The sequence below is a fragment of the Rhinolophus sinicus genome, linkage group LG09 (genome assembly GCF_036562045.2).
Source record: "Rhinolophus sinicus isolate RSC01 linkage group LG09, ASM3656204v1, whole genome shotgun sequence".
Classification (NCBI taxonomy): Eukaryota; Metazoa; Chordata; class Mammalia; order Chiroptera; family Rhinolophidae; genus Rhinolophus; species Rhinolophus sinicus.
The window spans coordinates 97,047,887-97,119,975 of record NC_133758.1 but is presented as its reverse complement, the minus strand read 5'-3'; the positions used below and the strand labels follow the sequence as shown (position 1 = coordinate 97,119,975).

The window sequence follows — 72,089 nt, the reverse complement described above, 5'->3', positions numbered from 1 at the left end:
AGGTACCTAAATTTAAAATGTGAAGTGCAAATAAAATGGGAGGATCAACACATGTTAGGAACAGTATAAAGTGCAGCTTAAACTAATAAGGGTTTAGTTCTGCCACATTGAAATATACGTACAAAGTGAACTCTGGTTTCCTAAGACTATGGTTTAGAAGCATTGAATGTTTAAGCAGACCTCACACTCTCATCATTTTAAATCATGCTCTTGTGGCTTCAAGGTACTGATGCTCTTGTACACGTGCACAAAACGTTGAAGTTAAGAATAATAGGTACATATTTAAATTTTTAAATCAAATTTTAAATTGTGAAAAGTAATTCTTCTGTAAATTTTTCTGGAATTTCTACCTTCTGTTGTTGTTGTTGTTGATCTCTGTACATCATAAAAACGTCAATGCATTTTGTTTCTACAATGTGTTGCAAACCAAAAGCATAGAAGCACCTGATTATCAGACCAACAGTATAGCCTGAGGTCACCAAAGTCTTGTTTAAAAAGCACGTGTTATCCTACAAGTGATCGATTTTGCTTTTATGCACATCACAACCTGTAACACGCTCACCTTCTGGTGGCATGTGTGTGTTTGGGGTGAAAAGTCCTTTGTAACAGGTCATTTCCTGTAACAATCACTTATATTTTGTTTTAGTCAGAGCACTAACATTTGTTTCACAGACATTTTCTTTTACCAGCTCAACTTCAAGCTAAATGTGGTTCCTTCAGAAAATGCTCAATTCCCTCAGAGGGACCGGTGGTTATATACAGGATTGTTCCTGCAGACAGAATGATGTGTGGTGTGATTCTCCTGTGCCACGTCCCGGCACTGCACGAGCAGCCAGCACTCATTGTTGCCCCTAGAAAACCACAATGAGTGGAAGCATTGCCTTTGTGGCTGTGCCAGAATGAGTTCCTGTTATCAGTTGCTGCCTCAGACATTCATTCATGAGCCATGAATCTAAGCTTCGCTGTAATGTGAAGACTACAAAGAAGAAAGGAAGTGTCTCCAAATGAATGTCACCCTGAGCTTACACACAAACATTTCTCTGGCTATCAGAGCTTGGTAGCCACACTGGGATAATGTCTCATACCTCTAATATTTCACAAGCATTCACTGAAAGGTTGATAAATTGAAAAGATGGCATCTCAATCTCTTAGTCCTTTGCCAGCGTCCCCAAAATTGCCATGCTTTATTATATAATACTTCCTTAGCCAGATTCCAGGAATTCTATAGGCTGTAATTTAATCCTAGGAAAACCAAAGGATATTAAATGATCTAAACTGTCTTAGCCAGAAATCTCTGATTTGGCTGCCCTTTGAAGTTTGTATCTGAAACTTTCTGATGTCTTAATATTGTTTTAGAAATTAGGGGGAGAGTTGACTTTGTAAATCATTTTAGGATTGCAAAAATGACATTATGATGATGAATGGCACAAGGCTTTAAAAAAAGTTTCTCTGAATATTAAATTAATCACAAACCAGGGCTGTCTAACATTAGCTCCTGATAACTTCGAGATCCTGTGGCATTCCAGATGCTCTATGAAACAGAAATATTCTGTCTTTCTTACGAGCACCTTTCCACATCTGCAATTCTGTTATACAATAAAGTCTTGTTCTTTTGTTGCAAGATTGCCCTGGTTCATTTTTTTATTATTAATTTAAACCATGTGGGTAAAGGGTAATCCAGTAAGCCAAAGGATTTCAGATCAGAGCTTTCATACAATCACATGTAACATCAAACATCTGGATATTTAGATGGATAGGGATAGGGGGAAATTAACAAGACCTAAAGCATTGTCTGAATGGATTTTAAGTGTATATAACTTTATTCACTTTGAATATAATATCTTCTTAACATACCTTCTTTACAAAATGGCCAGGTTATAATAGAAATAAAAATTAATAACCCAACTACATGAGTCACATACACATGCACACTAACCAAACAGCTTCAGTAAAAAAGACCTTAGAGTTACTATTATAAATTGCTTGAGTAGCCTAGTATCACTTGTATTATATCTAAATGCAAGTTTAACAATCCACTTAAAGAGAACATGTTCTATAAGTCTTCTTGAAGCACTACGTCACGTAGTTGTCTATTTAACATAAAATCTCATTTTGCCTCTAAGGCATATTACCCAATCATACACAATAATAAATAGTTGGCTTCCTCTGTTTTTTGCCAATCCTTGCACTTTTCCTAACCCCACTTCAATATACGTTTTGGGGAAAAAAGAAATCATGATGGTATATAATTGAAAAAAAATATGATGGCTTGTTTCAAATTTTTACATTTTTCTAAGGTACCTGAAACTTGCAGACAATAAATAGCATAAGGGAAATGTTTAAGTATCTTGCTAATAAATACTTCTCTTTTGAGTTTTAGAAATCTGTTTAAAGCAGAAAGGTACATAGAAACATAAGAAGCAAAACTCATCATTCTTAGTAAACATGCTAGATTAATGTTTACTAGAATTAAAATGATATTGAGCATAGTAAAAATCCTATTCAGTACCAAAAAGGGAGGCAACAATAGGTCCATTGGAAAAAAAAAAAAGGTAGAGTCGAAATCATATAAAGTTTCTACTGCAGTCCAAATCAATTTATTCCTAATGCATGATGCAGATACCAACGCTGCTATTCTTGAAGGTTTTCCTGAATGGATGTTATTTGCATTCTGTAATCCAGATGCTGTGTATTTTACTGCAGATGCCAGGTGTGGACATTCAAAAGTAAAAACCTAAAGATCAAAGAAACAAAGGTTGATCCTGTTGAAATATTCAGCCACAAGTCATTCATATGACTAGAGACTTTTTGTTTCATGAGGTGTTTACATCCTTTGTTGTTAAAGCTATTTATTACCTTTGAAAACAGTTCACCTTCCTTTTTGGAATACTATAGAGTGTGATACAGTCTTCATGTGTGTTAAGGGAACATCCACATTCACAATGGAAATCATCACCACTATTACTACAAAAATAAATTCAGTCTTTTGGGTTAAAAAATAAAAACAGGTCAGCGTTTTATTTAACAAAGAGGTAGCCCAGGCCGATAAATAATATGTGATATAAACTAGATAGATATGGAAACTCAAAAGCTAAAGTAAATGGGAAAACAAAAATAAAATGTTGTAAAATTCAACTATCTCCAAAAGCTAGTTGGACAAGGAAAAGTTGAAACCACAGGTCATAATTCCCATGGCAGTGTGCTCTTTTTCTACTGAACAGGCCTCAAAGGAGTTGACCCTCAGACTTCAGCATCTCTTTATTCATGAATTCAATATTTATTTAGTACCTTCTGTATGCCAAGCAAGGTACGCACCAATGAAAACAAAGCAGTCTCTTCTTTCGAGGAGTTTACAATCTATACTGGAAGAGACAGACAAATACAACTAAACTTTTCAGAATAGTGGAATGGAATAGGTGTCAGATGAAGTAAAAGTTAGCCACACAAACATTAAGGAAGGAGATACCTAAATGCTTTGGTACATGTGAGTGGACTCCTCAGAGTGATTTCTACTCTGAGACTTAAAAACAAACAAACACACGTTAGGCATCAGTCAGAGAAGCGGGAAGGAGTGAGTGATCCTGGCAGAAAGAAAAGATGTACGACTTCCCAGAGATGAGAAAGTACAGTGAGTTTATGTAACCACACACAGAAAATGAGCATGCCAAGGCAAGCAATGGTGAGAATTAATGTACAAGAGGTAGATTAAAAAAAAAAAAGAAGAATCTCCAGATCATGAAGAATTCTATATTTCTTCTCATCTCCATGACCCCAGGAAGGGCATGTCATCCCCCCTCAACCTGCACTGTTCATTACTCAGTTCAGACTTAGGCAAGAAATTCTTTAAGTATCATCTGATGCTCCTGGGAATCTGTGGAGCTCTGCACTCCCTGGCCCTGGCTGCAAGGCATTCGTTATCTCAAAATGTAGACTTAATCTATTTAAAACGAAAGACACTGGGAACATTTCACACTGGTGTCCAAATATTTACTACTTACTCAAGAAAATGCTTTTTAAAAATGTTTAGGACAATTGCAAATAGTGACGGGGAAGGACTGGAATTTCACTAGGACTCTACTTGAAAATGGAGAAACTGGATTTCATCTCTTTCTAAACAATCTCTTGCTGCAACCTTTTATTTCTATTGTTATTATTCATATGGCGATTATAATAATATTAATAATAATAAACTTCATTGAGCATCTAATATCTGCCAGGCACCTCCTGCGTTTTCCATGAATTCTTCCATCTATTCTTCCCGATAAAGATTTATAAACTGGTTACAGTCATCCTAATTTTAAACAGTAAGATACCGAGGGTCAGGGACCTAGTTAGAGCACACATCTGATAAGTACAGATGCAGAACTCAAAGATAGGGCATTTGAAAGTATACAAATAGGCGATGGAAATTTTTCATATATTCTGATAACATACAGACAGTCCCAAACAGAGAAATAAAGATTCATCTCACAAAATAAAAACTTCCCAAATCTATATAGTCCCACAGAAAAATGTTGAATATTCCCTGGGGTAAGGGGTCGAGGAAATAATTCCTGAGAAATCTATTTTTTAATATGACAAGAACTGAGTAATTTTCAGGCTCATTACATTTATCTGCAACTGCAAACACATTTGTGTCCATTTTTAACTGGTGTTCGTTGATCAATAGATCACTACAATAAGTGTCAAATTCAGTCCAACTTATAAACATTCAGAAACTACTCATTGTCTCCTGCCTCTTGTCTTAATTACCGTAGATAGAATTAAAGTATTTTAATAAAAAGAGAGTATACATGACCCCATGACACATTTGATTTTAGCACAGTTACCATAATATCCCACAAGCCTGAGCATCAATTTGGAGATCTTCCTGCTGTAATGCTGCATATTTATCACCTCCAAAACGTAATGGCTTAAAACAATTTTTTATTTTACATCGTTCTGTGAATTCAGACTGAGCTCAGCTGACGCGGTTCATGTTTGGGGTCTCTCACTCAGTGATGGTCAGAGAGTGGTTCGGCCTGGGGTCATCTAAAAGCTTCTTCACCTACATGTCTGATGCTTGTGCTGATGTGGTTGGAACAGCTAAATATATATCCGTCTGGCTCTCCATGGGGCCAGCCCAGGTTTTTTCATAGCATGGTTCTCCTGGCATAATCATTCTTCTTCCATGCAAGTTGGCTGCTTTCAGAAGGAGCATTCCAAGAGGTTATATTGGGAAAGTGCCTTTTTCTTAAAAGCTGGACTTGGAAACAGATACAAGGTCACACTGTCATATTCTATTGATCCAAGAAGTCACAGAGCTCACTTAGATTCTAGAGGTGGGGAAGAGACCCTACCTCTCATGGGAGAAAGGTCAAATAATCTGTGACCACGTTTAATGTAGCTTACTGAGCTCTTGCTCAGTAGGAAAAAGCCTTAATCTCAAGTTTTATTTAAAAAATTTTTTTCACTTACCAAAATTTCCAAAAGAAGAGAAGTAAAACAATAGAGAAATTTAATATGCTTAATCATTATTCACAGGATAAAAGTAATTTATATTCTATTAGAATCTTAAGTCTTAATTAGCCTATAACTAGTATATAAAATTGACTAGCGGTTCAAGTGTACTTATTTATGTTAGCCGCTAGTCTGAAAATTTGATGGATGGTGTTATTTATGGATTATAACTTCAACTCAGCCCAGATGAATTGGCAAAGATGCCAACATTCATGATTATAGGGAAGGAAATGGCAATTCTTTCACGGTACTTAAAATATTTTTTAAAGTAAGAAGTTATGATAGACTGCATAGCAAATAATATGCTCTTTCAAATGACTTTATAATGATAGCAACAATTTTCATATGCTTCCACGGGAGAATTTTTCTTTCCAGAAGTATTTTTTAATGACAATTTAAATAATACTCAATATTTACACAGAATTTAGACCATACCATAATGGCTTGATTCACTTCATTAGTAAATCTGTGGGAAAATCAGTGGCCCCTTAATTTGGGATTAAAAGGTTTCTTCCTATGGCTTTAATTTAAATTCCCAGGGAGAAACATAGGATATGAGTCTTAAATTACATATATGAATGTAGGCTATCTCAAATGCAGCATTAACAGCACTGTTTTATGCTGAATAAAATTTATGATGCAGTCCACAAGGGAAGTTGTACAAGGATTGTTTGTGATGATAAGAAATAGGAGATCCCTGAGTGCACCATTGGGAAAGAAGACAATGTATGTATATGCATACTATAAACTACTGTGTGGTAACAGGGAAAATATTAAATAGATATAAAAAGAGTAACACAGACCTTAAAAACAATGCTAAATAGAAAAACAAGAAACAAAATTAGTTCTATGTAACAACATAATTTATGTAAACTAAAAATCCATACAACAATATATATAGTTTTCACAAGATTAAATCAACATGCCATAAGATTGCTCAGAGAGTGAGACTACAGAAAGGAAATTGCTGATAAAAATGAAACAATTTTTTTAAATAAACAAACAACTAAATAGATAAGCTTTGCACAGGACAATGATAATGATTTGTCATAAACCAGATAGTTACGCTTGACTCAGCCCCCTTCACCAAATAAAACAAAGTATGATCCAATTACTGTCATCAGTGATAAATTTATACATGACTCAATATTATAGATTCCATTCTAGAATCAGATATATACAACTAGTTATTGATTAAATGTCATATTGGAAAATAAAACTATTAGAACATCATTGTACATAAAAATTAGTCATATTAAAATAATATTTAATAGGAATTAAAGTGGCCTGCTAGTCTTCACACCTTTAGCTCACATTAATTTAACTAAGGCTCTTTTAAGCATGTTTTAAATGTTGGCCTATGTCCAAACAACCACTTCAAGAGATTGATCAAAAAGACATATTGACTCAGAGAGGATTCTGAGAAGACGTTAGAATAGGAACCATCAGGAATCTGTCTTTCCACCTAGACAGTTGCAGTGGCAGAATATGTCTGATGTAACTATTTTGGAACTCTGGAGTCTATTGAAGGTTTGCAACTTCTAGGAGAAGGCTTGGGGGATAAATTGTAACTAATTTTGGTCAATTTCTGCTCTTACTACAGTAGCAGCTACCCATCCTTATTCCCCAGCCCCATAGCAGGCAGCCATGAAAGCTTTCCAGGAGCTGCTTACACAGTTTGCAGGAGCTACTATGGGTACAAAGGACCTTGTCCTCTTAAATATCAGGTATCTGTGCTCTGATCACTGATTGCTGCTTCTAATCACAGAGATGCAGACAAACAGGTGGGTGGCCATTCTTTATGTACCTCCCCTCGTGCCCCCCACCACCACATTATTGCAAGTCGCTGTCCTACAAAACTTTTAGAAGAAGACATAGAGGGAAAAATTCATGGCATTGGATTTAGCAATGATTTCTTGGATATGACATCAAAGGCACAGACAACAAAAGAAAAAGAAAAATTAAATGTCATGAAAAATTTAAAAACTGTATACAGCAAAAGACACTGTCAGCAGACTAGAAAGTAAATTCTCAGAATGGGATAAAATATTTGCAAATCATATAGCTGATAATTGATTAACACTCAGAATTTACAGAGAACTCCTAAAACACAACAACAACAAATCTGATTCAAAAATAGGCAAAGGACTCAAACAGACACTTCTCCAAAGAAGATATACAAATGGCCAATAACTATAATAAAAGATGCTCAACATGACTAATCATTAGGGAAATATAAATCAAGGCAACAATGAGTAAGTACCTCATATACCTTAGGATGACTACTGTATAAAACAAAAAACAAACAAAACAAAACAAAACAAAAAACCCAGAAAACAACAAGGGTTAGCAAGGATGTAGAAAAATTGGAACACTTGTGCACGGTTGGTGGAAATGTGAAATAGTATAGCTGCTATGGAAAACACTATGGTTGTTCCTCAAAAAACATATGATCCAGTAATTCCACTTCTGGATATATAGCCAAAAGAATTGAAAGCAAGGTCTTGAGAAGATATTTATAGACCCATATTCATAGAAGCACTATTAACAATAGCTTAAACATGGAAACAACCCAACTATACATCGATTAATGAATGAATAAATAAAATGTGCTATATACATACAATGGAATATATTATTCAGCCCTAAACAAGAAGGAAATTCTGACACATGCTACAACATGTGTGAACCTTGAGAACATTAAATTAAGTGAAATAAACCAGTCACAAAGGACAAATACTGTATGATTCCACTTATATGAAGTACTTAAGAGTACTCAAAATCATAGAGACGCAAAGTAGAATGGTAGTTGCCATGGGGTAGTGCCTGGAACGTTACTGTTTAATGGGTATAGATGAAAAAAGTTCTGGAGATGGATGGTGGTGATGGTTGCACAATAGTATGAATGCATTTAATACCATTGAACTATACACTTAAAAATGGTTACGATGGTAAATTGTATGCTATGTATATTTTACCACCACAATAAACAAAATTGGGAATAAAAGGGAGGAAGGAGAAAGGGAGGTTCATAACAATCACAGATCTATTACAATTTTGAAATACAGCTAAACACACATCTCCAATTCTTTGATTAAAGCCAGACCAGTTGCCTGAGAGTGATTTACCATGACTATTGGCCTGTGTTTAGAACTGAATAACTTTCTCAGTCTGCTTCATGTCTGTAGAAGCTTGATGACCCAGAGACCCCTTTTCATTATAAAATAACTCTGTTTCTTAAGTTCAAGTTAGTATATGTTTTTTAAAAGCCTGATGAATTTCTTGCTTATCAAATTATAATCTATCTTACACTGCATATGAATGAGTTAAAGATGATCACCAAGGAAAGAGAAAGCTTATGTATAACATAGCTAAATAGGTATGAGAATGTATGTTAAAACTGAAACTTCATAATACAATCAATAATGTTTTGATACATTTTTCTAACATGTACACGCAAAGATTTTAGTTGTTTTTGACAGCATTACATAAACTGGCTGCAAATCTGTAAGAAATTTTGAAGAACATTTTGTTGATAAATTCACAGTTAATTTTCAAGTTTGCCCTTTTGAGTTCAATATTAATAATACTGTGTTATCACAAGAGTTAGTGAATTTAATTAACTTAGATATAAATTGGAAACTTATACATTTTTGTTTTAAGTTCATATCAATTCCTGTAAAAGAGATGTATCAGTTTAATCGACGTGAATGTGAATGTTAAAGAAAATGATTTGGGGTTCTCAGTTAAACTTTTTGAAAACTTTTATTTGGAACAATTTAAGTATAAGAGTCTTCTTTCATAACAGTAAATTTTACGAAATTTAAATGCAGATCAAGTGCAATCCAATAAAAATTTAGTGACCAAATTTTGATACACTGTAAGGACAAAGTATATACTGGATTTTGAATACTTAGTACTAAAAGAATGTAAAATATCTCATTAATAAATTGTATATTGATTAAGTGTTGAAATGATATTTTGATATATCGCATTCAATACAATATATTAATATTAATTTTACCTGTTTATTTTCATATGTGGCTGTGTGTCAGTTATCAGCGTATTGCCTCTGAGCTCCAAATTCACTTTTCAATACCTGCTCCGTGAGAACAAACTAGATTCTTAAAGCATTGCATCTTTATAGTCTAATGCTTTCACGCTGTGTCAGTTAAGGGCATTAGAAAGGGTTATTGGGGACTCCTTTTCTTAATCCTGATTGCTGAGCTTTGGGTTTTTATCCTACTTGTTCTGCACCATCATCAGGTGTGCTCAGCCCTCACCAGACCTGAGTGTACAGTCCCTCAGCTACCTCACAGCTCCATTCCAGCCCAGCGATGACCTTCCCGTAGCCCTGGCGATAGAGACAAGTGTATGTTTCAGGTCTCACACCCACAGGAGTGCCGCAGCTCGTTCTGATTACCTACCTACCAGCCATGGCTGGATCATACTCCCAAGGATTGTTTCTTGGTGCTCAGTGACTACAGGCCATCTCTAGCCCAGAAAACTTCTCAGCCATCCAGTGGGGTGAAACTGTTACCAGGTAGGAAGAATAAGGCTGCGAAGGAGGAGGGAGAAAAGGAAAGAGGACGCAAGTCCAGCCATACAGGAGAAGGCAAGGTCAGCAGTTAAGGAGAATGTGCACCACAATCCTGCCAGAACTGGACTTCAGTGGCCGAGAGAGGACCCAGGACGCCATCCATCTTACCACCTCATGGGAACATTAGCTGGTTATCATAGATGATAATGCGATCAGCATGGCAGCCAAGAAAAATCTCCACCCCCAGTCGCCATGACAGTTGGGAAGGCGCCAAATAAGGACAAAAACGACCCCTCCCGACAGGAAGGAATGGTCAGCAAGGACCGGCTTAGGAATGCCTAGGACACCACCCTTAAGTCCTGAATATTCCACCCTTTCATTTTTAGTGTAATAAATTCCCAAGCGCCACTTGTCTTTGGGGCAGTTCTCCTCTCCAAGCCTGCCCACTCTCACCATCTTGAGAACATACTATCTTTTTCTAATAAATCTTCTGCTTCTTTGGCTTGCTCAGTGCATCCTCGAATTCTTTTCTGCAACAAACACTAAGAACCAATTTTTCAGCAACAAAACCAAACTTTCTCCAAGGTCATCTGGATCTCAGCCTTGGAGCAGTGCCTCCCTCCCAAGATCCTTCTTTTGTTTTTTTGGTTTTATTTGTTCTGTTTTGGTTTGGTTTGGTTTTTTCAGGTTTTTAAAATAGTATTTATTTTTTAAAAGTTAACATGTGCATATAATAGGAAACTGAAAAACACAAGAACAAAGTCATAATCACAAACGTATCCTTCTAGGTCCTCTGTGTGTCATAGCCTTCTTTGAGTACTCTCTCGCAGCTCCAGGGTACCTTTTAGAGCTCCCTTTATGTCTTCGTAGTTACTCTCCTTTCTTAGCATCATAATTCTTTATATTAAAGTTCCCCTGTGTAAATTACTATGTGATTTCTGTTTCCTGATTAGATTCAAACTGCTATAGGGTACCAGTACAGACATTTTTTAATTACATATGTCTTACATTGTCTTGATTTTAGGTAGTATTGTTCTAGAGCACAGGTCTAAAGAAGGCAGGAAAAGAGCAAGTAGTAGAAAATCTTAAAAACGCTAATTAAAATATTTTAATTATATTTAAATAAAATTAAGAATTGAAAATCATTTCACGTTTCAAGAGACAGATGAAGTGCTGAAATTGGAACTTCAAAATGGTATCGCAATACAAATCTACCTACTAAGATTTAAGGATTTGTTGGATGAACTTTGACCTGAGAGGTTAGAGTATTTATCTCACTGAAAGGTAGTTTAAGTCCCAACCTCAACTGAAAAGAAGAATGAAGAGGAAGAGGAAGATGTGACCAAAACAAAAAAAAGGGGGGGAGGGAGTGAAATTGGCAAGCCAGTTTTTATACAAAATAGATATGTTTGGAAAAGGCCAATGTGATATTAAAAATGATACCAATTTGTATAATTAAACCATGGTCAAAATATGAATATCTAAAGAAAAACACCTTATTAGTTTACTTCTTACAAACTGCTAGTCCAGGTCTCAAGTAGCATAAATGAGCACAAGTTAAACCATAAAATAAAACCATATTTAACTTTATAATGTGAATTTAGGTAAGCAACAAATATTCAGATATAAACAATCTACCATTCAGAAATTTATTATAATCCCTAGAAAAAGGACTAATCATTACAGCCTACTAAGGACTGTCCACCAAATTGTTAAAAGTCAGACAGAATCTCATTATTGATTGTTAAGAAGACAATATCTAATACTGTCTATTTGAGCAATGTCATAATAACAAGATTTCATGTTTGATGGGAAACATCTAATACCACTTCTTGATCAAAAAATCCTAATTAATTTTGTTGTGTGGAGTCTAAAAATGCAATTATTTGGATATTCTTCAACATAATAACTGAATAATCTTTCTTATATGAGGTACATTAAAGACCATCATATTAATCAAAAGCAATACTCACTGCACAGCAAAGGAAGGGAATTTTATAGTAATGTAAATTTCAAAGCACTCCAACTACAATTTCAGTCATGGAAGGACCAGAATATTAAGCCATCAAAAAAACAATCCTTGAGAAAACTGCTGATTCCATGTTTCTTAAACTGAATATAGCTCTAAAAATATATTTCAGAAAGTTTGTTTAGTATTATATAACTACTTGGGTTATGTGGTTTTCATATTTTTTATCTATTTACTAAAACCATTGGTCCTATATTTCATTGCTCACCACATAGAAAGGTTTTCCAAGCTTCCAAAATAATAGAATCACATTAAATTTCATCAAAGTTTAGGACAATTGCATTAGGTTATAAACTGATGAGAAAAGTAATCAAAAGAAAGTTTCAAAAGTATGCTCAGTATACGTGAGCCACTAAAAAACTAATTTAAAATTATGATATGAAGGCCTTTTCCAGAATTACCAAAATCAATGAAGGCAATTATAAATCGGATTCCACAGCACTCGACTGTATTAAGCATTATATACATAATCTAAATAACAGGATACAAAGCCATCTCAGTCAATTGCCAGTGGCATAAACCTGAGAGACTGAATTCAAGAAATACATAATTGGACCATGGACCAGAATTCTAAACTGATAACAACTTTTGAGGATTGGGGAATTCTCAGGTCTATACCTCAGTTCCCAGATCTATTCTCAAATTACTAGAAGCCACATTCTTCAAATCCCTTGGTTTGTGATTCTTGTTCCTGGCTGTGAACCACATTCTACTGAGTAATTGCACCTCTCATCAACTCAGGGAAAGCTAGAGAAATAGCTAAGTAGCTCAAGGGAAGCTTTGTCTATTAGACATATTCCTTTTCCTTCTCCTTCCTCAGTAAAGCAGCTTTATTTAATGGTGTAATTGACATATAATTAGCTGCACCTATTTCAGTGCAACTTCAGAAGTTTTGACATAGGTATACATCTGTAAAACTATCACTACAATCAAAAGAATTAGCATATATATCACCACCAAGTTTCCTCATGTACTTTTGTAATTCCTCCCTTCCAACCACATACCCTCATTCACTGCAACCATTGGTTGGCTTCTAATTATTATAGATTAGTTTGCATTTTCTAGAACTTTATATAAATGGAATCATAAAATATGAACACTCTTTTGCTGTCTTCTTTAACTCAGCATAATTATTTTAAGATTCATCCATGATGTAGCATGTATCAATAGTCCATTCCTTTTTAATGCTGAGTAGATTACAATGTTTAGCTACACCTCTGTTTATTTATCTATTCATCTGTTGATGGACATTTGAATTGTTTCTAGTTTGGGGCTATTAAAGTAAAGTTGCTATGCATATTCATGTATAACATGTATGCGTTCATTTCTCTTGGGTAAATGGCTAAGAATGAATGGCCGGATCATATGGTAAGTGTATGTTTAACTTTCTAAGAAATTGCTGAATTATTTTCCAATGCAGTCATACCATTTTACATTCCAACTAACAGACTATAAGAGTTCCAGTTTCTTCACATACTTACCAAAACTCAGTATGCTCGGTCTTTTTAATTTATCCATTCTGATATGTATGTAGTAATATCTTATTGTGGTTTTAATTTGTATTTCCCTATTGACCAATGATATTGAGCCACTTTTCATGTGCTTATTGTCATGAATGTATTTTCTTTGATAGAGAGTTTGTTCAAAAATTTGCTCAGCTTTTTATTGGGTGGTTTGTTTTCTCATAATTGAGTTTTGAAAGTATTCTTTTGGAATCACAAAAGACCCTGAATAGCCAACACCATCCTAAGAAAAAAGAACAAGGCTTGAGGTATTATACTCCTTGACTTCAATTTGTACTGCAAAGTGACAGTAATCAAAACAGCATGGTATTGGCAGAAAAACAGACACACAGTGGAAGAGAACTGAAAACCCAGAAATAAACCCATCTATAGAATGGCAGATAATTTTTGACAAAGAAGCCAAAAGCATACAAGGGAGAAAAGAAAGCCTCTTCAATAATTGGTGCTGAGAAAATTGTATAGTCGCATGCAAAAGAATGAAACTAGACTGCTATTTGTCAAGTTTAACTCAAAATAGATCAAAGACCTAAACATAAGACCTGAAACAATAAATTGCATAGAAGAAAGCATAGGACTAAACTTATGGACCTTGGGTTCGGAGGGGATTTTATGAATTGACCTCCAAGGCAAAGGAAGCAAAAATAAATGAATGGGACTATAACAAACTAAAAAACTTCTTCACAGCAAAAGAAACCATCAATAAAACAAAGAGGCAACCAACCAAATGGGAGACAATATTTACAAACAATGCCTCCCATAAGGGGCTAATACCCAAAATATATAAAGAACTCATACAGCTCAACAACAAAAAACAAACAATCCAACTAAAAAATGGGCAGAGGACCTGAACAGACACTTCTCCCAAGAAGACATATAAACGGCCAACAGATATATGAAAAAAAGCAGCTCAACTTCACTAGCTATTAAGGAAATGCAAAACAAAACCACAATGAGATACCACCTCACACCTGTCGGAATGGCTATTATCAACAAGACAAGTCATAACAAGTGCTGGAGAGGCTGTGGAGAAAATGGAACCTTCATAGATTGCTGGTGGGAAAGTAAATTCATGCAGCCACTATGGAAAACAGTATGGAGGTTCCTCAAAAAAATAAGAATAGAATTACTATATGACCCAGGAAATTCTTCTTCTGGGTATCTACCCAGAAAAATCTGAAAATATTTATCTGTAAAGATATATGAGTAAAACAAACAACTGTAATGTACAGCATAGGGAATATAGTCAACAATATTGTGACAGTGTGGTACAGTGTTAGATGGTTGCTGGACTTATGGTGATTACTTCTTTAGGTATATAAATGTTGGATAACTATGGTGTACATCTGAAACTAATACAATATTGTATATTAGATATATTTTAGTAAATATCTTTAAAAAGATATGAAGATGAGTTTCTAGGACATTTAGAGATAATTGCAGATATTGAATCAAAGCAATACAGAATTGTGGTGGATTTGTGAAAATGGGAATTGAAATCAGAACAGAAATCTCTATCTAGTTTTAAAGGCTGACAATTTATTCAGTCACTCAAAAAAACCTGATTTCTCAATTCTGCCTTATTGGTAGATAATTGTCTCTTATAAACCTAAAATATTGTTTAGTCCTCAAAACGTTTTATATATTTTTAATATCCTTATTATAGCATTTTAAAATATTTCCTGCATTATGCAAATAATTTCTGACTATATTTAGCATTATTTCAACCCATATAATTTTGTTTAAACTTAGCATCTTAACTACAAAAATCCTATTCATCTATTAATTTATATCCTAATCTGCTTAAGCATTTAGTAGATTAATGGCAATAAAATTATTAATAGTCAAATAAAAACAATTAACGTCTTCATGATTATCATTATTTATCAATAGAGTCAAAATAATAACACAGTAATGCGTGTACACTTCTCCTTCCCTTTATGGAAGATATTCTTAGGAAACTGAGCTCTGTGATGAAGGAAATATATTCTGTGTCCTACAGTGTGAGATTGGTTTTGACATTTGATTCAAAAATTGCGTTTTAGAAACTACTACTGATTTTTCTCCCTCAGTCTAAATTGTCATTACTGTTTTCAAAATAAAAAAGCTACATCACATCAATGAAATGAATGCTTAGCTTTAATGAAATTATCATTACCATAGACTTAAAATTCATAAATGACAATTCCATAACTGTGTGTGTGTGGTGGGGGGGGATGTTAAGATGATGATGGTGAGGCTAGAACCCATTAAGAAATGGTGCACCGTATCTATGTAAGAATCCCTGGAAGTCATTTAGGAGATCACCTGATACAAAAACATACAACATTAATCTGTGCACTAATTATGTTTTGGCAATATAAAGGAGATACGAAAACACTCAGTATCAATTGTGGAAACCAGGCTTTTATGCATCAGACTTCTATCACTTGCGAGATGGATAAAATGGATGGAAAGGATTTTCTTTTCAATTTATGTGATGCTTTAATTATTATCTTTGAAAGCTCAGAGGGGAATTAAAAGTACACACCCCAGGTTTCAGAAGAAAAAGAGCTCAGAGAGTCAAAAAAAAAAGTGACATCCGGGGGCAGGTTGACATGGGAGGGTTCCTGCACTCTCATAAATTACATACAGTGCACGGAAGAGAAGAGAATTCCCAGGTGAGCAGAAGTTCCACCTGAGCAAGCTCTACCCACTAGGACTGTGAGCCAATAAAATGTCCTAGAATCTGCACCAGAACTTACTTCTCCTCCTTGGGAATGAAATAAGAAGAGGACTTGAGAGAGGCCTTGTGTTCTTCCTAAAGGCCAATGTTTTCTTTGTAATTACTGTTATTACAAAAACAAACACACAAACAAACAAAACAAAAACCGCAGTTGATTTTTTCAGAACCGTAGTAGCACACTACGAACTTTACAGTTTGTCATAACTTTAAGTAAATTAAGATCCTAAAGATGGCATATTTTCGGATGTAAATGCGAAACTTCGCCCCACAGTGACGCCAACATTCATCAAAATTAACCTGCTCTCCTTAGAGAACCCTGAACTGGAACATTCCAAGGCAATATTTTACTGAGGTAATATAACTAATCCACTGCTTGACTCAAGTATTAACCATAGCCATATCCTATCAGAAAAGAATTGCTCCCTCTGGGTAGTCATGATGAAAAGTAAAACTGAGCATTTAAATGCAAGAAAATATCTTGGTCTGGACTCAGGCATAAGAGAAATACTTGGTATGGAATGGATGCTTATCATGGATGAGGAGAAGGGACAGATAAGAGGTAAACATGGACAATGCCTAATACACACTAAGTGCTTAATAGCATTGTATCCTGCAGTGAGCACGCCCTAGGTGCCGCTGAGGTGGGCTCCCCACACTCCACCGAGGTGTTAGTCCCTGTAACCTCTCCTCCAAAACGTGCTGCCACCACTGACCATCACCCCCAAAATGGGCCTGGGCCTCCCCCTGAGCTCTTCCCTGAAGTTGCTCTCTGCCACTGGGTGTGGTGCTTGGCGAGGGCGAGCAACATAGACCTGTGTCTAGTGTTGCCTTGTGAGTTTGAACACCGCAAGGCCCTGCCCATGGCACCAGTACCTGTGTCCGCAGCGGCCCAAAGACAGCAGTGCTCGGTCCCAGGAACAGGCAGGAGATGCAGGCCACGTAGGTCAGTGAGTCCCTGCCCCTCTGTCTGCCTCAGACACCCTGGTGCTGCCGCCCACTGTCCTGTGAACTCAGCCAAAGATGCAGAAGACTTAGGGTCCCTCACGGAGACCCCCTTGCTGCCCACCCAACCCAGCATCTGCATGGTGGACCCCAGATGCTGCCCCCTCACCTCCAGAGCTGGCCTGGTTAATAAGGCCTCAGCCATACCAGGAAGTCCCTGGCCTGCCTCAACCCTGGCAGCACAACCCCCAAAGGCACTCTGGTGACCGCTGCCAAAACCAAGGGCAGGCCTGTGGGGACTGGGCCATTCAGCCACTCAGCACCCCAGAGCAAGCCCAGTGACAAGGGAAGTAGGGCTCCTCCATCCTCAGTCCTCAAGATGGCCACTGGGGGCCTATCCAAGTCAGCTGGCTGTCAGCCCGGTGGGTCTGCGGCCTGCAAGACGTGCCCGACTCCCTAGACCTGGCCTACCTGTCCGGCCGTAGCAGCGCTCTCCTGGTGGATGAGGAGCTCTTCCTGTGGGTACAGGGTGCACTAAGTTATCAGCGGTCAAAAGGGCATGCACGGGTCTGCTGAGCTGCTGGAGGGTGAACAGCCATGGGGCAGCTACCTCCAGGTGACCCTTCTTAATTTTAATATTATAGCACCAGTCATGAAGAGCCCACAGCCCAGTGGTAAGGGAGATTACTATGAGATCTGAGAGTCAATGAATAAAAGTATAGCAAGAAGAGGAGAGCGAAATAAGGAAGGAGAAAGGTACAATATGGACCCCTGGAAAAGTCTAAGGCCCCAGAGGACTACTCCATTATAACATTGTATAGGTTAGGGGTGTTTCTCCTCAGATGAGAGTAAGCAAATAGATAATGCTAATATTACATTATTATATAATAATATTGCTTTCAATGTTGTTTACTTTATTAATTCCAAAGGCAGCACTGGACCAGCTCACACTTTCCCTATGCATTTTTTGATTGCCATAGGATGCTGAGTTCAAACCTGATCTCTACACAAGCTCAAAGTTACCAGCCTGTGAGCTGGAATTAGAACAAAAGAAATCTTGCAAGTTTTCTTTTACCTATAAAATACAGATAAATTGTCAGGAACTTTAAAAACCATTTCACTTTTTTATTTTCTCTAGAATCTTAAAAATTGAAGTATACTATCTACTCTTCTCTGCTATCTTCATTGTGTTTACCGTTTTATCACTCTACCTTGTAATGAACTGAAAGAAACTTATCATACACTTCCTAGTGGATTCTGCCTCAAGATAACCAGTCTGGAGATAATGGTCCCAAGAGCCACTTCAAAGTCAACTGACCATGGAGAAGAACAACAGATCCAATCCATGGTATATAATCATAAATCCAGGTAGGAGTAACACAGACTAAGCTTTGAAGCCTGGAGAAATAGTGAGATAAACTAAGACTGCATACATTCATAGGATAAAATGTAAGGAGACTTGAGAACCATTCTATTAATCTGGCCACTGGTGAGTGTGGGAAGTTACTCTTAAAGGTGCTTTCAGTTAATGTTGTGTGGATGAGCCACTGTGGCTCTAAAAGACAGAGCAGGATGGGCTCAAGTTTGGATTTGAGAACTATGTGAAATACCAAGGGAATGTATTAAAAGAGGTCTAGGAAGAAGATTTTAAAAGTGTATAACAAAACTATCTCGCCAAATAAGATGATGGATATGCCATTAATGCCATTTGGATGGGATGAGAGGAAACTTGTTTTAAAAATTAGAATTTTCTGTTGGAGTACAGCAACACTGGAGGCAGTCCTTTGGAGGGTCATCATCTTTTAGGACCCACAGAGATAATGACAGTAATGGCTTCCACCATGATGATGGTTTTCACCATCCATGATACTAACCAATATGAAGATTCTGTAATCCTCAAATGATAGCTGTAAGAAGCCACAAAGAGGTTAAAGACCATGGCTGGATAACCAGGAAACCCTGCCCAAGGAAGGCTGGTGAGTCAAGAAACAGGAAAATGGTTAGGGAGCCTTTCACTTCAAAGTCGTTAGTTCTGATACAGCCAGCATTTTTAAGCTTAAGCAAATCACTTAAATTTAGAAGAGATAATATAGGACAGAAATAAATCTAAATGATACCCTTGGTTGCCTTACTTAAAGAAACGTATTTAATGAAAATACCTAGTGAACCCACTACAATATTCTTCATTGAAGAAAAAAGTAATAAAAAGCTTCCAAACAAAATGCAAATAACAGTGAAGGTGTAAATTTCATAGAGAGACTTTGAAAACTATTGAGAAAATGTTGTGTTAGACTCTCTGCTAAGGGCTGATATCAAAAAGATTAAGACCTGAGTTAGCAGGAAGCCTTATAACTTGGTAATCAAACCCCTGGGCTCTAACCTATGTTTGAATCCTGATGCGAGCACTAATACTTTGTGAAGTCGACCATTTTGAGACTCATTTGGAAAAGAGGAAAATGAGAGAATCTTCTGCATAATGTTGTGATATTAAATGAAATAATGCATGCATAGCACTTAACACATATAAGTGTTCAATAACATTTTTGTTATTGTTATTACTATTATTATTCCAGTCCTGAAGGAGTTCACAGTTTAATATGAAGGGAGATAATTATCATGCATAATTCAATTTACAGCTGTAAAAATCTACTTATTTCATGACTACAATTTGGAAGATACTGTTCAAGGCACTGAGGATTCAGGTGAGAATCAAAAAGACAAAATCCTGCCCTCATGGAGTAGGTCCATTTGGTTCCTCCAGGAAGCAGATGCTGAGTCCCAGTTAGGGATGAAAGAAGTTAATGTCTGTGTGTGGGGTGGAGGAGTGTGGTGTGATGCCTCTGAAAGATACAGAGGGTGGAAGCAGAACTGGGCTAGAAAGCGTTCCAACTGCAATACAGATATGAGACCTGTGAAGGGAAAGAGATGAGGAAGCAAAACAGGGCAAAGAGAGAGAGCATTAGACTGTGATGTGGAGGCAACAGTGTTTCAGCCAACACAATGGGGAGTTGCAGTGCAAAGGGAGACAGCTAACTGCACTCCTCAAGGGGAGTAAGTTCTTTCTAGAAGGGAGATCTGAGTGCTGCAACCCCGTGATGCCTCAGTTCACTCTTTATACCACTTGGATTCACCTCTCCATACACGTGTTGAGTGGAGGGTCCTCTAGGGTGCCACTTGGTCTCTTCTTGAGCAGAAATTTGGGAGAGAGAGATTAGCGGAACCAACTATATAGCCTTATCACTGTAGTTCTTCTGTGGTTGCAACTGGTGCTCCTTGTCTTCCTTTTCCACTCCCCATTCTAACTCCCTCCCTCCCTCAGTCATCAGCTCTGCTGGTCTTGGAGGTTTATCTGATGATGTAACTCAAACCCCCGTTCCAGGAGTTGTAGTCTGGTAGCCACATCCTCCTCACTCATGATTAGACGAGGAAGTGCCAAGAGGCGCCAAAGTGGATCACTTGAGCCCACACATTTTCCTCCTATCTGCCCATCCCTGAGGACTCCAAAGTGACCGCGTGGCACCAAACCTTGTAATACAACAAGATCTTTGCTGTCTTTGAAGCTCAACAACTCCAACTATTGAGTCCTAAATGTGGTTTCCACTGTTTTCTGCTCTCCCACTGATGGAGTTAAGAACTTCTTCCCGTCACACTTCATTTTAAATCATTTGTAAACTGCTTGATATTTTTTGAATAATCTTTCTTCACTACAACATCATGGCAACTTATTAACAGCCAGTCAATTTCATTGTCTTTACATGCACTGCATCATCCATACTTTTCAAAAGCCTACATCACTACACCATTGAGCATAATACCAACTGGAGCATCCTCCCTAATCACCAGCAGTGAAAATTTCTAGCAAATGGACCACCAGTTTGTGAAAAGAACTATCTGTGTCCCACATATCACCCAGGATGGCAAGTGACCCACTCCCCAAATTCCAATTGAACTTACTACTTGTTCAGAACACTCTTAATACCAACTAAATCAGTTCAGATCCTCCATAAAGGAGATGCTGATATCAGGTTAGAAGTGGGAGAGGGTAGTTTGTTTTTTTCTTTCATGTTGTTGTTTTTGCTTTTGGGGGAGGGGGAATGGTAACTCCCGTGAAAGATAAAGGGGAAAAACATCATACTAATCTGACATCTTGAGAGAAGAGAGAGAGACAGAGAAAGAGAGAGAGAATAAGGACTGCACAGGAAGATCCTTGAACTGTGATACAGAGCTGAAAAACAGCTCAGCAAAAACAATAGGGAGTTATGAAGCAAATATTATCTATTGATAAGTCCCATATTGGGTAGAAGTGGTCAAGCCCTACTATTTCATTTGTGCTGAGGCTGACTGACCAAAAGGAGTATGGTTCTGGGCTTGAATGCTGCAGTGGGTCCCTAAGGCACTGCAGTGGGAGCTTTGTAATCCTTGCAGCTGTCCATGGTTACCACTCAGAGTTCATATTCTAATGAGGGAAACTGAAAGTAAACAAGTGAAGAAGTAAATATGTACTATGTAAGATGCTTTGTACTGTGGGGTGATAAAGCAAGGTCAGAGGGTTAGGGAGTGCAAGACAGGGCAGATGGAGTACTAGTTTACACAGGGCACTCAGGGAGTGCTTCTCTGATAAGCTGGCTTATGGGGACCTAAGAGAAAAGACGGAGTGAGCTATGTGGATATCTAATAGAAGCGTATTGCAGTCAGAAGCAACAGAAATGCAAAGGCCCCGAAGCAGGTAATGTAGCTGCATGTTTGAGGAGCAGCAAAGAGACCAGCATAGCTAAAGTAAAGGAGGAGGAAAATAGTAAGAGATGAGCTCTCATAGGTACTGGGGTAGGAAAATAATGTATCATGGAAAACAGTGCCGTGTAAGACACGGAGATGACTTCAAACCTGAGATAGAAACTTAGTCATTGTCTCCATGTGACTGTCTAATAAATATATTAAACTTAAGATATGCAAAGCTTATCTCCTGCTATTCACACTCCCCCAGATCTGCTCTTCTTAGGGTCCTTCTCATTTCAGTTGATCACAAAACTTTCTTTCCAGTTGGTTAAGAACAAATGGGATCACACTTGACTCATTTCTTCCCCCACCCTATACAATCAGCAAATCTTGCTGAATTCTCTTCAGAATATATCCCCAATATAACCACTGTATATCACAGCAACTGCTGCTAACCTAGGTGGCTGTAAGAGTCTCTGGTCAGTTCTCCTCATCTCCTTTTCATTCCCTGTAGAATTTACTCTCAACACATTAGCCACAGGGAATCTTATTTTAATCAGTAAGTAAATCTTTAAAAGGCTCCAGTGGCTCTCCGTCTTACTCAACATAAAAGCCAATGACCCTAAATGGTTGCAAAGGCCCTACCTGATACAACCATGTCCCCCACTGCCACACTGACCTCATCTCCTAGTATTCTCCCTCGCTTCAATGCTGTCTGTCTAGCGGCCTCTGTAATGTCCCCCCAATATCCCAAGCTTCCTTTCACCTTATCTTCTCTGAAGTGTCAGTTCTCTCTGTCTGGAACACTCTCACTTGATATGCATTTCATTGCCTCCCTACTACCTTCACGTATTTATTCAAATATCACCTTGCAAGCAGACTTTTACATGTAACCCTATTAAAAACAGCAACCTTCATCCAATTTCAGTGCTCATGATCCCACTTATACTAAGCAATTTTTTTCCATAGCATTTACCACCCTCAACACAATAAAGAATTTCTTTGTTTCCCATCTTGTTCGCTGATGTATATACCAAACTCCTAAATCAATGCCACAAGGATCAGGCATGTCATAAGCATTCAATAAAAACTTGCTGAAAAAAATGTTTGTTTGTTTTTTAATTTAGTGTAAAATAAATTTAGTGTACAACAGAATAACATTATAATTTGTACAGCTGCAAGTAGTACATGCATGTATAATATTAATTTTAATATACTTAATTCCATTTTCTTATTAAGTAGTAGTGTCTTTGCATATATTCAGTTGAAAAATTAAATGCTCACTTTTTTTAGGTTAAAAATATTTTGATTTTTGGCAGTTACTAGGCTTCAACTTAATATTAATATTTTCCCCGTATCACAAATGAAGAGTGTAATGGCAAAAACTTTTGAAAAAATTATTAAATTGTAAAATCACACATATAGTGTTTAACCTCCAAATATACAAAGAACTTACGGACTTAGGGATGACTGTTAAAGCTATAACATTTATTTCAAAGGAAAGTCACTATTAAAAATAATGTGCAAAAATATAGTAGAGGAAATGAGGAAAAAAAGGAAATTATTTGGGGGTAGTAGTTTATAACATCCTGAGGGATATTTTCTGCTTCACACCTCTCTAATTTTCCGTATGTTTGTTTCTCTTTTTTCAAAAAGAAGTGAAGAATTTGGAGAGGGTTCAAAGAACAACTAATGTAAGGATATATATAATCAAAAATTTGGAAAATAGATTTATCTCAAGGCTAACTCTCATATTAAGAGGAAAAACATTTCATGTGAAAAGGAAAAACCTGAGGCAAAAAATTTAATAACTAATTTTAAGCAGTATTTACAAGTGATACTTTAAAATAGATATAAAGTAGCATATCTATCCATTTAATCTTTCAAATCATCATCTAGTTTTTTTGGTGCCAGCAGAAAACACACCGCTGTAATAAAGAGATCCAACATAACCTTTCTCCCATATTAACCTGTATTTGAGGCACAGCTCTACTCCATTAGATCACTTCAAGTCGTTTCCTGTTGTTCTGTCATCCACTAGGTCAGGAGTCAGCAAACTACAGCCTGAGAGCCACATTCAGCCTGCCACCTACTTTTGTAAATAAAATTCTATTGGAACTCAGCTACATGCATTATTTATGTATTATTCATGGCTGTATTCACATCACAGTGGTAGAGTTGAGTAGTTGTGACAGAGATCATATAGCCTGCAAATCCTAAAGTACCTACTATCTGGTCCTTTTTACAAAAAAAGTTTTCCCACCCATGCCATAAGGTGATGTTCTTGTTTACATGGTCATTGCTAGCAGACCACCAAGTACCCACATTCCAGGCTGTGGGAAGAGGGGTGAAGACCAAGTGAAAGACAAATGATTTCATTTTCAAATGACTGATTTGAACTTGCACATTTCACATCTCATTTATCCCATTGGCGTGAATGTAGTGGGGCAGAAATGTGTCCAGCTAAAGTATGTGTGGGTGGGTCTATTACTAAACGGAAAAAGAATCAGTACATACTGGAGAGCAATGAGCAGTTTCTGCCATAACTCTCTGCTGCAGAAGGAAGGTGGTGTAGGTGGAAAAGAATAAGCCTTTTGAAGCAGATGCCTTCTTTACTGAATGAATGGATTTTGACAATGAGAAGCACCGTACAAAGCAGAAGCCCGCTCTGTCCAGGAATCTTGCTTCTTCCTTACTTATTCCTCACTACATGTAATTCACCTAGAGCCTGCTAACACTAATATTTTAAAGAGCAGATCATTTGTCATCAGGGAAATGCAAATCAAAACCACAATGCATATCTTCAGAGTGGTTTGAAAATGCCAACTCTTGACAAGTATATGAAGAAACTAGAATTCTAATACAACTCTGGCGACAGTATAAATTGTTACAACCATTTTGGAAAATCATTTATCAGTAACTACTAAACCTGAACACATACATAGCCTCTTCCATTTCTAGGTGTATACTGAATAAGAATGCAGAAATGTTCCCACCAAAGATATGCACAATATCCACAGAACTGCAATTTGTAGAAGCTAAAAATCGAAAACTACTCAAATGCCCATCAACAGTAGAAGGTATATTCACACAGGGAAATGCTATTCAGCAATGAGAATAATATGCATGCACAGCATAAAATGTGTTGAGTGAAAGACACAAAAAAGTACACAGAATATAGTTTATTTTTTATATATGCTCAAAAAATGGCTAAGTTAATCTTACAAGTCAGGACTAATACCTCAGAGAGTGGTACTTTGGAGAGTGGCTAGTGACTGGATATGGATACGAGGTTGTAGGGGAGGGTGAAATACACTCAAGCTATACACTTAAGATTTACCTATTTTTAAATTATCTTCAACTTCAATAAAGCACTCTATTTCTTGATTTGGGCAATATGTTTGGAGTATGTTTATTTTATGAAAATTCATTAAGTTGCACAGATACAATTTATTAATTTTTAAATATATGTATTCAACTTCAAAAAAAGTTTACCTATAACAGAAAAATAAAGTAGATGCATATAGATTCTTGTAATTCTAAAATCAGCCACGTCCATAAACCATATATAATTTAAAATTGAGTACGAGCAAGCCCTTGTCTTTATGTTAGCTAAGGGAGTATTTCTTAGACCTTTCTCCCTACAAACATGACAAACATCTACTTCTGTCCTATTTATCATTTCCCTAAAATTGCTTAATGATTCTGGAAGAATAAAGATAGGGGCATGAAAAACTGAGGGGAAGAAGGGTTTAACAAATCTGGGTGAATTGGATATTTGCTTTACTCCCTGGATACTTTTTAAATCTACTTATCTCTCCTTACCACTCTTAACCCCACCTGGTAGCCCCCTTAAGAATTATTGCTCAAGTTATTCATGGTCAGTTGAATTTTCTGTTTTGAATCTGAATAAAAGAAAATAGTACACACAAAATGTTTAATGTTTAATTAGAATGAACAATAGAGTTAAAGAAGGTAAAAAACTAAGCAAAGCTGTCATTTCATGACCATTCCTAAAACATCTTGAGCAAAATTTGTGGAGTTTATCAAACTCTCTACAAAAGCCTCCAAAAGTGAATAATTAAAAATTATAGGCCTAGAACTGAAAGGAGACAAGTAGGAATCTACCTCCTTTAATCTTCAGTTGCTTTTTTTTAAAAATGTTTCTCTTTCAACTTTCAAATCTAGAAATGAAAATAATAGCTCCTTCCAATGGGATGCACTGTGTTAAATCACTTAATACTTTAGACATTTACTACATTTACTTATCTTTACTGTGGAACCAAGTATCCACAAAAACATTTTCCAAATAAAGTGAATGTTTTAAAATAAGCAGAGGAAAACAACTTCACTTATTTATGTTCTATAATTAATTATAAACAAAAAATAGAGTCAAACATTATAACCTAGATTTTAACATTTTTGCTCTAATTATGTCACCATGATTAAAACCTTGTAAGATAAACTGAAATTATTGTGGTATAAACAGAAGTGTTTATCTTGGGATTTTATGATAAATTGAAGAGAAAGTATTTTAAAATTATTGCTACAAGCATACCTATTTAGACACTTTTTATAAACCTCCCAATATTTTAATATTAATATTTGAACCCAATCATGTGTGTTGGTTTCATTAATTTTGCTACAGTTTCGTTTGTGGTATGTTTGTTGAAATATTCATTACCTTGGGTAAAATCATAAAGAATTTTAGTCCAAGAAGTGTTTCTTTAGAGTCTCATGATACCTTCTGACACCTATTTATTAAAATCTTAAATTTAGTTTTTATCATGTTTTCCTTGTGTCCTAATATAATTTGTGTGAAACAGATGAGGTATTTAATCCATTTATGTATGCATTTAAAGGCAAAAAGTAAGACATGAGAAATATCTAACAACTAAAAATCAACAATAAAATTTGTCCAAATATGCAAAGACACATTAAGTTATATGAGAGTTAGAAAGCACATTACTGCTTGTCAAAACAAAAATTCTCTCATTTACTTATTCCTTAGTCACTGTTGGAATCCCAGTTCATTAGTATTTTTCAGTCTCTCGTTGAAAGAAGATTAGTAAAAACCAAATAGATCAACATAATCAAAGACCTCATTCTCATTAACATGTTTCAGGAAGTAAATTTGAATTCTTCTCTACCTTAGTGATCACAACGCAAGTTAGAGAGTGAAGAGTAAACACAAGCAAGAAAAAAGAAAATCAGTTGAAGGACAAAAGAGCAAGGGAGCTCAGCCACAACTGGGTTAAAAAAAAAAGAAAGGAAGAAAAAGAAGAATTCTAGGTGGTACTGCTTTAATGGCACCTGGATGTACACACTGGGAATCTAGGAAGAAGAAAGGGCGCTGTGCTTACCTGTTAGAAGCAGGCGGTTTCTGGGAGCTGTCCAATGTACCAGATGAACCGTCCTAGTCACAATTTACCTCTTTAAGAGGGATTGACGTATAATGTAATTCTCCCTAGAATCAAGATGTCTCTGCTCATTTTTCTTTTTTGGCTATTTCTTGTAATACATCTTTAAAGTTATTTTCTAACAAATTGTTCTTCCTGACCGTGTCTTCTTAAAATTCCCTACACTGAATAACTAAATAAAGATTGCTTCTGGCAATCCAAGAAGGAAAAATGAAGACTTCTTTGTTAAAATCTCAGAGATAATGTGAAATCGGTAAAATATCATTTTAATTTTACCAAATTTAAATTTTCTTTTTCATCTTAAAAAAATGATCAAAGGATAACCAAAAATCTCCCTTCGATAGAATACAGTAAAGTATAGTTTCTGCTCTTAGGTCCTGTAGGGCGGTACAGATCAATGAGGAAAATCAGCCAGGTGGAAGTGTGAAGGATTTTTCGTTGTTCACAAATACTGATCAGCAATTTAAAATTCGAAAGATTTCTCAACGGAGGGTGGGCTGACCCATTGATTTACCAAAAGGTAAATCTCATTTTTGAAAGGAGAGTGAAGTTGTTTTGTTTGTGGGTGGAGAGGGTTTGCTTTGCCCTCCACTCCCAATTCTGGGATTATACACTAAAGCAAGCTCGGAGAAAATATGCTGAACCTTCCCGTTTCATTTTATTGCCATCATATCTTTTGCCCTCGAAGTAAAATCCTCTACTTTACATGAGTTGGAGATGAGAGTAGGGAAAAGAAAGTCAAGTGTCTGAATTGTTAGGCTGGTTATAACAAAACACACTTTAGAAGTCAGGGTTTGTAATTTGGCAGGAGAGATGTTTACGATGCCCTGGAAGGAGAAAGCCGGTTCCAAGAGCGACTCTGGGGAATGCGCTCTCGGCCCCCCCTACCGTGCTTACTTAAGCTAATGGAAGATCTTGCCTTTCAGTAGCCGCTGCACTGGGATACCAGACAAACAGCTCCCCTCGACCCCTGGCAGACTGGGCCCCTCTTCAGGACATCATTAAAAGCACATGCACTTGTTCCGTACTCATTGGCAGTGTCGGGTGGCAAGACTCAGGACTCCTACCCCGAAGCCAAGGAGAAGCCAGAGTGGTGGAAAACATCCTCGCTTTGCAAAGCCAAAGAAAGCTAAATCAAAGAACTACATGCGATAAGAAGCCTGAAGAATATTAGTTGGCCGCGGGGATAAGGAGAGACAAAAAGCACAGCAGGTAAGAGCTGGGGGTTGTTGCCAAGAAGGAACTGTCCCAGGTGGCGCAGCGAAATGGATCTCAAAATTGGAGGCCTGTCCCTGTGAGTCTTCCATGCGTGCTCGAGCTTGTCTCCTTCCATCAGTTTCAAGAGGAAGGACGTCGTCATTCATAGCCTTCCCTAACGGTGCGACTAATCCTGTTATCAGTTTGGTTGTAAATATTAATGTCCCCTGGCCCTTCGGTGATGGTGTCGCATCAGATTCAGAGCTGTTAGGAAGCTTTCTTCAGTCTCACCCCTCCCTGCGAGAAACCGATGAGACGCAGGGCCAAGAGGACGCGATGGCAGCCTATCCGGAGAGCTGCGTGGACGCCACCGTGCTGGACTTTGTCGCAGACCTGTCCTTCGCCTCCCCGGGGCACCCTCTCCTCTGCGACTTCGCGCCCCGGGTCCCCTTTGGAGACGGAGGCCTTGTGCTCCAAGAGGGAAGACCCAGGAGGCTGGCGCGCTTTGAGGAGGAGGATCCAGAACAGGAGGGCGAAGTAGACGAAGGGGGGGACGAGGAAGAGGGGCATGAGAGAGGCGCCTCCCTGCTGGGCCGCCCCAAGAGGAAAAGGGTGATCACCTATGCCCAGCGCCAGGCCGCCAACATCCGCGAGAGGAAGCGGATGTTCAACCTCAACGAGGCCTTCGACCAGCTGCGGAGGAAGGTGCCCACTTTTGCGTACGAGAAGAGGCTGTCCAGGATTGAGACCCTACGCCTGGCCATCGTCTACATTTCCTTCATGACCGAGCTCTTAGAGAGTTGCAAGAAAAAGGAAACCGTCTGAACCCGGCTAGGACGGACGTGTCAGCCCCCGCATGCCTGGGCTCCGTGCGGGCTCGGGGTGGTTCCGGATCCACAGTGGGTGTGGCTGAAAGGCCAGGAGGGATGCTCCAAGACCTAACGTCTGGCTTTGTGCAGCTTGTTGCGGGGTTGTAAAAATCCCCATAGCCCTCGGAGAGTTAATTTATATGCGATCGCCCTAAATAGAGCGTGGGGACAGGGCAGACGCGCGGGGCAAGTTGGAACCTGTTAGAATGAGTTGACTTCATCCAGGTGTGCTCAGACGCAATTTCTTCCCACCGGGAGAGTGGAAAGTCAATCCTCTCTGCAAACGGCAGACTTCGGGGGCTAATATAGAGTCTACTCTCTGCTTCACTTTTTTTTTCTTTAATATAAATTGTTTTTGAGCCTCTGGAGTCTGTGCTGAGCCTTCCCTGGCAGGCACGCTGCTCAGGTTGGAGGGGTGCTGGGAGCGGGTCCCTGGAGAGGCCACGATGCTTCTTCTCTCGTCCTGTTATTTTAGGCTTGTCGAGAGATGGAAGGAAAAAAAAATGCGAAAGGAAGGGGAATCGAGGGGACTCGGACCTCTGCGAACACACATCATTCTCTCTTCCCCGCCCCTCCCCTCCGCTCTTAAGCGCAGAACTAGCAACCCTGTTCGGGTCCCTCCAGGAGCCCTACGAACGTGGAGGTGGATGGGGGGCAGCTCCGGCCAAAGCACCAGGGGCGCTCCCAGGGTCTTGGGCGCACGCGAGCCTTTCCTGCCACTGGGTGCTTTCCCCTGTCTCCTTCCCGGGGAAAGGGCGGGGTTTTCCTAGGCTCAGTGCCTCCTGAGCGCGCACTTTTAAATTTTTAGCTGAAGGTAGGAAAGATACCTTTCATTCTAGTCGCATCTAGGGAAAGTCACGGCAAAACTTCGAAGGAGGAGATGCATTCCTCCGCTTTGCAAAAATGTGTGCAGGGGAGACGAGGTTAAAGCGGGAGCGTATGGAGGGGATGCCTCTAGTTTGGACCCTCTGCCATCCCACCGTTCTTCCTTCTGAGGGACCTGCTAACCCCTGACCTGGGGTACTCAGATAGGAGTAGGAAGTGAGGGGAGGAAGAGGAGTGAAGAATGCCCACCTAACTGTAAATTATCTTAAAGGATAAATCTCATTTTTCCAAGACCTTATTTTCGAGCACGCGTGCGCGCACACACACACACACACACACACACACACACACACACTCATTCTCCCTATCATGCTTTCAGAAATATAATTCATTATAGTAATGTTATACTCATCCTAGAAAACTTGGAAAACAAAACTTAAAAATACAAAATTTAAATCACTCCCCGTTACCCCACAGCATTTTTATCTATTTCCTTTCTACTCTTTTTTATATATACAGATATAAATTCAATATGTTAACAAATTTGGGACACTTTTGGATACTGGTCATTTTCCACTCAGCCTTATAGAATGAGCACTTTGACTTTGAAGATTATTCAAACGTAGTTTTTATTGCTGTATTTTATTGTCATATTGATGTTTCACGAGTTAATTCCAATCCTTTAAAAGTGCATAGCTAAGATAGTTCCTTTTTTAAAAAAAATAAATGATGATGCAAAGACCATTCTTATAAATGTCTTCTCTGCCTATGATAATTTCCTAATATTAGGTTAATAGAAATGAAATTTCTGCATTAAATAAACATTTAAGTTTGTGGCAACAGAGAGCCAGGTTGCCTCCCAGGTAGGTTCTGCCAGTTCACGCTCCCTCTCATCAGCATTGCAAGGAGGTGTCTATCTCTCAAGTGCCTTCATTTAACATTTTTCCTAATTCTCCTGTCTATAGGAACTGAATTAGTTCTGAAATGACCATCTTCCCAAAGATGATTTCTTATTTTGACTGTACCTTTTCACTAGGATTTTTTCTACCTCACCATGAGAACATTGGGATAAACAGGTAAAAACAAACAAACAAAAATGCAACCAGCTAAAATCAAACAAGAAAATCAGGGAATGTTTTTTTTTTTTTTAATTCTCTAGCACTTCTATTAAATAAACTGAAATTTGGACAATGACCTGTATACCAGTTTTATCAAGTAAAATTACTCATTTTATTTTCTAGACAACTTTTTAGATACTAAGATTAGCATATTTGTATTTTTAAAGACAAATTTAACATTACTCATGTCAATATGTTAAAGGAAAATAACTGTTTCTCATCTCATCATCAAAGAGTATTCTGCTCCCCAACTTATGGAATGCTACTGGTTCCATCAATCCCTCACGTTTATCCAGTTATTCATTTACTCAATTAAAAAATATGTTGACATTTTACATATAGTGTAAGTGGGTTCAAAACTGAAAGATCTTACAGAAATGTCCTTACTCCTCCCACTTAAAAGTCCTCCTGAGAACAAAACATCATTTTTTTAAAATTCTGCAAGTGTTAAATAAGTTTTAAAAAATGGTTCAGCTCTAGAAATCATTAATATATTGTTCAAAGAACCAATTTTGAAAACCAAAAATTAAAAAAAAAAAAGCTATGTAGACAGAGGACCTCAAAATCATTGGGTTCTGAAGAGTAAATACAACCATCCATCATCCTTAACCCTCTCCCTTATATTCTGAACCATTCTATTAGATTCTTAGGAAGCACATAGTATCCTACAGTGAATACCTCTTCCGCATAGTAAATACCTAAAAAATCCTCCAAATAAAAAGCTATTTTCCTATTAGTAGAATTATGTTCTAACAATTCTTAAAACTATTACAGCTTATAAATGGTTTGTTCTCTGTATATTTATTATGTTTAGAAGCTGCTCTAAAATGTAAAGTCTCTTAAGGCATTTTTAAAATCATTATGTTAATAGAATAATTTGAAGCCAAATAAGGATCAGAAACAGGGAAAAACTGATTGACTTTTTCCTTACACCAAACTATTCCTAGAGACAAAATGATCTGCATTTTGAACATAAATCCACTGTATCTCCGTATCTTGGCATTCAACTTTTCTAAGCAACATGATAGTTTTAATTTTTCCCATGTTCAATCCATAAATTCAGTATAGTTTTTAATACAAATGTTTTTAGTATATAATACACCTGATGTTGAAATTGTTTTCTTTATTGGTTTCTAAACCAACACTGATAGAAATATAAGTACACATTGATTTTTCAATATCTTCCACTAGTTTAAAAAAATCTTAATGGTGTCAATTACTTCTGGAAAATTTTAATAATTAGTTTTTGAAATCTTAAAGTTAGTTGGACATTTGGAATCTACCATTTTAGTCGTTGCTCAGAGTCAATTTATTTATACACTCTTTACTGACTGAAAACTGCCTTTTGGTCTCAAACTAAGTTCTCCATAACTATCAGGTTACTATTAGTATTCAGACATGTAAACCAAAAAAAAAAAAATCTAAATGAAATCATGTTTGAAAGACACAATCAGGCTTTCCAAGGAAAGTAAAAATAATCAAAAGCCTTTGACATCAACAGGCAGCCATTCAGGCTGACCATCTTTTACAGTTGCCTAATGTGAAAGCAGATTTTGGAAAAATTAGCACTGGAAACTGAAACAAATATTATGCTAGTATGCATAATTCTTGCTTGAACATAAAATTAAGCCCCTTGGATTGGTGTTTATTATTGCATGTGTCAGCATTTCCATTATAAAAACACTATTGTGGAAGATTTATAACATGGTTATAAAAATTGTGAGTTGAAACTTGATAAGCACAGTTTAGCATGACTTTGTTTTTTGTAATTACAAACCTTCCAAAAAAATTTCTAAGGTAATGAAGACACTTAAGTTCATTTACACATGAGATTCCAAAATGTACCTGCAACTTTAAAAACCAAGAGATTCTATTTAATACAAAATATAAATTTGATTATTATTTATTTTTATCAATATTAGCTGGCAGATTAATATTGAACTTGAAGTACAAAATCTACTTTTTATAGGGTGATATATCATTACATTATATTTAAATGTATTACAAAAGCGTTGAAGTTTTGGTATGTATCTGTATCTTGGCCCAAGTTCATGCCAAGGTTCCTGAACTTTGCCAACATTTTGGGTGAAGTTAGGCCCAATTTCTGGTCAGTGCCCTCTCTTCCTGTGAGTGCTGGACTAAAAATGGTTACAAAACAAGAGTCAGCAGTTCTGACCATTTTGTTTTGACTTTGGGGTTTCTTTGAATCCAAAGCTCAAAACCAAACCTGGCGGAGAAGGAGAAGGAAAGGAAAGAAGCAATGCAAACTGACAGGAATAAAATACCAGAAAGATGGAAAAACTTCTTCAAGTTTCTAGAAACCAAAGCTTATAAATTACCAAAACTTTCTTTGTGACACCAAATTTTTAGTTCTGTGCTTAAAATGCATTCTGTAAAGAAGTATAAGGAATATAAGGAAATGCAAAGAATAGTATGAATGTATTTTAAAACACTCTTTATGGCTAAGATTTGGTAGAATTCTACCTTTAATTTTGCACAAGTCAAAGAACTTTCAATATTTAGTGAACTCAAGAGTAGGTATGACAAATATTATAGAAATTATCATAATAAAATATTTTATGGTTGTTTAGTTCTTTGTTGTTTTCAAAGCACCATTCACATACTTTCTCTCATTTGACCCTCCCAACTGGATTTCAGGAGGATCTAGAGTCTCTCATCAGCGTACCATCTTAAAAATTCATTCATTCATTGAAATCAGCATGATACAAAGATTCCTAAAAAGGACCAATGGTCACATATAAGCAACACATTACTTTGAAAGACATTGCCTTCAAAGATCAAAAGCACCTTAACATGCTCTGTGGATGATAAGTTATACAAAAGCCTGGTATGGTCTAGCTTCCTCAAAGGCCAAATTTTACAATCTTCTTCTTAGGGCTCTATGAAGGAGATTTTCACCTGCAACCCACAAACATAGATAACCTCAAAGCAGCTATTATAAATAGATTTTTATGATATCTAGTCTTCAAAAGGGAGAAAAATATCTATGAGAATATTGAAATAAATCAAACATTTGGTGAACAATAAAAGGCAACAACATCATATAAATGTGTTTGGATGGATGGATGGATGGATGGATGGATGGATGGATGGATGGATGGATGGACTGATGGATAGATGTGATTATACAATTATTTTACTGCAGATAATTTTGTGACTTCTTCAAAACCTAGTAAAACTACAAGCTATATCTGTTACCAGTAAGATCTTGAACTGATTGATTATGTTTAGTCCCATAGTTTAGTAAAATGTTGACTATATTTAATCCAATAATTTAGTGAAATTTTGGAGAAACTAGAAATGGTGTCAAGGAGAACAATGAAGTAACTGGATTATCAGTTCTGGATAAAGTAGTAACTATAATAACTAGTAGTAATATTTATATGTATACTGTATTTCTTACTTGTACATGAAAAAATATGTTCGAAACATTGTGTTGATTTCTTTACATAACTACTAAACTTCTTGTAATAATTTTAGGATGTATTAATATCCTCGTAGTATTTCCTTCACAGTGATGAGGACACTAGAGAATAGAGAAGTTAAATAACTTCCCAAGCTCAATCAGCTCATAAATAGTGAAGCTGATTTACACCTAGTGAAGGATTTCAGACAAAATTCTTAGGGGCTGAGGTTATTTGTAAATGATTATATGATTATTATATTCAAGTAGAAATGATGTGGCAAAATGAGTATTCTTTATCTTTACTGAGATTCTCAGAAATGTAGGCATGGATTTATCATGTACCAGCGGGATACAGTCTCCGCAAAAAAAAAAAAAAAAAAAAACCTGGAAAGATGTACTACTGATGGAAGTTTCTGAACAAGCTTTGAAATAATATTCTATGGATATTTTAAGGCCACAACTTTCTTTTGATGAACACAATGCACATAAGCACAAACTTTGAAATTTGACAGAAGTGGGTTTGAATCAAAAGTATATCACATAATGCTTTGAAAGCTGGTACAACTTATTTAACCTTGTTTACCCCTAGTTTCTTCATTTTTGCAATAGGGATAATAATATTCATCTCATAGGGCACTTATGAGGACTAACTGAAATATGCATGCAGAGGAAATGGTGTACAGTGAGCATTCAGTAAATGCTAACTACTATTAGAATATACACCATCATCATTATCACTATTACTATATCCCTTCCAATTCTATAGCAATGAAAAACTCTATGAACAAGGCATCAGCTTCACCACCAATGGTGATATGTAAAAGCATAAAATATATAAAGAACAGGACTCATTATATAATGCTTTTAAATAAACTGAAAAAAATCAGATTTATTTTATCCCCCAATATTTTTTATGCCTGGAATACTTGATTGCCCGCATTTAGTCCTGGTATATGCATCTTTCTAAGTGGAATAATACACCCCCAACAGATGAACACAGAGATCAAAACTCCCTCATTCAATCCGCTACTGTGATAACATATATATTAAAAACAAATGTTAGGTAAGTAACTTTAAATCTGAAAAAAAATGATCTGATTCATTCAGAGGAGTTCTATTTTGTTAGCAGCCCAGGAATTATATTTAAGTATATGTTTTCCAGATTAGTGTACATTTATTCAAATCAGATAATTCCTGATGAAATAGTTCCGTATCTTAATTGCAATGGTGGTTGCATTAATCTACATATGTCATAGGATGACATAGAATTACGCCTTTTTACACCAATGTCAATTTCTTGGTTTTGACATTGTACTGCAATATGTAAGTAACCTACGGAGAAAACCGATTGAAGGGAACAAAGAACCTCTCTGTACCATCTTTGCAATGTCCCGTGAACCTATAATGATTTTAAAATTCAAAAATGAAAATAATCAGATAATTACTATGACATTCCTTTGAACCTATAAAGCACCTTACAAATGTAAAATCAGGAATTTTATGGAGACACTCACTTAAACTCGATTCATGCCACGTTCTACAATTTTTCTCCAAGTGTTTCATGAATGTGAAACCAAGTTTAGTGCATGGCATTATGTGGGTCCTCAAATAAAAATCAGGACTCAACTCCTAGAGGGCATAACCAAGAACTGAGAATCTGATCTGGGTTCCTGGGTTCATGCTGATATTCTTGGCCTGAGACATTCTCATGTATGGATTTGTAGTGTTGGAGAAGCTTCACATCTTAATTCTCCTACTTCCTAAATTAGATAACTCACTTAAAATATCTGGGCTTCTGCACCTACCCTGGTCTGTGAAGTAGAAATAATTAGCACAGGGTTATTTAAACTATCAGAAGATATCCTATAGGGTACTTTGTACAGTGCCTCACACAAAGTAAATACTTAACCAATGTTGTTGTTTGTGCTAGTTCAATGTTGCACGTTTATAATGAGCAAAATGACAATTCAGCCCTTTAGAACGGCTCATGAGAACACATACAAAAGCAGTATTAGTCTGTCCTGCTTCTCCTAAACAAAATCAGAGTCTTAAATAGCATGGCATTTGTGCTCAACTTAAGCTACGAACCTAATCATGTATTTTTGTTTAATTTTGTTTTTAAAATATAGAAATTTAAAGGTAAGGCTTCTGGTCTATGACATATGTAATCACAATCTTTGGTCAGCCAGAAAGATCACTGTAAACCCCACATTCCTGAAACAACCTCTAAAATTTGCATATAAAGCATTTTATACAAAAAAAGGATAGCTTACTTGGTAAATCCTCTGGGGACTTATTTTTGAGCAAATTCATTTGAAAGCTACAGTGTCAGTGATAGTGACAAGTAGGACTGTCTCAGTTACTAAGCATTTATGCATATCTGATCTAGGCTCACATGAAATCTGAAAACCCGGGACTCATTCAGTCCTGTCAACTGGGCACTGGGTCACAGGGTTTTAGGTTCCCAAGGGACATAGGAGTCCCTGTGCATCCAAGGAAGTTGAGTGGGGGCTACCTCCCCTTCACAGAAAGGCATCAGGGAGGCCAAGAGAAAAGGCCTCTCTTTGGAGCAGCAGAGATGGAAGTTGGATCCCATAGTACATACTGGAACATCCTATGTTATTTCTGCCATTTATCGTCTTTGAAAATTTAACACCTGGCCTTATCCTTTATTCACACAGATTTTTATTTTTCATTGTGATACTAGTGGATTTATAGAAAATCTCTAAAAAGCTGTGTACTCTTTGGCCTAGATTTATTTGCAATTTAAATATCAGTTTTTAGAAAGATAAAATTGGTCTTAACTTATACATAATTTCTTAACTTTTAAAACTAGGTAACTCTTTTTTACATATTTATTATTTTATATGATAATCTTTCCTCCTTGCATAGAAAGTTAAAAGGATAATTCTTAAATTGCTTCTTCCTTTTAAACACTTTGATTCAACTTCAAGCAGCTTATTTGAGGGTTGATGGTAAAGGGCCTTCTGAAATTTATTAAAATTTTTCTGACTTGGGAAACATACCCACTTTCAAATATTCTTACCATGGGTCCATATTTTTGACCAAAAATATGTGGTGACTATAGTTAAGAAGCATTTGACAAGTAGTGGTTTTGTTAATTGTAGATCTTGGCATGTAGAACATGCCACACCATTTCTTTCATCACTATTCATTTGCCTAATCTCACCAAAGCCTATTAAAATTAGAGCAGATGAGCTCATTTAATCTATATATATATATGTGTATATATATATATATATATATATATATATATATATATATATATATATATATATAGGGTACCACTTTGTTTCAAGATGACACAACCACAAATTAAACTTCATACCCTTCTTAGAGTACTACATTTCATCAAATTCAACCAATTGCCTCTAAAATTAATATGAAACAGACTGAAAAGTGCCCAGAACTCAAAGCATTGCACAATAAAACACAACGAACATCTTCCCAAATTACATCCACATGAAAATATGCACATACCTCAATCCATACCTCAGGGTCCTTACCTTGGACACATCAGAGCTTCCACTTCTATAGTTATAATCCCTATCTCCATTGTATGTTTCACATGCATGCAAACATGCATATACATAAAAGTATTTCCATCAGAATATCTTCATATGTATTTTATAATGGATAGTACATATGTAATTTTTTTGTTCCCAGCTCCAACTTTAAAAAAGGTTTTGTTTTCTTCCTTTCCCACCATACTTTGACTGTTTCACTCTTTTTTACTAAGAGGTATCTGTTTCTTGAACACTTCATATATCATAATATTAATTATTGTTGAACGTTTCCCTCTTTTGTCACCAAAATTTAAGTTAAGAATCACTGTTTTTTCATACATTGAAAATAAGCCCAGGAATTGCTCCAGTTCTTGACTTAGTATTAGCCCCATATAAGTATATCATGCCTGAATATTATTACTAGGATCAGCAGTCAGTCAATTGTAGAAAAGAAAGTGTCTGGAATTGCCATTTGGGAAACCTACAGAACACTCATTGATTAGACGAGTCACTGACTCAATGAGAAAAACAGAATTTTCCCTGGGAACAGAGCTACCTCCCATATCGAAAAGGAGTTACAAAGGCCTCAAGAATTCTCTTTGAATATTGGCTCCATTTGAGATCTAAGCCATATTTTACAACATCAGGATATTTTTGGATACTTACAGCTTGCTTACAGAAATTTCACTGGTAGGAATTTAGCCTAATGAAGTAATCAAGACTCTGTACAAAGATTAGACTACAAAATATGTATCTCATTCTTGTTTATAATATAAAAATGCAGAAAACAGCCAAGATGTCTAAAAATGTGAGTCATTATTTAAATTATTGCAGTCGTTAAAAGGGTGATATACAAAATAGTTTGTGCTGTAGAAAGATGATTCCAATAAACGATAAGTAAAAAAGTATTTTATAAAGCAATATGTACAGCATGATTTCATTTCTGTTTCACAGGAAATGTGTGTAAATATGTATGTGTGAATGTATGCTTATCTTTGTATCTATAAATATAAATGTTCATTTTATATTATGCTACAGGAACTGGTTATTTTTGTACTTGTTTGTATTTTTCCAGTTTTCTACCATCTCTTTCAGGTTAGAAAAATAGTAAAATTATTTTGAAGCAAGTGGGGCTACATGAAACTAAAAAGCTGTACTGCACAGCAAAAGAAACCATCAACAAATGAAAAGGCAACCTATTGAATGGGAGAAAATATTTGCAAACCACATATCTGATAAGTGGTTAATATTCAAAATATATCAGGAACTCATACAATAGCAAAAAAAAACAAACAAAAAAACCCCACAAATAATCCAATTAAAAAGTGTGAAGGACCTAAATAGACATTTTTCCAAAGAAGACATACAAATGGCCAATAGGTACATGAAAAGATGCTCAATATCACTAATCATCAGAGAACTGCAAATCAAAACCACAATGAGGTACCACCTGACACCTGCTAGAATGGCTATCATCAAGAAGAGGTAAGTGCTGAGGCGGCCGGTTAGCTCAGTGGGTTAGAGCGCAGTGCTCTTAACAACATGATTGCTGGTTCGATCCCCGCATGGGCCACTGTGAGCTGTGCCCTCCACAACTAGATTGAAACAACTACTAGACTTGGAGCTGATGATTCCTGGAAAAAAATCACTTAAATAAAAATGTTTAAAAAATAAAGGAGGTTAAGTGCTGATGAGGATGTGAAGAAAAGGGAAGCCTTGTGCACTGTGAGTAGGAATGTAAATTGGTGCAGCCAATCCATGGTAAACACTATAGAGGTTCCTCAAAAATTAAAATAAAACCACAGTATGATCCAACAATCCCACTTCTGAGTGAAAATGAGTATCTAAAGGAAATGAAATCAGTATCTGGAAGAGGTATTTGTATACTACCATGTTCACTGCAGCATTATTCACAACAGCCAAAACATGGAAACCACCTACTGTTCATTGATGAATGGATAAAGAAAATGTGGAATATACATACAATGGAATATTATTCAGCCATAAAAGGGGGAAATCCTGCCTTTTGTGACAACATGGATGAACTTTGAGGGCATTAAGCTAAGTGAAAGAAGTCAGATGGAGAAAGGCAAATATTATATGTTCTCATTTATATCTGGAATCTAAAAATGCAGAACTCAAGAAATAAAAATAGAATGGTGGTTGCCAAGGGTTGTGGGGTAGAGAAAATGGGGAGATATTGGTCAAACGTCCAGTTATTAGATGAATAAGTTCTGAGATCTATTGTACAGCATGGTGACTATTGTTAACAATACTGAATTATACACTTGAACGCTATTAAGAGGGTAGCTCTTAAATGTTATCGCCACACAAAAAAAAGAAAAAAATTATCTTAAATTAAAAATCGCAACACAACAATACCAATTGTGATTTCTGTTAGTTGTATAGCAGGATGCTATGACATAGGTTAGAATTCTTGCCTTCTTAACTTTAAAACATTTACACTAGATATGTAACAAGCTTAGAAATGATAGTAAAAGAAAAACAAAAGAAATGATAGTCTGTAATTTTGTTTTCTTGATACTAGAGAGAAGAACACGACCGGCATCTTAGAGGCCCCTCTTGTGATTCCTTCCAATATTGCCCTTCTCGCCCTGTGAGACTACCTAGTGACTTGATTTCTAACATCCTGTTAGCGTCCCAGTTTTGCTATTGTTTTATATGAATGAAATAATTGAGTTTTGGGGGAAAACTGGTTTTTATTTATAAATGTATCTTCAAGAAAACAAGTATTATCACAGCCCCAACCCCCCCACCCCAAAAAAGAGAAGTGGAAATTAATTAGGATGATAAGGATTAAATTGACCATTAAATACACAGAGTTAAAAATTAAAAGGAAAATTAGTTAGCAAATATGCACTTTAATTTCATTGACACTGAAATAGAAAATGGAAATGAAAATTTTAACAATGTAAGGTGTTCCTTCTGAAACACGCTGAATTCACCTATATCTTACACACACACACACACACTTACCTGATAAAAATAGCTATAGCCAACTACAGTAATGCTACCATGTTTCCCCGAAAATAAGACTGGGTCTTATATTAATTTTTGCTCCAAAAGATGTTTTAGGGCTTATGTTCAGGGGATGTCATTCTGAAAAAATTATTCTAGGGCTTATTTTCCAGTTAGGTCTTATTTTCAGGGAAATATGGTAAGACATTTACTGACTGGTCAGGAATACACTGCAAATTTCTAATGAAATTCATGTTTTTTAAATAATGAATACTAGTTTTGCTTCCGATTTAGCTCCATGGAAATTACAATGTGTGTAGTGTACTTGTGTGCTTGCATACGAATGTGTCTGTGCCTCTGTGTGTGTGTGTGTGTGTGTGTAAGTACATAGAGATTGTGTAATATTTAACATTTACTTTATTTTTTAAAGGATACATTAGAATCTGATAAATGTGATCTGAAAAAGCTTTACATATTCATAATCACATATTCATATGCATAATTAATTTATGCATAGTTTTTATATTCATGGTTTGAATACTCTGCTATAGACCAAGAGAAAATAAAAGAATTAGATTTTCAACATAATTTCAAAATATTTAAAACCTGCACTGCTTTTAATAACTTTTATTGTTTTTAACATGTGACACTTTATCCCCATTAGCAATAACAGATGTCTAATGCATTAAAAAGGAAAATCCTGCACACGTGTTGAAATAGAGGATTTTACTGAAAGGAAAGCATGTGCTTTGATTTATATTAGTCAAAATTTAGATACTGTACTTGGTGCTATTTCAGGAAATGAAAAGGTGAGGAAACAGTTATATACCAATAAACCAGAGCAAAAATCTCCATAGAAACCAAAACAGTTTCAGTGGGAGCCAGTTAAGCTAAATTAATACCTAGAATATGCTCATATTAGCCCCTAGAGAGCTAATTCGAACAAAACAAAACTCTTTCCATTGATTCATGCATGTTACATAGTATTTACAATTCTTCTTTGTTCACATTTAATTGTCAAAAAATAACCAGATTTCCAGTCAAGATGTCAGGGTAGGTAAACTGAGTGCTCGCCTCCTCTCAGAACCACATCAATTACAATTAAACCACAGAGCACCCATTAATGAGAATTGCCTTAAGTCTTGCTGAACTGAAGCCCTACAACTACAGACACACAGAAGAAGCCACCTCGACACTGGTAGGAGGGGCAGAAACACGGAACGGGCAGATCCCACAACCATGTGTGACCATTAAAAATCAGGAGGTATATCTCCATTGTGGCGGTCTCCCTGGAGGAGAGGGTTCCCAACCACCCCCACCCCCAACCCAGCCAGGGTTCCAGTGCCAGAGAGAAGTCCCCATGACTTCTGGCTGTGAAAACCAGCAGACATCATCAGTGAGGAGGAGAAGAGCAGCTAGAGTTCTAGATGCTCCTCTTAAAGGGCCTGTGCACAGACTTATTCTCTCTGAGCTCCAGCACTACGGCAGCAGCTGGAAAGGTGCCAGGGACATACGGGAAAGAACTGAGTTGCCTAGCTTTAGGTTGAGGGCTGGAGAGGCAGCTCCCAGATGGAGGAGCTGGGGGAAGCCATTGTTTCTTTGTTGAACCCTCGCCCTCCCTGCTTGCAGACATCTTATCAGAGTCTCCATCAAATGGCTATCACTTTTCCTCTGCCCCACCCTAGTGATGCCTAGATTCCAAACCCTACCTAACTTACAGGCACACCCAAACCACTTCCAGTGGCTTTTCCATACAAACAGCCTGCATTGGCTCATGCTATGGACATTCCTAAATCTCTCAAAGGTTCACAAAACTCAAACAAGCAGCATCTGGCTTTGGCACATCCTGTACCTCTGCCTGAGCAGTCCTAAGCTCAGCACTAGTGACAGCTGGCCTTGGTTCATGGCTTACCGTCTCAGGGCACCTCCAACCACCGCGACAGTGGCAGCCATCTATGGATTGCTATATGGCTCAGGCCAGGTGGCTCGTCAGGGCACATACTGTGCTGAACTTGGCCTGCAGTGAGTCCCCTCCCAGGAGTCCCCTGGTCTGGTAGGCCCAGTGGCCAGATTCAGACTGGGCCAGAGCATCACCCAGCCACCTCCAAGGATGACACACCCACAGGGCAGACCAGGCAGAACCCTGCTAAAGGGAACCTACTTTGTAGGGGCAGCCCCTGAACAACAGCTCCTCCACTGTAGTCACAGCCAGTCCTCACAACAAATCAGCCAATTCCTCCCACTGACATGCAAACTGCAACAGGAGGGCACACAAAACCTACACAAGGGACACACCTGGAGCACCTGATCTGGTGACCAGGGATACTGTACCACTGGTCTCCACAGGACACCTACCACATAAGGCCACTCTATTAAGACCAGGAGGCATAACAGACCTACATAGAAACAAACAAGGGAGGCAGCCAAAATGGGGAGAAGAGAAACATGTCCCAAATAAAAGAAGAGACCAAAGCTCCAAAAAAAGAACTAAACAAAATGGAGACAAGCAATCTACGAGATGCAGAGTCCCAAACAATGGTTATAAGAGTACTCAATGATCTCAGGGAGAACTTCAACAAAGAGATACGAAACATAAAAATGGAGATAGAAAATATAAAAAAGAACCAGTCAGAAATAAAGAATACAATAACTGAAATGAAGAATACATTAAAGGGAATCAACAGTTTAGATGAAACAGAGGATCGAACAGTGATTTAGAAGGAAGCAGAAAATACTCCATCAGAACAGCAAAAAGAAAAAAAGAATCCAAAAAAATGAGGAGAGTTTAAGGGGCCTGTGGGACAACATCAAGCATACCAACATTAGTGTCATAGGGGTACCAGAAGGAGAAGAGAGAGAACAAGGAAATGAAAACATATTTGAAGAATAACTGAAAACATCCCTAACCTGGCAAAGGAAATAGATATACAAGCCCAGGAAGTACAGAGAGTCCCAAACAAGATGAACCCAAAGAGGCCCACACCAAGACACATCATAATTAAAATGCCAAAGTCTACAAAGACAAAGAGAGAATCTTAAGAGAAAAGCAGTTAGTTACCTACAAGGGAGCTCCCATAAGACTGTCAGCTGATTTCTGAACAGAAACTTTGCAGACCAGAGGTATTTGTAGGAAATATTCAAAGCGAAGAAAAGTAAGGACCTACAAACAAGATTACTGTACCTAGCAAAGCTATAATTTAGAATCAAAAGACAGATAAAGAGCTTCCCAGACAAGAAAAAGCTAAAGGTGTTACTCACTACCAAACCAGTATAATGAGAAATGTTAAAGGGACTTTTTAAGATTAAAAAAAAAAAGATTTAAAAAAATGAATAAAATGCCAATAACTGCATCTCTATCAACAAATAATTACTTTATATGCAATTGGATTAAATACTCCTGTCAAAAGATAGGGTGGATGAATGGATAAGAAAACAAGACCCTTACATATGCTGGCTACAAGAGATTCACTTCAGATCAAAAGACACACATAGAAAGTAAAGGGATGAGAAAAAGATATTTCATGAAAATGTAAATTAAAAACAGAAAGTTGTGGTAGCAATACTGATACCAGACAAAATAGACTTTAAAACAAAGGTTATAACAAGTGACAAGGAAGGACCCAACAATCCCACTTCTAGGTAAATATCTGAAGAAACCCAAAACGCTACTTCAAGAGGACATGTGCCCTATATATGATATGTATCATATCTATGATGTTTGCCAACGGCAAAGGTGGGGAGAATAAATTACTGTTAGGTAAATCTATACTGTTTAGGCCAGAGCCACCCCCTGCAGTCAAACTGGATATCACTGCCTTTGTGTTACTGGACAGAGTTACCGTTAGGTTTTTTCTCTTTGTTCACTTTCATTTTCTTGCTTTTTAACAAAGTTAAAATTAAACTGAGATGAACTTCTAAGTGCCAAAATTTAACATTAAAATGGAGACAATTTATACAGGTGTTTGTTTCATCATTTTAACAAAAGGAAAACACAATTTCTGGGCTGAAAACTAAGGCTGGTTTGTGCCCATATGAAATGCTAATATTAGAAATAATTTGCGAAGTTAATGTCACAGCCAAGGAACCCAAAACAATGTCAAGAGCAACATCGAGGTCAGAGACACTGAAAGTCCTAGCATTGAGAGAACAGTGTGGACAAACCCCAAGGAAACATCCTTTAAGAGAAAAGGGCAGTAGTCAAACTCACCTTAACTATGGGGCTGGAAACTTTTCATGGAGGCTTACCATAAATTTATTACAAAATGGATCGAGTGACAAAAGAGAATACAGTTCTCAGATTTATGGCATTTAATTCAGAAATAGAAGTTCTCTTGAAATAAAACTCCAACCATTGGGAGAATTTCCAAGTTAGAAGATATGATTTATAGCATTTTCTTCATCAGCTTAAAGTATAATGCCATTATTACAGCTCTGATTTTGTGGATGTTCTTTAAAGTAATTCACTCTTTCATAAATCTAATGGTTTTCCTTCATCCTCTGACTGATTTGTTACAACTTAGTTGTAGTTGCTTTTTAATGTTCCTATATCATTAATAATTGGTTTTCAATGTATTATACTGTATTACGGTCCTACTAGTTGTTCGTTTATCATTTGTGTCACAAGGATAAGTAGTTATGCAGAAAAAAAACATAAAATAATTATAGATCTCTCCTGCTTCCCTCTCCTATCCGTCTTTCTCTCCCCACACATGTTTTTTTTTTTTTTTCCTTTCATGCTGTCACTGTCGGTTGGATTCATTGACTATATTTTATATGCTGCATGTAAAATTAAAAGTTTCTTCTCCTTTCAAGATTCTTTCCTTCTATAAAAATGCAAGCAAATTATATGTTTTCAACAGAAATTACAGAGAAAGAAAACATGAAGATATATTTTATTGCAATTTAGTGAAGTTATTGGGCTACATAAATGTCTCCTTTAGGAGAGAGGGGTTGACAAAATGATCAAGAAGGTGAACAATTTCCTGATTCCCCTTTCCCAAGTCAAATGTTCATAATGGTTCTTACATGTAGCCCCAAACTAAACAAGCACATAAATGTCATAGTGAGGAGAGAGTGAAAAGTAGCAATAATGTAGCCTTGGTTTATGTTAAAATTGGGCTGGATCAGATTGAGTTTTCTAGCTCTGGTCAGCATCCAGTTCTTGTTCTAACTTTCATTACCAATTTTACAAAAAGCTATCAAATATTTATTGAATGCTTACTATGGACTTGACTGTTCTCAACACAATTTTCTATTTTGGTTAAGATATCTTGCCTAAAAGGAGCTCATAGTAGAATGAGGGAAATACACTTAACCAACTTGTGCTGATACTGGATGGGATATGTGGGAGCACCAGAAATAGTAGCTATTGGGATGAAATAGACAAATATAGTTAATATACTATGAGTTCTGCACTATTTTAGACTTAAATGCCCTTAACTTGAGGCTGCTGGAAAGAGAGGCATAGGCAGGCTAAATAAAATGGCCATTTACATAGCATGCAGATTATGACTAGGTCTAAAGGATTAAATTCTAATTATCTAACAATATCCATTATGTAACAATATCCATTTTCCCAACAATATCCATTTTTCCCTTCATCCTTTAGCAATAGAACTTGTGAAAGTTACACTAGACCTTGCCATCCAGCTAATGACAACATTTCACAGCCTCACTTGTATTAGGTTGGTGCAAAAGTAATTGCAGTTTAAAAGGTTAAAAATCGCAAAAACTGCAATTACTTTTGCAGCTACCTAATAGTTGTGGCTATCTGACTAAAATCTAGTAATGGGATATGAGTAGAAGCCGCATGAAATTTCTAGATAGAGCGCTTAAAAGAGGGGTCTATCTTCCCCTTGCTTTTCTCCTTTCCCACTGGCTAGAATGCAAAATTGAAATGAGACCTGGAGAGGCCATTTGATCCACGAAATGGAAGTCACATTTTGAGGAAAGTAGAGTAAGTTAAAGCTCCAACATCCAACATGTCTGAGCCACTGAACCACGCCTGTAGTACCCAAATTTTTCATAAGATAAACAAACTGCCTTGTTTAATCCACTGTATTTTTAGATCCCTTTATTACAGCGCCATACCCTACCTCATATATCTCTTCCTCTCAGGAGCCTTGGGACAGTGTCTAGCACATAATGGGGTCCTATCAATACTGTGGACCACCAAGGATGACCTCAGACTAGACAGAAGATTTGTAAGGCTAAACCCAGAGCACAAATAGGCAAGGGCCAAGTTCAAATTGTTCTGAGAATGTTAGGCTGAGGTGAGACTGCTACATACTTTTTCCACAAGCCAGTTTATAACACATCTCAAACTCTTCCTACCCTAGCCTCATCTCACATGGTACCATTCTGATGTTTCAGAGGGGAAAAACAGTCTAATCATACAAAATGAAAATGAACATGAGATGTGATAGAACAAAAATCAGCTGTATACCTTGTTTTCATTTATGACAGAAAGCAGTACAAATTTGAATACAATAAAAATTTTCAAAAACATAGTTAAAATCTATCTTATCTAAATTGAAATTTAATTATAAAAAATGTAGTAAACTTTCAGTTCATCTGCCTGCTGTGGCTTTCTCTTTGACAAGACAGATTTGGGCTAATACTATTAAATTCTAGAAGATGATAACTGCTGTTATACCATTGCTTTCAACTTGGGGCAACAAAGCTTTCAAGTTAAGGATTAGTCTTCTATTTAAGATTTTGTTGGGCTCAATGGTTTTCTCAAGAAAGTATCACTTCACTGGTAACCTAGATTACTGCACTTTACTATCAAATTTCAGGGAGCAAAATTACAAAATCACTTCTCAACAACTTTCAATATCTCAGCTAAGGAAGATAACATTTACTGAAGATAGCCAGAAGTATACATATTATTCATGATACTCAAAAATATATAACAGGATTAAACCACACAGCCAGAAAAAAATTAGCCTTTGGTAAAATTACTTTCAGAAAATCATTTTGCCACCATAATATCATAAACCTATCTTAAATGACATTATTTTAAAAAAAGAAGAACCCTATGAAATTAGTTATGCATTTAACGAACAGATGTGGTCAAGGACACTGTCCTTTGTAATACTCAATGCTTCCTTCTCCAGTGAACTTAAGTGAAAAGAACTTTCAGGTCACAGTACCAGGAATAGTTGGACTTCTGGTCTGTCTCCTCTCTCTCCTGCTTCCCTCTTCCCTCTTCCTCCTCCTCCTCTTCCTCTCTCTCTCTCTCTCTCTCTCTCTCTCTCTCTCTCTCTCTCTCTCACTCTCTCTCTCTGTCTCTTTTCATGGACGCTATGGATCTTACAATCATTTGTGATACTTGTCCACACTGTATATTAGACTTCTTAGAGCCAAGTGTCTGATCTACCATTAAGAAAATAAATAGGATCAAAAGACGACTATTATAGCTTCCTAGAATCCCAGGTCTCTTAAATATAAGCTATAAATCATCAAAAACAACACACACAACATTAAATATACATTCTGCTGCTAACTTAGCTAACTTTATATCCATTTTCTTTTTGATTCATTTATCTTATTTTTAATATATGTGTGCCTGCTGATTTTCTTCTATTTATGTCATCTACCTCAAATGTTTTTCTGGAATTAAGTATAAATCTATAAATACATCAATATTTTTATAAGATATTCTCCTTTAAGAACTGTTTGTTTTGTTTTAAAATTACTCATTATTTTTATAACAATGATTAAACTCTGTATTTCCTTGTATTATTGCTCATCACAGTTCTTGTGTCTTTCTCAGTAGGCTAAGCATATACTTTACTTTTTGTTGTCGTTAAAAAGACAAAACGGTGTTTTCTCAGTCCTTCCACACTTGTTCTTATGTGTAAATGTGACTTTGGCTGGGTAGATGAACTTCTTGGACTACGACATTCTTTTGGTATGTGTTCTTATGAATAAGACCTAAATAGCCTGATTTTCATTCCTTTATAAGCAATCTATGTTCTCTATCTGGATGCCAATAGGATGGTTTCTTTATCTTTAATAGTCACCTTTTTTCTGAGAAAAGTTATGGGTATAGATCTGTTTTCATTCACTTTGCCTGGAAAGCAGTGCACCATTCTAGTCTGTGAACTCTGTTAATTTTTTTCTACTCTAGAGAATTATTTTATGCCTTTTATTATTGATTATTGCTTCTCATTGATATGTCCTAGTTTCTTCTTAGGAAAATAAATTATCTCTAATGTCATACTATCACTTTACATAAAATAGTACCTTCCCCGTTCATTCCTACACCCCTTCTCTGATTTACTTTTTCTCCTTAGCAGTGATCACCACCTGTTTTTGGTTCAGTCCTCATCCCTTCCTCACACACACTCACTGCCATAGTGATGTACAGTTACAGAGCGTAAAAGGCTACCCTATATGCTGATATATTTCGAACTTTATCTTCAGCCCAGACCTTCTCACAAATTTCAGACTCACATGTCCAACTGTCTGCCCAAATTCCACTTTTCTAACAGACAAATTCAACATATCTGAAATTAAACTCTATCTCCCCTGAGAAAATGTTCCATCACAAACTTCATCTCTGTAGTTGCCAATTCCCCAGTTCTTTTGCTCAAATAAAAAGCCTTACAGTCATTTTTGATTCCTCTTCCACACACCTTATACCTTATATTTAGTAAATCCTGTTGGCTCTACCTTCAAAATGTATCTAGAATCAGACCACTTCTTTCCAACTCCAACTCCACTGCTACAACCCCAGTTTAGGTCACAATCACCCCTTCCTAGATTACTGCAGTGGCCTCCTAACTAGTATCTCTTCCCCTGAAGAAAAGCCCATACAAGCTGTAGACCTTGGCATTTTACTGAATCGGCATTATTCCCACTGCACAGGGATGTTATCAAGTAAGTACGCTTGAATTCTCACACTTGTGGTAAAGTGTTATCTTCATGTCATGACCAGAATGGACCACTCCTTAATTGGTTATGCCATCCTGAGGAATCAGAAAAGGACAGACTTGACATTTCGGTAGTCTAAGAACTAACTATCCTTCCTACTCTAATTGCCACAACCTCGGATTTGGCACTTAGTGCGTTCCTTAGTACTTGCTCAGTATTTTATTACACTAACCTCTGACTCTTTGAAACTACACTGGTGAAAGGGCTTCCTTCTCATCCAGCTAGGGTCAACTGCTTCAGCTTCTTCTTTGTAAAGAAAATAAAACACACAAAAAATTTACAGTTACAATGCTTAATTGTAATTATTTTTTTTAAATCCTAACCAATATTTGTGCTGTGCTATCTTCCTCTGGTGCTGCCATACAAAATAAAACAATGTCCTAATTGTTAGATACCGCATTTGGGTAAGCAAGACCAGATATGTATACTGAATAATTTTAGAATCCAGTTGGTGGTAATATTTGGTTGAATATTTGTGGGAGGTAGTCACCAAGTTAATATTTTGTGAGGGTTTTTAATCTCTGATTTTTAAGTAACAGATATGACTCCATTTCATTATCATTCAAGTATTATTGGCTAAAATGTAGGTTTAGGGTAACACTGAGGTAAACTGAGGAATATTTGACCCAAGATAGTACTTGCACTTTTTTATAATTCTAAAGAGAATAATCAAGTATTTGTGGAGTACACATTTTGCACATTATGGAGCCCATGAAGAATGTGAGAAAAGTCTGGTTTCCTATGGCAATTAGTCTATTTGGGAAGAAAATACTAACACAAATGAAGCAGACTCCAATATGAGTCTCTCAACACCAAATTGTGCTACAAAGAGTCTCAAGGCTATGGACTTCGGAAATGCCATTTCTGTTGGATTTCTGAATGTCCCACATCCAAACCAACTTCCAACTATTGGGGAAACCCATAGTCTGTCAGTCTTGGTGGAAAAAGCACTCCTCATTATCACTTCGATGGGGGAAACAGTGGGAAAACAGAGCAATTAATGATGGCTCCTCGATATCAGGCTAAACAATTAGATAAATAATTTACTTAAACTTACTGATTTTCAAAAGTGGAGGAAACAAATTATTTGAGAGTGACAATAAGTTCTAGATGTCTGTGAGAAAAGCTAGGTTGTGGTATCAAGTGGACAGCTGAATATGAGAATCTTTTGCTCAGACAAGATGCCACCTGATATAGAAATTGGAGAAGTCATACGCCTCCCATTACCATTTCTTGGCAGCTAGGGCATAGACAAATTATTGAAGCTTCTCCAATTTGTGTTCCCACCCTGAACTTTGAGTCTTTAAGGAGTTAGACAAGGGTATAGGAACAGTTCTCTTCAAAAAGAACAGGGTCACCAATTAATTTCTTCCTTTACCCTTTAAACTCTGCCTTTTTCATTTAGAATTGAGTGTAAATGCTCCATCTCATTCTAAAAGGTACTGCACAACTTAGTTTTCATTTAAAATAATGTCAAGAGAAAAAAATGTAAAAACAGGAGATCCAAGGCGGCACAGTAGATAAATACTGTGTCTTTGTCTTTCTGTGAACACATTAAAATTACAAGTAAATTATAAACAACCAACCTGGAGAACCATCTGAACTCTAGACAAACAGACGTCCTGTAACTAAAAATTTAAAGAAGCAGCCACGTGGAGACTGGTAGAAGGCGTGGAGATGTGGAACGAGCCCCACACCTGTGTGTGGCAGTTGAGAATCAAGAGGGATATGTTGGTTCCCGCTGGAGGAGTGAGGGACCCCCACCCCCCCACACTGGGGTCCCCAGGCTGGAATACTGGTGCCGAGAAAAGAAGCCCACACAACATCTGGCTATGAAAAACAGTGAAATTCCAACCGTTTGGTTGGGATGGAAAGCTGCAGGAAACCCAGACATCCTCTTAAATGAACTGCGCACACACCACTCACTCACAGGTACCCACCTTGGGCTCCAGCAGAGGGATAGTGACTTGGGGTGCCTCGGAGACAGATAGTGACCCGGGAGGCAGACTGAAGTGTGTAGGACAGTCAGCATTTTCCATTTTCCCCGTGAGGGGTCTTTCTCCCATGCAGCTGGCAGGCAGGGGCCATCTTATCTGTGTTGAGCCCGCCCCCACAGGCCAAATCTGAATCTCATTGGCTTGGTGAGCTCCACTGCTCCACCCTGCTGACTCAGCTGAGACCCTCTCCACCAAATTCAAGCACCACCTGAGGCACTTTCTCCATGAGCAGCCAGCCCCTCCCACATTGCGCTCTTTCTTTGAAAACTATTGGAGTCCACGGACCCCAGGCAGGAGACGGCTGGACTCAGTGTGCTCGGAGACTTTTCCTGAGTCACTCACTCCAGGCTCAGCACTGGCACCAAACCAGAGTCTACATTAACCTGGTGATCACAACTCTTGCCACTCTAGTGACTCCCTGAGACCCTGCCTCACCCAAGTCACGTACTGCATGAGGCTTTATCAGTGGTTGAAACTTAAGGGAGCTGAAAGGTGGTTGCAAGCCTCTGGGTGTCCTGGCTTTTTGGAATTTGTGGAGTTACCCCAGGCCTGGTACTGGTGGCAGCTGTCCTCGGGTCGCAGCAGAGCCCCTCCCATGTGCCTCCAGGTTTAGCACAGGCAGCAAACAACTGTGGCTCACTTTGTAGCTCCTACCATGTAGCCCCCAGCCAGTTACAAGCAATGACTGACCTGGGCCTGCATGGGAGCCCCTCCCAAGAGGGCCCAGAGCCAACATACTTGGAGGTTGGCTTCAGACAATAGCAGAGCACTGCATTAGATCCACAAGCAGCACGCACAAAGGGTGGTCTCAATAGGCACCAGAGCCCACTGGGGTGAATCCCACTCTGACACGCCAATAGCAATCAAGACACAACTATAATAGGAGGGCACATACAACCTACACAAGAGACACGCCTAGAACACCCAGCTCAGGTGACCAGAAAGACTGGTCCCCACAGGACACCTACTACATAAGGCCACTTGGCTAAAACTGGAAGACATAGCATATTTACCTAATACATAAAAACAAATACAGAGAGGCAGCCAAAATAAGGAAACAAAGAAACGTGTCCCAAATGAAAGAGCAGGAGGAAAATCCAGAAAAACAACTAAATGAAATGGAGGTAAGCAACCTACCAGAGATAAAGTTGAAATCAATGGTTACAAGGATGCTCAAGGAACTTAGTGAGAACTTCAATAAAGAGATAGCAAGCATAAAAATGGACATAGAAACCATAAAAAAGAACCAGTCAGAAGTGAAGAATACAATAACTGAAATGAAGACTGCACTAGAAGGAATCACCAACAGACTAGATGAAGCAGAGAATCGAATCGGCTATTTGGAAGATAAGGTAGCATAAAACACCCAACTGGAATAGCAAAAAGAAAAAAAGAATTTGAAAAAAACAACAAAAACTGAGGATAGTTTAAGAGATCTCTGGGACAACAAGCAGAACAGCATTTGCATCATAAGTGTTCCAGAAGGAGAAGAGAGAAAGCAAGAGACTGAGAACCTGTATAAAAAAATAATGAGTGAAAAATTTCCTAACCAGGTGAAGCAAATAGAGATACAATTCCAGGAAGCACAGAGAGTCCCAAACAGAATGATACCAAACAGGCCCACACCTAGACACATTATAATTAAAATGGCAAAAGTTAAAGACAAAGAGAAATTAAAAACAGCAAGAGAAAAGCAGTTATTTACCTACAAGAAAGTTCCCATAAGACCATCAGCTGATTTCTCAACAGAAGCTTTGCAGGCAAGAAGGGATTGGCAGGAAATATTGAAAGTGATGAAAAACAAGGACCTACAACAAGATTACTCTATCCAGCAAAGCTATCATTTAGAACAGAAAAACAGATAAAGAGCTTCCCAGATAAGAAAAAGTTAAAGGAGTTCATCACCACCAAACCATACAGGTTAGGTGTCTTAGAGGGACATCTTTAACATGAAAAGAAAAAAATCAAAAACATGAACAATAAAATGGCAATAACTATGTATCTATCCACAATTACTTAAAATGTAAATAAATTAAATCTTCCAATCAAAACATAGTGTGGCTGAATGGATTAGAAAATAAGACCTTTACTTATGCTGCCTACAAGAAACTCACTTCTGTTTTAAACAGACACAGAAAGTAAAGGGATAGAAATAGATATTCCATGAAAATGGAAATGAAAATAACTAAACAAAGTTGGGGGTAGCAATACTTATACCAGACAAAATAGCCTTTAAAACAAAGGCTATAAGAGACAATGAAGGACGCAGTAATCCCACTTCAGGGTATTTGTCCTAAGAAACCTAAAACACTATTTCGAGGGGACATGTCATCATATGTTCATCACAGTATTATCTACAATGGCCAAGATGTGGAGGCAACCTGGCTGTCAGTCCATGGAAGAATGGATAAAGAAGAGGTGGTACACACATACAATGGAATATTGCTCAGCCAGGGAAGGGAATGGGTTCTCGCCATCTGTAGCAGCATGGATGGACCTGGAGGGTATTGTGCTGAGTGGAGCATGTCAGAAAGACAGATGCAATGTGATTTCACTTTTATGTGGAAGCTAAAGAACAAAATAAACAAAACAGAAACAAACTCATAGATACAGACAACATTTTGATGGTTGCCAGATGAGAGGAGGGATGGAGTGGTGAAAAGGGAGAAGGGATTAAGAAGTACAAATCGGTTGTTACACAGTAGTCAAGGTGATATAGGGTATAGCATAAGGAATATAGTAAAAAATATTGGAATAGTATGTATGGTGTCAGATTGGTACTAGATTTATTGGGGTAGGAGATGGGAGGGGTTGGGGGTAGAGTGAGAAAGGTGAAGGCATTAAGAAATACAAATTGGTAGTCACAAAATAGTCATGGGGATGTAAAGTAAAGCATAGGAAATATGGTCAACGATATGGTAATAACTATGTATAGTGCCAGGTGGGTACTAGACTAGTCGGGGGATCACTTCTTAAATTATATAAATGTCTAACAACTATGCTACACACCTGAAATTAATATAAAATAATATTGAATGTCAACTGTAATTGAAAATTTTAAAAAGGGGAGAAAAGGTGAAGCAGAATAAGATGTCCAAATTTTCAGGTGTAAGACAAATAAGTCACAGGGATGTAATGTACAGCACAGGGAATATAGTCAACAATATTGTGACTGCATGGTACAGTGTCAGATGGTTGCTGGACTTACGGTGATCAATTTTTAGGTATATACATGTTGAATAACTATTGTGTACACCTGAAACTAATATAATACTGCATATTAATAAAAATATTTTAAGAATCAAATAAAGTCAAAATTGCAAAAAATAAAAAATAACAATATCCTCACATATCAAGTGCCAGACACCATTTTAAGTGGCTAGCACTTACGCCTTTATTTCATCATCTGAGGTACATTATTCTCTCCCTTTCACAGGAAGCATGGAGGGGTAAGTAATATATCTAAGGTCACACAGGTTGTAAGAAGTTAAGCCATATTTGAACATCCACTAACTGGTTCCAGGATCTCGGCTATCATCCACTACACCATTCCCTATGGCCACTCTATCTCATCAGAAGAAGAAGTGCTCTGGACTTCTGAAATTTATTGTAGCTCTAATGGTTGACATTATTGAAGTGACTTTTTATAAACAGTTTCTCCAGTCCTGCAAATGTAATGTTTTAAAAAGTGTATCATAAATTAAAGTACAATGATCATTTAATTTAACCTAGGGAAATTACCTGGATTCCTATTTTTATTCTGCTTTCATTCTATGGAATTACTCCAATAATATGATTCTGCCATACCTATTAACTCATAGAAATGACAGTAACTAAAGCACACTTATGATTGTCACTTCTATTGATGATGTATTCACCTATAAAATCTGATCGTCATTCTGCCTTACCAAAGTTTGCCATGAAATTATCTCTCTCCAATTTAAGATGTGTGTCAAACAAAATACTGTGAAATATTTTAGTGAATTTGTAAAATATCTGGGTGCCCAATTTTGATATAAGAATCAATATAATGAAATTAATAAATCAATGTAACATATCTAGAGGCAGAGTTTATTTTTCCTAATAATTATATCAGACTATTTTAGAGAATGGCCCAGTTAAAAAATAAATTAAACGTAATTCACTTGTAATACCTGCTCTTCAGATATTCTAAGCCCATTAATTCTGATATGCTTCAGAATTAACATCTTGCCTTTCTCTTTACGGTATTTTCTACGATTTCTCCCCAGGCCAAAAACTTGTCTGTGAAATTAAAATTGCACTAAGGTTGCTTATGACCATTAATGGATATTTTTGTTTTCTTAGTCATTATATAATGTCATAGTCCTCTGAAATACGTCTACTCTTGAACACAACTACATCTAAAGAGGCCCACTGTAGTTAAAAAAAGAGATCATGAATTATTGTTTGCTTTAACTCACATCTGATAGTGAAATTGAAGGGTATCCCTTATTTGATGGACACGTTTCAAGGTTCTAAGACCTTGATACAAATCGAAATGATGCAACAAAGCTGGTGGGCTCTTGTTTCCTTGCTGTCTCACTGTGCTCTACCTATCAGAACTAAATCCAAAAGACAGAACCGGAGAGCTTCAGCCACACTGAGTAACAGGCGTGGAAGGCTCCAACGGGCCCATGGTCTCAGGCCAAGGCCCACACTTGGAAAAATTGCAAAGGCCCTAATACCACAGCCTTTCCTTTCTTTACAATTCTCCCTGCCTTTCAGCCCGGCCTCTCCAATATGTCCCAGTGTCCTTCGGCTACCGTGAGCCACTCCTGTCTTGAGAAAAACATCATACAATCTAATTCACTCAAAGGTGTTAGTGATCTAATTTGTTACCTCACCTTAGGGACTTTGCCATTTAAAAAAGGAGTCTGGGGAGGACAATGCCAGGCCCCATCTTAATGAGTTACCAGTGCCAGATTTAAGGCAAGACTATGGGAAGTATAAGGTGGTTTTTGGAGGGAGCCCCTTTTGCCCCCTTTCAAATCACTTCACTGCCTATTTTACTAATTTTTGGCATAAAAGTTTAGGCCCACAGTTGGCCACAAACGGTTTCCAGAATTAGAAGGAAATTCATTCTCATCACTTAGGAAAATGCTTGCATGTTCCAGATATTCCCAAATCTTAGTCATAAGCATTCATGGAGAAAACTTTTTCATCTTTACAACGGACTAGTCAGACTAGATAATTTCTAAAATCCTTTCAAGTTTACACATTTTTCAACTTTTTGAAATTATCTATCCATTTGCCTCATTTTGCAGACTAGGAACTGATGCCCCAAATCTCCCTAAATCCACTTATTTTCTCTCAACTTTGTATTATCCTGTCCACGTCCCCACAGCTACTGCAACTGTGTAAGTTCTCATCTCATTAGTCAACTGATATACTTACATTAGGTATACTGTGGGTTGATGCAAAACTTCCTAAATCTAACTATGTGACTGTCGAAACCACCCGCTGCACTGTCTGTCCATGGACTGATATTTCTAAAATATAAATCTGGTCATGTGCTTTCCCTGCTTAACAGTCTTCAGTTTTCCAATTGCATTTAGAATAAAACCCAAATACCTTAGCATGGCACACAAAGTTACTGTAATCTGAACTTTGGATCATTTCTGGTGGCTCCCACACCCATACCACCTCCAGCCATGAAGGCTCATGGAGAGGGACAGGGAGAAGCAGGGGGAGGAAGAGGGGGAAACAGAAGATATTACTATATTAATAACATTCTGTACCTCTGTGTACAAGGATCTGGGTAGCAGTTCTTTCTACCTGTTTGCAACCTGTCCTACTATATTAAACTACTCCATATATTTCCCTTTCTTGCTGTATTTTTCAAATCGATTCAATAAACCATGTGACACGTGCATCTTAATTTGTTCTGTGGGCCTTTTGGCGTGTTTCTCTCTGGGACAGACTTCCTGGAAGTGTATTTGGAGGCTACCATTGCAGTGAGGTAATTTCCCAATATGTAAAGTCATCTTGTCACCTCAGACAGGTCCAGTGTCCTTCCTTGGCACTCTGAAAATATCTATCATGGCATTTAGCTCTCCATGTTACAAAATTGTTTTCATGTTTTATTTCCCATTAGACTGTGACATCCTTGATGTCAGAGCTAAATCTTACTCGGAGCACCTGAAATAATTAAAAACTTTGACACGTTTTTGTTGAATTAAATATGAATCAATAAATGTGTAGCAATTAATTAGTGCCAACTGAAACCAGAATTCAGGTTTCCCGCATACGCCATTAGGCAGAACCAGGACCTTACAATCTCTCAAGGTCATGAGAAGGGGTGAGTGAGAATAAGACTCATCACTTACCGCTAGGTATACCTTTCCCTGAGGAATCAGAGGTGGTGATGGCAGAGGCATTGATCCTGACTAAACCACAGGGAAAAACATCCAGTTTGATCTCCATTTTGGAGGTAAAGGAAAATAACTAGAGCCAGGAGTCACAGCAGCCACATAAGAGTTTTGAAATCCTGTCATAGTTTGCAGCATCTTTTGAAGAGTAATGGCGTCAGTCAAGACATCCCCTAGATGTCTTTCCCTTCACCATCTTGAGATACAGTATTAGCAACATGGTACCATCTTTACTCTAATTCTGGATAGAGCATGCCTATTAGAGGAACATCAATTTGAATTAAATGTTTCATGGCCCTCCACCCTGTTCTTTACTTTTTGTTATGACTTGGGTGATAGTAACAGGGATTTTTAAAATGAAACACCTACAGCAAGGGACGAAGCAGCTACTTGCAACAATCTCTCTGAGCAGAAACTGAGGCAAATAATCCTGGTGCTTTTCTGTTTCCCACTGTGTGCATTACTTTCTTTCTTTCCTTTGTTATTTAAGCCTTTTGTTCCCCCTACATATCAAGTCTCATTCTTTTTCTCTATCAATTCTCTCTTTTGCTCACTTGCTGCAGCTCCTTCTTTTACCCTCTCTCCACATTCTGCTCTGTCTCTCGTCATCTCCTCCATATTTTTACTCGGTTCTCTCATCTTTTTATCATCTTCTTTCTCCATATCTTTTGGTCCATTGCTCAGTCCCTCCAGCAGGGTCTCAGAGAATGTGATTAGGAATGTATCTGCAAGAAGACATAAATGCAAAGCAAAAGCATTGAGTTCCAACTGAAACAGAAATTCCCCAGCCTGGTTGTCGTGGTGCTCCACCGGAATTAGAAAAACCCTTCACAAAAATATTAAGACATAATTCATTTTAATTTACTGTAATTTACAAATAATCAGATGCCCTGAAACACTTTTTGAGAGGAAGTCGTAGGAAAGAGAAAGGACAGCTTAAATTAAAGATTGTGTATAATAATTCTGGGGAAGTAATTATCTTTAAAATACCTTATTTTTCTGTATCTTTGGAAAATAATTTTAGGCCTTAACTTACTATGTGCATTAAAAAATGATTGACAAACCATAAAACATAATTCTCATGTAATTTTTTAATGTAAAGACATCCCAAATGCCCAAACTAAAAATTCCAACTTTCAAAGCCATTTTGAAACAATCATATATTTTTTAAAAACTGTTTCTATTGCCAAACATAGCTCAAAATTAAGAAAATAAAATTCCTGGTCAGTGAGAGTTTTATACAAAATTCTGCTAATGTAAAATAAACATTTTCCCTTTGTACAAAATACTGTTTTGTAAAAAAAATTCTGCTAATGCAAAATAAACATTTTCCCTTAAAATGGTAGTATTTTAGCATATTTTCATAAATGTATGCTTTTATGTTCTACAATAAAAACTTATTAACTTTTCCAAAAAACCTAAAGCTTGAATGCCAACTCATGTTTGTTTTTAAAAATTAATAAAAGTTACATAAATCAGCCAGACATGCCCAAATGACATTTGTTGATTGTGTAGTATTTTTGCTATTTTGTGAGTTTTCCTTTGCCCTAAGCTTTTTTTTTAAACAAAGTTCTCTGGGAAATTGTGTCCTCTTGTGGTCACCGGCAAAAACAGCATGTTTTCTGCAGAAACAATCAATCCAAACAATGAATATAGGATTTAAGGCTTGGGGATAGGAGGAGCCATTTGTGGATAAAAGGAAATCCCTTGAAGTAAAAAGAGTTGAAAGTTGTGAGTGATTACAAAGGAAACGTTAGCTGGAAAAAAAGGCAAAATACAAATCATTTGATTTACATTTAAATTGTTTGATTATCAGATGATTAAAAAGAGGGAAAAATGTTTACTGTGTAGGAAGTTTTCGGCCATGACAAAAGCATCTATGAATAACTATGAATTTATCACATTATTTCTTCAATTATTGCAGCAATTTTTTGAAATAAGTAAAATGAGATGATTTTAACAAGGTTAATTGGCAGCAAAGATGGGACACAGACTCCCTAGCCTGCACACCCAATAAACTAACAAAGAGAGAGGTAAGACTCTTCAAAACTCCATACTTTTCCACTCTGATTCTTCTCTCCCTACAATTTCAGCAAGTTATGTCTCCTTATCTCATCCTTGTTTTAAGTGCAGAATGCCATATATTTGAAAAATTAACATTTATTTGAAAATTTGATTGGCTTATTTGAGGTAATCTTGGCAACTCAATTTCTTGATTTATACTTTCTCATTTAATTTCTGGATTGAAAGCTTCAAATTTTCATTCCTTATAACTTTAGTTCCTCACTCTTAAAGAAATTCAGAAAGAGAAAGGTAGAATCAGTCCAATGCATGAATTAACCTACCATTACATGAGAAAAAGAATGACCTCTTATTTAGGGCAAGGTGTTCCAACATCATTAAGGCTGCCTGTGTCACTGAGGAAGCATCTGCTTTTTACACAGAGGATCAAAAGTCCTTTGTGCTGACATAAACTTTATGTTCCATTTCGATAAAATTTTCTCATTTAAATCCCAGTAGTGTACAAAACCTGATTTAATTTAAGATGTGCAATGTCCTGGAAGATCTACTCCACTGCAGCGTTTTCCAATTTGCGCCCCCTTCTGTGTGAATGCCGTGCTTCATTCATGAAATTCTGAGAAATTATTTTACAGAACTCTAAGCCAGCAAACAGGTGGTAGATCATCCAAAAACTGAGAAGAAGGAGTAGACACAGATTTAAGTACTCACCTTTAGTGCAAGCCAACTCCAAAATTTACCGACTTGCTCACCATTTCATAGTGTATGGGTGTTTCCTTCTCTAAAAGTATTTATAAATGACTTGCTAAGAGAATGGCAGTGCATATTCCAACTGTAAAGATACAAATATGAACATACTTATTGAAGATTCTCACTGAGATTCCTAACTGTTACTGCTAACAGCATTTTTAATTTGTAACATCACACACATTCTTCAGGAAGAACTGCAAACATGACTGCAAACATGCCAAGTTTACAGTTTGAAAACAAAGCTCGTTTTGAACTAGCGAGTGCAAAAGAAAACTTTTTTTTTGTTTTCAGTTAAATTATTTTTCAGGGAATTTATGCTACAAGTAAACAAAATGATTTAATTCCAATTAATCCAGTATTCCCAAAGAAGGTAGTCCTCCACCGATATCCTTCAAGTCAGGCTGAATTCAGCCCCAAAGGGAAATTTCTAAGACTCTTTAAGAGCCCGCAATTAAGCTTTTAGAACTAAGTAAGCTTCCGTATGTTAAATATTTTGGAAATTATCGTTGCATATACAACATATGCAGAATTACATTTGGCTCTTCAGCACACAGAAGGGGATCCCGCCTTTATTCGTGCACCAGCAAGAGTGGATAAGAAAATGGTTAGACAAAATGTCAAGTATGATATATAGCTATAGATGAGCAGAATGGTGGGATAATCCGGCCAGGAAACGTTGTAGTTTGCAAAGCAGGGTGTTTCAAGCCCGACACGTTTTGCAGGGTTAATTCATTGGGCAAGCTACATCCTTGTGCTCAAAAAGTAACATGTGAGCACTCGGAAACCCCTCTCAGTCTCATCCTCCTCTCCTTCCAAGAGTTCAAGAGAGATTTCTTGTCAGAACTAGTCATTCATTTTGACTCCCTCAGAAAGATTCTGTGCCGGGATGGTTCTGGTTAGGTCACTCATTTTAAACCCTCTTCTAGGCATTCTGTCACCTAGAGCTTCGCCTCAGCCCTGGGGATCCCTGTACTAAATGGCCCCCTAGAAGTTTAGTGCCCGAGAAGGTCTGGACTCACTTGTTTAAGAACTAGTCTTGGAGATTGATGACTTTGCAAGTCGGGCTGGCTAATGATCCCTGGCTGCTGCTCAGTCATGGACTCGGTTTCTCCTGCAGTTTCTCCGCCCCCATTTCCATCCCCCCAACCCCAATTCCCCTTGGTCAGGTAAGGTTTCCTTTACACTTTGCCCACACTTTCCTGTCTTGCTTACCCACAGCCACAAAGGAAAGAGTCCAATTATTCGATCTCCTTATTTTTGAGAATTCGGCTAAAGGAAAAAACAAAAACAAAAAATTGAGTTTGGAGATTGATGCTTTAAAAAAACACAAACCGAGATAGGCAAATGTGGAAGGAATATTTTAAAGAATTCTGAAGCCACGTTCAAATAAGAATCGCGGAATACTCTGCAACTCAGATTTCCAAGAGAGAACACTAGGTAGAGAGGAGGGCAGAATTTCTGCCTTGTTCTCTAACTGCTTCCAAGAGATAAAGTCCTACGGCAGAAGATGCAAACACCAGGATGACTAATCAGAGTGAGCTTTCTTTTAAGGAGACCTGCCTACGTACTGTTAAGTGGAGGTCAAGTAGAATTTGATTTTCAGAGGCTGATTTTAAAATATGGCAGCGACTCGCGAAGCAAGAGTTGGCATGCTGTGGTCATTGTTTCTGAATATTCGTAAAAATAGTGATAGACAAATCCTGCGAGTCGCCCCTCCCCTCCCCCAAAAAAGTACAATCTTGTTCGCTCCCCGCGGGAGAGATGCCTCTTGCCCTCACTTCCCCTAGAAGGCTGAGCCCTTCAGCTGCCCCAAGTGCTCCAGACCCCGGGGTTTCCCGAATAGAAGCTGCAAGAGCCTCAGCCCCGCACAGCCACGTGGCCTGCCCTCGCGTCGCCCGAGCTCCCGCCTCCTCCACAGGACGCCCAGCGGCCTCGACCCTCTGTCCGGCCAAGAAAGGGGCACCTCGCTCAGTTAATCCATGGCCTGCGCAAGAGACCCGAGCCCAGGGCACACAACACCGGCATCTCCCAAATCTGCCCCCACCCACCCAGCTATTAATTTTGACCTCTGGTTTGCTTTGCAACGTAAGGCGTGAATATAAAACGGTTCTTCTATCCCAACACGTTCAAAAAATAAAAAGAAAGAAAAACAAAGCCTTGCATTGCAAAGACGGGATTCTCTTCCACAGCGGCTTCCCTTCACTTCACCAGCTCACCAACTTTTTTTGCTTCCAATCTGCCAGATTCTGCATTAACACCCTCTTAGGGGCTCTTCGTTAATTTATTGGATAGAAATGCTTAAGATGTAAAAGTGTCCAAATAATTGGAATGCCTTTGGGGCGCAGGAAGCATTAATTGCCCGCTCGATCTCCTAGGAATGGGGGGTGGGGTGGGGTGTGGGGAAGGGGACTCTCACAGCTGGCAACAATGTTGAACCCCCATCTCACTCTCTTAGGAGCCGACCTTTAGGGGTCACAACGCAGGACCTTATTTAGGAGATGGGGACGAAAGGGTCACAGGGTCCTCCACCTTGGGGTGGCAGCTCAGGCGATCGGGGCGGCGGCGAAGACGCTGCGCTGCCCACTCCGGCCCTCACGCCTTCTCCAAGGACAGGATTGCCTTCCGCGGGAGAATTAACTTCTGCCTCTTTCTGGCACCTTCGTAGATGTAGTCCATCTGGGTGTTGGGAAGCTTTAGATTGGATGACTGGAGGGAAAAAGAAGGCCAGATGCTTCTAGGGGAGGGGTGAGAGAGCAGGCCGGGGCGCAGATCCTCAGTCCCCACGGCGCGGCCACGTCTTCAGAAACGCCCACGACCTCAGGGCCAGCTGCGGTAGTTTGGCCCTTGGGACTCCAGGGCCCCGTCTATCTAACCATTGGGTGGGCTCCGCGTTGCCAGTTGTCTTGCCTTTCCCCCGCCCCAGCAATCCCCAACCGGCCCCACGGACCTAGAGGGTACTGTGGCGAAATGAGACATCACCCACTGCGTAGAAGCTGTTGCCATCGCTGCTGTCACAGCCACTCCGGGAGGGACCGACACCGCGGCCGCGACGGTCCCCTCCGGCGGCTTCCCGGGGCTGCACTCCGGTGCGGGGGCGCGGCCCGCGCCCGCTCCTGCGCGGAAGGAAATCGTCCCGCGCCCGCGGGCGAAGGGCGGCGGGGAGGGAGGGGGAGGGCAGCAAGGAGGCGGGCAGAGGGGCCGGTCTCCCGAGCCAGGTCGGTTTTGAATGGTTTGGGAGGACGAATTGTTAGACCCCGAAGAAGGGGGGTGGGGACGGAGAAGGGGGGCTGGAAAGCGGAAACTTTCCTATAAAACTTCGAAAAGTCCCTCCTCCCCACGTCAGGCCAATGACACTGCTGCCCCCAAACTTTCCGCCTGCACGGAGGTATAAGAGCCTCCAAGTCTGCAGCTTTCGCCCAACTCCCAGACACCTCGCGGGTTCGCCGGCACCCGCAGCGTTTCCAGGAGGCCGAGAGGGTGTGCGTGCAGCCGTTGAGCGCTTACTTTTTGGACCTCGGGGCCATCCACACCGTCCCCTCCCCCTCCCGCCTCCCTCCCCGCCTCCCCCGCGCGCCCTCCCTGCGGAGATCCTCCCCGTCCCTCCTCCCGCTCCCTCCTCGGCGGGCCGCACCGCCCCGGCCGGCGCCGCGCGCTGGGGAAGCTGGCGGGCTGAGGCGTCCCGCTCTCCTCGTCTTCCCCGGGCCGCCCCTCTGCCCCGGGCCTGCAAGGCCGTACGTTGCCGCCCGAGAGATGATGCAGGACGTGTCCAGTTCGCCAGTCTCGCCGGCCGACGACAGCCTGAGCAACAGTGAGGAGGAGCCGGACCGGCAGCAGCCCCCGAGCGGCAAGCGCGGGGGGCGCAAGCGGCGCAGCAGCCGGCGCAGTGCAGGCGGCGGCTCGGGGCCTGGCGGGGCCGTGGGCGGGGGCGTCGGAGGCGGTGAGGAGCCGGGCAGCCCCGCACAGGGCAAGCGCGGCAAGAAGTCTGCGGGCTGCGGCGGCGGCGGCGGCGCGGGCGGTGGCGGCAGCAGCAGCGGCGGCGGGAGTCCGCAGTCCTACGAGGAGCTGCAGACGCAGCGGGTCATGGCTAACGTGCGGGAGCGCCAGCGCACGCAGTCGCTGAACGAGGCGTTCGCCGCGCTGCGAAAGATCATCCCCACGCTGCCCTCGGACAAGCTGAGCAAGATCCAGACCCTCAAGTTGGCGGCCAGGTACATCGACTTCCTCTACCAGGTCCTCCAGAGCGACGAGCTGGACTCCAAGATGGCAAGCTGCAGCTATGTGGCCCACGAGCGGCTCAGCTACGCCTTCTCGGTCTGGAGGATGGAGGGGGCCTGGTCCATGTCCGCGTCCCACTAGCAGGCGGAGCTCCCCACCCCCTCGGCAGGGCTGGAGACCTAGGTAAGGACCGGCGCCTCTGCGCCCCTTCGCCGCTCAGGTGGCAGAAGGACTAACGGCCAGGCCGCGGGTCCCTGCCCTCCTCGCCTTCCGTCTCCTCTCCCTTTCAGCCTTCCCACCCAACCTGGTACCGCCACCTCATCCCGAGTGTCCCTGGAGACAGTCGGTCCGGCTAGGGAGTGGGCTGCGCTTTTGGGAGGGGTGTGCGTGTGCGTGAGTGTGCGTGACAGGAGGGAAGACTGAACAAGAGGCAAGGGTCTTGGGTAAGGACAGTCTTGCAAGCGCCTCCCTTTCTTTTGGCTTTAAAGTTTTCGTTCTCCTTACAACCAGTGTTTCCAAATTCCACCTCCTTTCCGCCCACCCACTTCCTCTTGCCCTTGGGCTGAAATCCTTCCAGGTTGTTCAGCGTAATTTCTCGGTGGTGATAAGAACAGTGCTCACTAGTCTTAGAAAACAGCCACAGAGACTTAAACAATAACCAACTTTACCCCCTTTTGGGTTTTTGCAGATGTCATTGTTTCCAGAGAAGGAGAAAATGGACAGTCTAGAGACTCTGGAGCTGGATAACTAAAAATAAATATATATGCCAAAGATTTTCTTGGAAATTAGAAGAGCAGAACCCAAATCCAAAGAAACAGGGCGTGGGGCGCACTTTTAAAAAAGAAAGCGAGACAGGCCCGTGGACAGTGATCCCCAGACGGGCAGCGGCACCATCCTCACACCTCTACATTCTGATAGAAGTCTGAACAGTTGTTTGTGTTCCTTTTCTTTTTTTTTTTGACGAAGAATGTTTTTATTTTTATTTTTTCATGCATGCATTCTCAAGAGGTCGTGCCAATCAGCCACTGAAAGGAAAGGCAACAGTATGGACTTTTCTCCATTTTAAAATGGTAACAATCAGAGGAATTTTAAGAACACCTTTAGAAGTAAAAATACTGGGATCAAACTGACTGGCAAAATCATAGTCAGTTAATTCCTTTTTTTTTTTTTTCATTCTTCCTCTGAGGGAAAAAAAACTTAAAATACAAAAAAACAACATTCTATTTATTTATTGATGACCCACGGTAAAATGCAAATAGATCCGGTGTCTAAATGCATTCATATTTTTATGATTGTTTTGTAAATATCTTTGTATATTATTTTTCTGCAATAAATAAATATGATTGAAAATTTTAAGAACCTTAGAGTTTGGTGTATATTTTTAAAACTCAGGATTAAGTTGGAGGTAAATACCTGCTTGTTTAACTCTGGAGGCATCCAGGAGGGAGGGTGCATTAATATAAACAAAGCAGTGAAAACTCAAATAAACTAGCTACTGACAGGTACTGGCATGTTATTTAGAAAGACAGCTTTATTATTCCAATTTGGTGTCCAGTGGGCTTAGAAGCACCTCTCCTTCGTCTCCTATCAGGTCCCCAAACAACAAAAACTTAAACTTGTTATTCACCTCGCTTGCTTATCTTTTGACGAGGTAGCTGTAAAACAGTTAAATGCAAATCAGCAGTATGAAGCCATTACTATTTTCTTTTGTTACTATGTATTTTTCACTTTTTGTGAGGACTTTTAAATATTAGGTTCGTTTCAGTGAAAGGATGCATAAAGTGTTGTTAAAATTATCTATACACATATAAATGAATACAAGTGCATAGAAAATAATAAAGTTTAATTCAGCAGAAAAGAATTCCATTTGTAAAGTAATTTGCTTAACTCTTCTTTCATGAATGAAAATGACATTTAGTGTCATGTTTGCTAAATAGAAAAGCTAAAGTTAAGAATATTTTACCATTTTGATGTTATCCATTTGGGAAGCATGCTCCTTTATATATAATGAGCATCTATGGAGTAAAATAAAATAAACAAAGAACCTGAACTTTCCTCAGTAACTATTGCAACACTTAGAATTTTAAATGCTATAGCTATTCATTTTCTAGTCAGTTCATTAGAAATATATTTTATCCAAAATTGCACAGAATTTTTACTTGGTTAGTTATGTGTATACAAAATCTGATGAAGTTCATTAAAACACAGGGACAAAACGGTGCTTGATTTTTATTTCTTTCTGGTTATTTCTGAATCAGGAAAATACTGGCTTTTATCATTAATATCATTAGAAATAGTTTATATCGCTTATTTCTTAACATTCGTATCGGTTTACTGCATTCAAGTGTAAAAAGGAAAGCTTTCAAACTGGAAAATAACTTTACTGCCTAATTTAAACAATGATTGTGGCAAATAAGTGTATGAATGCAAACAGATCATGTTTGCTCAGCTCAGATTGAGGTTATTATATTGCCTGAAGGTTTTTGTTTCCCTCTTCATACACTCTCGCAGAATGCTGACTTAACGATATTATAAATTTATTACTGTGAATATTTTAGACCACATTTTACGATAAGAAACCTGTAGCACTTACTTAAATGATTAGTGAAAGCTTGGGAATTAATTTTTGGATTTTCCTAGTCCTTTACCAAATAACAAGATAGGAAGTGATTTTGTAGGGGTGGGAGTGTGTGTGGGAGAGAGAGAGAGAGAGAGAGAGAGAGAGAGAGAGAGAGAGAGAGGCAGAAAAGTAAGAAAGGCGCCCTAGAAGGATGAGGGAGAGCATCAAGATGGTAATTCTCTTTTGTGTGTGTGTATCCTCCAACCACCTCCATTTTCTAAGTTGCTCATGGAGGAATCTCCTTGCTCTCTAGCTTGGTCTGACTATTGGTATTTCAGATTTCTTGACATACCTCAGGATGGAGCTGACCATCATTGCTGAGAAGGTAATCTCTATCTTAACTCTGATGATATACAAACTAGAAGTTTCAAAAAAAGGTAGCCTTCCATTTGCCTTCCCCCCCCCCCCCCTTCCCGGGATGTTTTGTTCTCTCCTCTTTTCTCATAAGAGAAAACATTTTGGAGAAAAGCGAATGCCACATTATGTTGAGTAGTACTAAATACTAAACTGAAGGCAATATTTTCCCCTAGATTTTCAGAGAAATAAACGAATGAAAGAAGGGTGGTGAGTAGTTTTACTTTGAATAAGAATTCATAGTGGGAAATATCAACTGTTACAATACAGTTCCCAGGTGCAGACCATTTTTATATTCCCAACCTCCCCCACCCCAATATACATGACAATGCTAATTCTTTTTTAGAATAGAAATAAAGCCACCTGTGTTTTTTTCTCTCTACCATTATTTTCTGTTCCATTTTATTTTTGCTACCTCTTCTTATTTAAAGGACACTTAGAATGATTTACCTCTGTTTCAGAAGTGAGAATTTCATGTGGTGGCTGGATCTGGAGTCTTAAATTAACCCTTCAGCCAGAATGTATTCAATGGAGGGAAAGTATTGTATTAAATTGTCTTGGGTGAATTCTAAACAACTGAGTAAGACTGTTTCCTTTACTAGGCACATAATTTTTAAAAAATCTTGTTCTTAATGTAGTTGGATTGATAGCCTTCAGTCATAAGAAAGCAGCAAGTTTCTGTTACCATAACACACACATTTCCCCTCTTTGTGTACACACTTGCTCAGGATGTGCACGATGAGAATTCATGCACAGTTGCAGGTATCTTTCTCATGGTGGGACATGTTATAACCTAACGTTAAATAGCAGAAACTCACACAATAGGTGCACTTTGCCCCCCAACAACGGCACAAGCTTCTTGCTCCTTCCTTCGGTCTTCAGGCTCATGTTCATAATGGAGCTTTTTAAGGGACACTTGGCCTCTTGCAAAAAAGTCGAGCATTTTGCACATTCCACGGTTTGGCAAACTCAGAACTGGTTATTTTCTCTAGACCGGTATCAAGTTCTTCTCAGGCATATGATTTCACTTGAAGTCCTGCCCAGGAACCCTTCAAAGTGAGCGTTTGTCCCGCTCTCATGATGTCAGGCGGTTTTCCCTGCATCTGTAATTTGAAGAAAAACATACAAACCTGCGGGGAACAAACGCCACGGAAACCCAAACAGAACTCGGTGGGGAGTGGGAGTCTCACCTGCGGCGGGCGCGGGAGGGGACGCGGGCCCAGACTTCCCTGCGTGGGTGGCGGCCAGGCCCGCGCCCTGGGGACAGCGACAGTGTCTGTGCCCTCCTTCGTCTTAGTGAACCGCCGCAGGCCCTGCGTCTGGCCTCCGCGCAGAGGCGGCGGCTCCAAGTGTCAGCGGTAGCGAGGGGAGCAGCAGCAACAGAGGCAGGCAAAGGCCCAACCTCAAATTTCCAGAGACAGGCCCGCATTAGCGACACACGGGGGTCGGGAGGGGGATCCCCGGGGGCCACTTTTCCAGAATTTTCTGCTTGTGTCTCTTAAAGCGTGCCCCACCCCCAGCAACAGCGAAAGTGGGAAGAGAAATCGCTTTCCTCATAATTTCTCAAAGCCGGCAACCCCACTATTTCCCAGAAACCTCGAAACCGAGCCCTCGAGATGCAAAAAGATTTATTAATTATCCTTATTTACTGAACAGCAAAAGACAGACCCAGTAAACAGGCCATGGAATACATTTTCCATCCGCTTTTGTCCCAAGGCCCCAGGACGTGAGCCCACTTAATGTTCTCAGCAAATCAAAGCACGTGTCCTTTGAAGAAGGTGTGTAATTGGAGTATAAGGCATGTATGGAATTCCCAGATGTCTATAAAGTAAGAAGGAGCATGTGGCAGGTCACTGGAAGGTGGGGCAGGTTAAAATCACTGGCACAAAAGTTCCCCCCTTTATATTCTCCTTTATAAGGACCAAGGAGATAAGCCTCAGGGAAAGGATGGGACCGGATCCTAAGGACTATGCCGCTTGTCCTATCAGAGTCATGGTAACCATGGTAAAAAGCACATGGTCAGAAAAACCTCAAAGAAAACACTCAATTACAGCCGGGATTTCGTGGGCGCCCTGCAATGAGATCGTTTGGGGTTTGCTGCAGCGAGGGCCTCGAATGGCCGTCTTGCTTGTTTACGTGGACTATTTTCCTTTCCTTCTATTTTTTTTCCCCTCCAAAGTTTGTGGATGTGTCTTCCTACTTATGCGTGCGATGTAGGCTGAAGCCAGGGGAACAAAATTCCAGATTGGGAAAAGAAAAAAACAAAAGGTTCTAAAAACATTCATTCCAGAAGGCAGACTTCTTGGGGGAGGGGAGATTGCCAGCGGGTGAAATTAAATTTCTGTAAAACATGCAGTTTAAACATCTATCTGATGAGCGGATGCTCAGTGAAAAGACAACCGTCAACACCAGCCGCTCCCCTTTCTCATTTCACTGAGGAATATAAAGATATGTACGAGACTGTGGGATCTAAGCGCAAGTCTGAGTGCAGCTTATTAGGCAGTTGTTTTGTTTTGTTTTGGGTTTGAAACCGGAATTGAACAAAATATGACTTTTCTCCTTGGATTCAAGATGGTGCCCTCTTTGACCTGCACAGTGGAGCCAGAGGCGGGAGACGTAAGGATGAGGGTCTGCCAAAGAAACAGGCCCTGCAGAGGTTGGCGCTGGGAGGGGGTAATGTGGGGTCACCTGGGGCTGGGAGCCAGAGTGAGGGGGTCTGGAACAAAGAGCGCCCCAGACTCAGCCACTGAGCCAGGCGGGAGGGGGAAAGGGATGCGCCGGGGGTGACACCAGTGTGACAAGTGAAAAGTTAAGCAGGTACCTGAAGGAAGTTTATCTTGCCCAGATGTTAGGGCTTTTATGAAATGTCACGTGAAGAGAACAGATGTACAACTTGCAAATGGGGCCACGCCTGTAAATACAAGAGAGGCAAAAACTCAGAGGGAAATCCAGGCATAAATCATCAACCTCCTTTTCTAGTATCTATTTTCTCCTTTAAATATTTGCTTCCGGAAAGGGAAGACACATCTTAAATTAAGTGCCTCTTTCAGGAGAAGTCACAATCTCATCCCTTGCCAGAATCCCTCATCCCCTAAGTGCCTTGGGTGCAGAGGGCTGGGATGGAGGGCAAATTTCTCCCTCCTCGTTTTCCTTCTTCACATTCCCCATCCCCCACGTTTCTCTCTTGGCTTCTCAAAGACGTTTGATCCTGAGAAACGTATCGGATCTCGGTTTGGAAAAGCTGAAACTAATCAATTGCCTTTTGAAGGGGTAGAGAGTGATAAGAAGAGTGAAGGAATGCCAGGCCTGACAGACCCAAAACCTCCAAGATGCTCAGATGGGCTGAAAGATGAGCGGTGATCCCTCCCTCCTGGGGCGGGGACCCAGAGCGCTGGGGATCCCAGCTGCCCATGGGGTAGGGATTGTTTTTTAAACCAAGTTAAATCATCGGTTTGATTGCAATGGATTTTTT

At 38.7% G+C, this 72,089-nt stretch overlaps 2 protein-coding genes and 2 long non-coding RNA genes across 6 annotated transcripts in view; 2 read left to right on the top strand and 2 right to left on the bottom strand.

Annotated features, from left to right (window-relative positions):
- The first annotated feature begins 28,444 nt into the window (after positions 1–28,444).
- Positions 28,445–29,749, top strand: FERD3L (Fer3 like bHLH transcription factor). Its single transcript, XM_019726677.2, has one exon. It carries the CDS (start codon positions 28,697–28,699, stop codon positions 29,411–29,413), a length of 717 nt encoding a protein of 238 aa, XP_019582236.2. The 5' UTR covers positions 28,445–28,696; the 3' UTR covers positions 29,414–29,749.
- A 25,873-nt stretch (positions 29,750–55,622) lies between these two features.
- On the bottom strand, positions 55,623–64,677 carry LOC109445190 (uncharacterized). Of its 2 annotated transcripts, none has more exons than XR_012498896.1 (4): positions 63,892–64,677; positions 62,641–62,697; positions 61,390–61,510; positions 55,623–59,384 (listed from the first exon to the last, which is right to left on the bottom strand). It is a non-coding gene; the product is annotated as an uncharacterized LOC109445190 (long non-coding RNA). The 2 variants fall into 2 exon arrangements; XR_012498897.1 differs by having other exon boundaries at positions 63,958–64,677.
- Positions 64,678–64,859: 182 nt separating this feature from the next.
- TWIST1 (twist family bHLH transcription factor 1) lies at positions 64,860–67,002 on the top strand. Its single transcript, XM_019727349.2, has 2 exons — positions 64,860–65,826; positions 66,332–67,002. The coding sequence occupies exon 1, from the start codon at positions 65,179–65,181 to the stop codon at positions 65,782–65,784; it is 606 nt and encodes a 201-aa protein (XP_019582908.2). The 5' UTR covers positions 64,860–65,178; the 3' UTR covers positions 65,785–65,826; positions 66,332–67,002.
- Positions 67,003–68,381: 1,379 nt separating this feature from the next.
- Positions 68,382–72,089, bottom strand: part of LOC109444911 (uncharacterized) — a 7,100-nt gene continuing 3,392 nt past the window's right edge. Inside the window, exons 2-3 of one of the 2 annotated variants that reach the window (XR_002136962.2) lie at positions 71,439–71,528; positions 68,382–69,720 (exon numbers count right to left, since the gene is read on the bottom strand). This is a non-coding gene — a long non-coding RNA (uncharacterized LOC109444911). Of the gene's footprint in view, positions 69,721–69,807; positions 71,401–71,438; positions 71,529–72,089 lie in introns of those variants that run through there. The other variant, XR_012498654.1, reaches the window with a different exon arrangement.

What these genes read in the sequence shown, in the direction of transcription:
- TWIST1 (XM_019727349.2), top strand. Translation starts at nt 65,179, where the DNA reads ATGATGCAGGACGTGTCCAGTTCGCCAGTCTCGCCGGCCGACGACAGC.
- FERD3L (XM_019726677.2), top strand. Translation starts at nt 28,697, where the DNA reads ATGCGTGCTCGAGCTTGTCTCCTTCCATCAGTTTCAAGAGGAAGGACG.